The sequence below is a fragment of the Alosa sapidissima genome, chromosome 4 (assembly GCF_018492685.1).
Source record: "Alosa sapidissima isolate fAloSap1 chromosome 4, fAloSap1.pri, whole genome shotgun sequence".
NCBI lineage: Eukaryota > Metazoa > Chordata > Actinopteri > Clupeiformes > Clupeidae > Alosa > Alosa sapidissima.
In genome coordinates, this window is record NC_055960.1 from 37,125,178 (window position 1) to 37,180,177 (window position 55,000).

The window sequence follows — 55,000 nt, forward strand, 5'->3', positions numbered from 1 at the left end:
AGGCATGGAGCTCCTACCCACCGTGGCTGATACTTCTGCTGTACTGAGAATGGGTCCGACTCAATTAGAGACTCACAGAGAGAGAGACTGAGCCAGAGAAACAGGTAGACAGAGCGAGAAGAGAGAGAGAGAGAGAGAGAGAGAGAGAGAGAGAGTGATGAATATCCCATCCTCATCCGCATACAGGTGAAGAGCTGCAGCCCAACAGCTGTCATCCCACCTGTGAGCAGAGACTATTACTGACTAGAGGAGTTTACAAGGACTTCAGGGCTCATAATATCAGACTTGATGAAGAGGGCCGTGTTAACAGCAAAGAAAGAGAAAGAAAGAAAGAAAGAAAGAAAGAAAGAAAGAAAGAAAGAAAAAGGAAATAAGAAAAGGTGAGGTAATTGGATAGTTGAATAAATACCTGTTGTTGTAACCGAGTTGTTGTTCTCAGCTTGTTTTAATGGGTATGGAGGCCTCTTGCTAGTGAGTGCTCGGGACCATTAGCCCACAGAACAAAAACAACTACTGTGGCAAAAGAAGAGGTTTTTATAATGGCTAACAGTCACACTCTAATGGCAGCGTTGAGCATCTTATTATGGGACTCACCTGAATATTTCACCTTAATTGGCTGCTAAACTATCGCTAACATCCAAGTCAACACAACGAACCCAGTTCACAGACTTTTACACATCAACACAACGTTAACATGGTCAAAGTTGCACCCTCTGCCGACATGAATAAAATAGTTTCCTGGCAGCAGATATCATTTCTTGTATTAGCGACTGCTATACCGAGTCTGTCAGAGAGAGCTTTCCAGACAATAGCATGGGCTCCACAGAACCGGCACAATAGAACAGGCCATACATTATTAGTGGTGATACACGCCAGGGGCACGGGTTCGGGTCAGAGTGTTGTTTTAATTTCTGGCTATCATTGAATCAAGCAGCTGTACTCACACACAATGCACGGCAAACCCCAAGGACGCACATCTCCACTGCCAAGCTAATACCTGCCTGCTCGAAAATTTATGGAAGCGCGGCCGCGTGTAGGCTACGGCTGGGGGTAATGCGTCTCTGAGCACAGCGCGTGTCATGACCCCATCTGTTACCGCAGGGATTTGGCGGCGCTGGGGAAAAGGCACAGCGGAGAACCATTCTTAGAAGAAGAAATCTCATTAAAGCCACTGGTTGCTGACAACTCGAGCACAATGTGAAAACAAGCTAAATTTGGATAATAATATTATATCATGGCTCTTGACTCTTGCCATGAATGGCGGGGCAGAGTGTTCTGGGAGAACAATTGCAGAAGATGAGAGAGGACGGTAGTGCCCTTTTTTCTCATTTTTGAGCCTCTCATTTTACAGTTCCCTGCGTTGAACACCTCTTTCTGCCGCACCATAAACCTTCAGCATTTTCATTAAACAAAGAAACCAAATTTTATGAATAACCCACCACCACTGTCAGGGCAATGTGCAACACAATGTCCATCTCTGACCTCTGACAGTCCAAATCTAAAAAGAGATCTCCTGAATAAGAATCTAAATCAGAAAATAAAATCTAAAAGAGATCTCTGGAGTTTCTCCTAGACAACAATGAGATCACATAAACATGGGAGTTCTGCTTTCAGTAATAGCCAAATTTCAGTAATAGCCAAAACTCTTCTCAGACGTCAAAGGAGATATCTCAAAAGGGTCAAAAAATCCTACATACGTTTTTACTAAATGCTTAGACAGCTCAATACCACCTCTTTTCTCGTTCTCAAAACAGGTTTGGTGTTTGGCCCCAACTTTGGTATGGGCCACAGATTTTCACAATTACACAAAGTACATGCACAATTACACATGTAACTAACCCACAACAAGAACACTGTTAGGATTAACTACAGTAAGTTAACCTTTAACTATGGTTTGTCAGTTAAGATAGATGTTTTTTCGCAGAAGTTCCTCATCTAATTTTCTCTCACACTGTTGCTCCTTAAGACGTTGTGAAGAAATGAAGAAATGTCTGTAATTAAATGCACTAATAATGAGTCACATCTAGGGCTCCTGAGCTCCATCTTCGAATATTTCCCTCTGGGCAGTGAGATCGTGAGCAATAAGTCAAACTAAAGCAAGCCAGGGTCCGTAAGAACAGAGGGCCAAGTAGACACCAGAGAGCCGAGCCCAAGGTCAAATTAACAGTGACCGCCACTGTCAGAGGAGCACAGATCGGTACAAACTGTTTTCATCCAGCGCAGCGTTTTGGTGGAAATTGCGGGAGGTTAATGTGTGCAATCACAGCACCACTTGACAATCAATTCCTGTAATTATGCTCAGCACAATAGGTCAATGCCCCAGGGAGGCCTGGACTTTCAGCAGAAGCATCCCAGCACAGCAGAAGTCGGAGAGATGAATCTGAATCAAAAAAGTGTGAAAAGCAACGACTAAATATGGTTCACAGTCTCTTTTAAATATGTTCAATAGTAGAGCATGTATGTTTCATAGGCTCTACAGTTAGGGATTTACATTAACTTTGCCATTCCTACGAACGTTAATGCAACATACAGTGCCTATAAAAAGTCTTCAACCCCATGCTAAAGTTGACTAAAAAGAGGAATAATCATCTTTTAGAAATGGATCTTAATGCTTTAATTAAACAAATGAGGAAAAATCCAAACTTTTAGGACACCAATTTTCTTTGTGAATGAATAATGTATCGTAAATAAATAAATGCTCTTCATTAAAATACAGGGTGCATAAGTATTCATACCCCTATATGTTAAAACTATGTTGAATTCCCATAGAGGCAGGCAGGTTCTTATGTTTAAAGGCCAGTTATTTCATGGATCCAGGGTACTATACATCCTGATAAAGTTCCCTTGGCCTTTGAAATTAAAATAACCCCACATCATCACATATCCTTTACCATATCTCACGATTGGCATGGGGTACTTTCCATAAGATCATCTCTCAATGCAAATCAAACCAGCTATTAGGCTAACTGAAATAAATCCATCCCAATCTCTAGGTGTGTTGAATTTTTGGTGAACTTTAGCATGGGGCTGAAGACTTTTCATAGGCACTGTAACACTGGACATGCAGCTAGCACAAATACAACCTAGTCACCTTATGCAAATAAAATAAATAGAAACAAAATCTTGTTTTCTTCTTATGTTGCAACAGATGAATACAATGTTTACGTAAGGCCTCATGTGAGGCCAGATGTGATTAAGGGGATTACATAATCCTCCCTCCCAAACCCACTGCCCCCCTTCCAGACCCACGGAAGCGTCACAACAAAGCCCAGACACAGGGCTCGCCACTGCCCCCACAGAGGAGGGCAACTCGCCCGGAGTCACCCCATCCACCCGCTCGCTGTCCATCATCAGCAGACCCGTCCGTCATTCGTCAGTCACTCGGTCACTCAGAGTCAGTATCAGCGGCAGATACTCAGCAGCTTTGTTTTGGTCAAAGAAGTCCTTCTTGTGGAATTTAGATTCTTCGGTGTCGTCGTTTTGGGGACATCATCATGCTTCGAACAATGTTTCAGCATGCAAAGAAGCACCCTGGGGTAAGTTATCTTTGTATGATTTGTTATAAAAAACATACTTGGTTGTCATTTTTCTGAGCTTTATGACTTCCACCTAATATTTTTGCCCATATAATTCATTATGCAATCAGAGCATGACATATTTCTCAAAGGTGGAACAGAAATCATGAAAGCTGAAAAATGTATATTGCTGGACAGTTGGCAGTAGTTATCTATATGAAGAATGATTAGGAATATAGCAAGCTACTTAAATATCCAGTGTACAGAGTCTCGTGTTGGCATGTGGCTAAGTGGCATGGATGTTAATCAAATGGATTATGAGTCATCATTACTCAGATTAGAGCACAGAGGTATGAAGTGTGTTCATCTAAATCATGGCTCACAGCATGCAGAGATAGTCTGGTCATTTTGCATCCAAATTAGCATTTAGCAATGAATTAGCATTTCTATTTCATATATTTTATGTGTTCATTTTCTATTCTAAAATATATTTTTGCCTGTATTTGCTAGGTCCGAGAGTATGTACTAAATGCCAGCACGTCCTTGTGTTGTACAGAAAACAATCGGCACATTAGGCTTCAGAGAATCAATCTGCAGATGACCCAGTTTCCTGTGGCAAACTTGGCTTGGCTAGGCACCAACCACAAATCAGTGCAACAGTATTAGGCTATCAAGAACTTGAAGTGGGAGAGTTTTGCTGCCCTTGAAGCCCAGAGTTAGCTAGATGGAACTTATGAAGTCAACAGTGACCTTGTTGGCTGTTCCGACAACTAAGAACTTGTGGAACATTGATATCTGGACAGTTTCCTGGACACAGCTTAATAAACCAAATGTATTTTTCAGCGCGGGATCACTTACTTAGATATTTAATGGATATTTGATGGATGCAATACACATAGAGAACTGCAGAGCAAATATCCAGTGTGATGCATCACTGCATTTGTACAGATCATTTCCAATGTCTGTCCATCTTAAAGGGCCTTTACTGTATGTGTTGGTCATCAGAATGGCCCTGAGTCAGGTCACTGGCAAACCAAATATTTCTAGACTCAGCATTCCATAACTTTCTGTCATTAAACTGAAGTTAATAAACTCACACACAGATGTTCACAGGTGTTTGTTGATTAGGTGAAAAGCGTTCTGGGAAGATAAACTGTAGATTGCTTTCGCACATCTAAGCTCAGGTGGGAAACACTTTTTTTTTTAATATAAAAAGGAGCCCTTAATTGCCCACATAACTTTCTTTGCAGATGTGCTGTTTGCTGAGTGTAATTACCTGGTAATGCCGAACGGAACTCGTGTTTGATTTATACCTTAGTACTTTATTTATTTATTTTTAAAAAACTGAATGTGAATGGGCCTTCACAATGCCACTTATGCAACGATTGATTGCCATGTTGGATAATGTATGACGGTGGCTAAGTAAGACCTCTAAAGCTTCAGTGCAGGCTGCCGCTGGCCGGAGAGAGTGCTGCCACCCCCTGGCAGGTGCTCTGACACATGCAGTATATAGTCACCCTATAATTCACTGTTTCATTAAGGGTGTTGAAATCTCTTTTTCATGGGAGTCACACATTGCACCCTATTTGTTTAATTTTTTCCATCGAAATGAAAACTTTGTTTAATCAGATTCTGCAGATTTAACCTCTGTGATGCCAAATATATAAGATTTTAGAAACAGAACAGAGAGAGGACAGCGTTAGTGTCTATCGGTCTGCCATGTCATATCTATTCATTTCTTTCTTTTGTTACACAGCCACAAAAAAATCAGTCTGGCTTTCCTTTTTAATGTGTCTGTGTGTCTGTGTGTGTGTGTGTGTGTGTGTGTGTGTGCTTGAATCGACGCGTCACATTTTCTTTCTTAATGTGCATTTCTATTCTAATCCCTGTCATGCTTCCCTTCCACCACAACCTTCCCCGGAAGTGAGCCTCTGATCCTGTCACACAGCATGACAGGCTGGGGGTGTGAGAGGTGTGAGGGGGGGGGGCAAGGGAAAGTGTGTCTGGGCGCTGCGTGTGTGTGTGTGTGTGTGTGTGTGGTGGGATGTGGGTATATGAGGATGGCACGCACACACAGCCTGAGATCTCTCTCTTCTACGGTGTCCTTGCCCGCTCAACCCTGCCTGACAGCGAACTGCCTTACCGAGCCTGCGCCTCATACATATTAAACAGCAGCGAGAGGGGGAAGAATAACAACCTTCGTCTGTGTGTATTTGTTTATGCATATGCACAGACACACTGACAAACACATACACACACATATTAATATATATATCATATATAGCCTTTGTGCTTGCCAACCTTGGCTTAGATGTGCATCACACAGATCCCCAGCCGAATAGAAAGCTGACCACATGGATGCATGCAGGCGGCGGCTATGCATCATATCGTCCACTGACTGCACACAGACGGTTCTAATGTTCTAATGTATATGTTCCACTGACTGCACACAGACGGTTCTAATGTATATGTTGCACTGACTGCACACAGACGGTTCTAATGTATATGTTGCACTGACTGCACACAGACGGTTCTAATGTATATGTTCTACTGACTGCACACAGATGGTTCTAATGTATATGTTCTACTGACTGCACACAGATGGTTCTAATGTATATGTTCTACTGACTGCACACAGATGGTTCTAATGTATATGTTGCACTGACTGCACAAAGACTGTTCTAATGTATATGTTCTACTGACTGCACACAGACGGTTCTAATGTATATGTTCCGTCTCCAGCTCATACCCCAGTTCTGCTTCCTCATACTTGGCATGGGCGGAGCCAGCCTCTATCTCGTCCGCCTGGCCAAGGGACCGCACGTCACGTAAGCGCCACGCTAAACTGCCCCACCCCCACCCCCACCCCCACCCCAACCCCACACCACACTCATAATAAAGCATCTTAGCTAATGAATACTTGAAAATCAAATCAAGGGAATGAGGGTGAGAATTTGTTTGGCCAATGAATGACTGAGTATCATCATTTGCATGCCAAGACGTTTGGGATGAAAAACTAGGCTTGTATATGATGGTACTGTAATGTAGGTTCAAACTCCTGTGCTGGCGTGGGTTTGGAGTCATAGGAGGCCTTAGGTCGAGCCGTTGCCTGCTTGTGTTTATATTTGTGTCATGGTGCTGCATGACCTGTAGATCTCAACCCCTCCACGAGAACCCATTCCATTTCATGCATTACAGGGTGCCAACTAAAAGAAGGATTCAAGGAGTCAAAAGACTTTAATGTCATGCAGTTCCTGCAATGACATTCTTACTTTTCTGTTGCTGTTCTGATAAGTCCATTTAAGGTGAACAGTTTTAAAAAGAAGTGTCATCTGCTTCTATAACCACTCTTCTACCACCCCTCTCTCCTCTTCCTCTACCCCTCTCTCCTCTTCCTCCACCCCTCTCTCCTCTTCCTCCACCACCCCTCTCTCCTCTTCCTCCACCCCTCTCTCCTCTTCCTCCACCCCTCTCTCCTCTTCCTCTCCCTGCCTCCCCACATGCTCACGAGCAGTTGGAACAAGACGAGCAACCCAGAGCCCTGGAACAAGCTCGACCCAACCTATCAGTACAAGGTGAGCTGCGTGTCAGACCTGGGCTTACCTCTGCTCCTACCTGACTGACACTAGGCTGACAGGTCTGCAGTCTTGATTCACCCTCTCCTCACTCACATACACACACACTCACTCACGTACACACACACACACACTCACATACACTAACTCACTCACTCACGTACACACACACACACACACACACACTAAAGTGCATCTTTATTAACTCACTGAAATCAAGCTGTGTGTGTGTGTGGTCTCTCAAATTGCCTCTGTTGGTAAGTATTTCCAGGCATGTCCGTTTGACAGAATAATTCATCATTCGGCAGACGAACATTTTGTTCTGGCTGGCGGCTGTTTTCAGGGAGACGAGGGGCTCCGATGAAGAGCAACACACCTTCTGACAGCTGATGAAAATATTAACAAACGGAGACTAACGGAATAAGGAAGGAGGGAGGGAGAGAGAGAGAAAGAGAGAGGGAGAGAGAGAAGCAGAGATGATGATGAGCTGCGGTAAAGCGCCACCCTTCTCCTCACACCGCGCTGTGCCACCCGCCACTCCGTACCGCTCCGCTCCACGCCACGCCACGCCACGGGTCCATTCCGCTCACAGGGAGAGCTGGGCCGGCTGCCAGGCGGAGCTGGGCCGGGTGGCAGACGGAGGCCTGTGCCTGCGTAACAAAAGTCACGGCCGACAAAAGGTCACAACACGGCATGTTTAATTCTCAACAGCAGGCAAAGGTCACGCATCGGAATTCCACAGCAGTCTCAACAATAATAATAATGAAGATGTGGAAAGGGAGTGAGAGAGAGGGAGGTAGTGCTGCTGTGTGTGTGTGTGTGTGTGTGTGCCAAACCAATCAAGGTAGAATATGGAGGAGGAAAATAATCAGCGCAGACGGAGAGCGTGTCTTCTGTCACGGCAGGGGACGCCACTGCCGTCTGTAAACATATGCAAACACACACCGCTGATCAGCTTCAGCAGCAGACACTACTGGCCATCTCCACACGTCGCTCACAAAACTAGTGTGTGTGTGTGTGTGTGTGTGTTTGTGGCATCATGTATGCGCATGAGTGTGCGTGTGTTTGTGTGTCTGCAAGACACTGCTTTTTGGGGTAGCAAAACAGTGGGTTGTGTGTCTTTGTGTTTGCTTTCCTGGATGTGCACACACACACACACACACACACACACAGGTACGCACACATATATACACACACACACACACACAGATGAAGTTAATTTAAGCAAAGCATATTTAAATGTATTCTCTTCGCCCCCTCTCAGTTGGTGGCTGTCACCACTGACTACAAGAGTCTGAAGAAGGAAGGGCCTGACTTTTAAAGGTCCTCGCTGGGCTCCTGCGGCACGGACTCTGGCAGTGTCCCCTGTCACCATGACGACAGCCAGCAGCAGTCCTCACGCCGCTCCCTGATGATCCGGTCACCCAACGCCTTTCGGGGCCAGCGCCACCAACGGAAGAAAAAGAAAAAAAAACACGAAAAACAGAAGGAAGGAAAAAATGTAACAAAATTAAAAATAATTTAAAAATAAACTATTTATAGGCTACCATACGAATGCAAAGCCATTAAAGATCACTGCTGTAAAGCGTTTTGCCTGTGTGTGTGTGTTCATCAGAAAAGGGGTGAAAAATGCACCTTATATATGAATATGATTCAGCAACAGCGTTCTCCAAAGCAATGAAAGAGAAAAGAGGGGGGGGCAACTGGGGCACCTCCGACTCTTCATGAACACAGGAGTGTGGCGGGGGGGGCAACTGGGGCACCTCCGACTCTTCATGAACACAGGAGTGTGTGGGGGGGGGGGGGGGCAACTCCGACTCTTCATGAACACAGGAGTGTACGGGGTGCACTGCACGCTCAGAGGTGAAGTTCCAGCCAGCAATTAAAATGAGCCCTGAATGAAATGAAACCGCAATTTCTATTTGCGCATAATATAATAAGGAGTAAGGTTGAATTTCGGTGGGGGGAAAGCCAGTTTGAAAATACAGCCGTGTTAGTGTGTGTTTTAAATTAATGTGTGATTGCTTTTTCCGAGCCGAAATCAAAAACACTCCTCTGGTAAATTTTCTGTCATGGTCTGATGTTTTTGTGGTACATTATGAATGACAAGCATTGAAGACACAGCTGGCTTTGGAGTAAAGGAAGGTTCTGGAGGCCCAAGTGCAGTCTGAGAAAAAAAACTGCTTTTATCTGATAGTGTCAAATTTCTCCTGCATTATGGATAGACAATTGGAAGTGAGTGGCACTGCCGAGATAGTAATGCATGCTATCCACATGCAATCTGTACCCTCTCCTCCTAGCAGGTGTCATTTAGCTCGAAAAATGTGGGGGAAAATGGAGACAAAAAAAAACTCTCTGCCTTTAACCTGTCTCTGTCGACATCACATCACCCAAAAAGGCACAACCAACCGAGACCACTGCAGGAAACTAAACCAGCAGGGAGGTGAAGCACAAGAAAAACACACACACACACACACACACACACTCACTGATATCATAGGTCTTCACCACTGGTGCTTAGACTCCGTGCGTGTGTGTTTGTGTCACAGTGGAGCACAGGGAGCCTGTCAGGGTCCCAGTACATGCTGACAGGTAATCAGGCCGGCCGAGGCTTCTCACCAGGCATAATCACTGGCCCGCAGACACACACAGGGACAGTCATTACCCAACCGGAAGGCTTCGTGGGCCATCATGATTGCATTCCCTCCATTTGTTATTCTTTGTATTGCTATTCATCCACGGGCCCGCAGGCAATCTGCACAGCCTCGCACACCCCAGCGCTCAGGCAATTCCACAGCTCGGAGCCAGGAGAGGGGCTCCGGGAGGTGTGGGAAGAGTGTGTGCGTGTGTGTGTGTGTGTGTGTGGGCAGTGCTGGAGAGAGAGAGCGAGAGAAAGAGAGATAGAGAGAGAGAGCGCGAGCTGGCCCATGTGTTTATTCCTCATCGTTCCGGTGCTTCTCTCGGCGGCTTGTTTGCGCGGTGCCTGTCGCACAGTTCTGCACCGCCACCGTCGCCGCCACCGAGAAGAGTAGGAGGCCTGAGGATCAGTCGTCCGTCTTGCCCCCTCTCCTCCTGTTCCCCCTCTCTTGTCTCCTCTCTTCTCCTCTGACTGCCCAGCCACATACGTGTGGAAGCAGCCTGTCCAGTATGAGCCAGGGGCGCCCCGGGATGGGAGCAGGGTTCCCACTCTATGTCACATGTAAAATGTCATGACTTTTCCTTGACTTTCCCTGACAAAAAAAAAAAATAAAAAAATAATGAACACATGGTACATCAAACATATTTCACCTAGCAAATATTTCAGAGCTGTCGCATATCGTTAGAGAATCTTTTTTAGAGTGAGAAATAAATAAATTGCCACTGAAAAAACAAAATAGGGCTAGCCTCAACGATTCAAGCAAGCAGTAATAAAAAAAGCTAATAACCTGATTAACACCAATGCCTCATGGAAATATATTTGCATTAATGTATATTGGCAAATAAATTTTAAACTACCACAACAAAATTCCCTGATATTCGCTGACTTTGCCCCAAAAATTACAAAGTTCCCTTACTTTCCATGTCTGGAATAGACTTAAAAATTCCATGATATTCCAGAAATTCCATGACCCGTGGGAACCCCTTGGTAGATACTGGATGCAAATGCAAATGCCCTTCATACCTCCAAGTAATAACACAAATCTACACACTTCCAGAATGTTTTACGTGCACAGATTTGGGTGGAGGAAGGTGAGTCACCCTATTACCTCAACCTATTCTTGCACTGACAGTTTTTTTTATATTACCCTGTCTACATTATACTTTACTCTATTATTTGTCCATATTATTTATGCTGGTCTCTAGACCTTATTCTTGCACTGTTGGACTACTTTTTGCACCTTCACCATGACACTCACTCTCTTGAGCACCTTACCATGCACACAGAACTACAGGCCAGTCCCGGCCCCGTCACTGCAAGCGTCTCCTCAAGCACACTGTGGATTTTTTTATTTAATTTATATAGTATATTTAGTATTTAGTTTTTCTTATCTTCTACTGTCTCTATTGTACAGTGGAGTTCTGTTATATGTTTATACTTATATTTACCATTTCTGCTGTAAGTGCATGTTGTGTGTGATGTCTGTATGCTACTGAGACCTTTGAATTTCCCCTTGGGGATCAATAACGTATCTATCTATCTATCTATCTATCTACATCGTGCCGATGATGTGTTGTGATCTTGTAGCTGGAGCGAGGTTAGTGTGTCGTGATTCTTGAAGCATTGCACACACGCAGTTCTAACCGAAATACATGCTCGATAAGTGCCCAAAAAGCATTGCAATACGGCCGCCGAGTGCAGGGACTTGCCTAAAAGGACTTTGCCTTAACCCCGAGTTGGTCCGAGGACAATGGCCCTTGTAATACAATTGACATTAGTCGCTTTGGATAAAAGCGTTTGCTAAATAAATCAATGTAAACATAGTCAACACTCCCTCTCACCTCTAAGAGAAAATGAAGAAACTGTCTGGTCTCTGTGCAGAGGAAGTTTGTGTTTGTGTATTTTCTGCTTGCCCCCCCTCCCCTCTGTTCTCCCGCTCATTTTGCAGGATGGCGATCCAGGATGGAGGCCCTTCTGCCCAGGGGTGGATATTTTTAGATAAGGATTAATTTTAATGGGAGAGATAAGGAGAGCACGGGAGGCTGCCAGAAATACAGATAAATAAGTAAATGAGAGCGCGGCGCGGCGCGGCGCGGTGCGGTGCGGGCTCGGAGAGACGGCAACAACAGCGGTGAGGGGCGGCGGCAGCAGGCTGGTGGGTGTCGGTGCAGTGCGGAGAGGAGCGGTGCGGAGCGGTGCGGGCATACTGCTGACTGGCCCTCGGCACCACACACGCGCCAGGCGCTCAGATCCCGCAGAGATAAAGCTCACTGCTTTCATCTCCGCAGCACAATGCCCAGGCACCGCTTGCTCTGCTACTGCGCTCAACAACGCATCATCACACCACGACAGAGATGAAAAACAGGGGAGCACTCCGCAGCCCCACGGCAGGTCACTCAAAAGGCGCCTGGCGGCCCGGTTTACTTCAGACACACAGCTCTCAGTCCGAGCTAGAATGCCAAGAGGCGACTGAGATATACAATAAGCACAGAGATATGTGGAATGGTGTCCCGAGAAGCAAAGGACTTGTTTCTAACTAAGCAATGATGACAGGAACACAAATAGTAAGCCAATCGAACTGGAAATGTTGGGTACTTTTTCCAGTTATCACTAACTGCACAGTAACTGTAGGCTACTGCTCTAAGGCTGATAACTATTTACTTAAGTATAGGCTATGCTTGGATCGCTCACAGCCAGACTGTACAGAGTTTAAAAATGATCACAGAATGGGAACAAATCAATGTTTCCAAAGTGCCATGGTCACTTTTCAGTGTGTTTTATGTTGAGAGTATCATTTCCTAGATCAACATGGTCTACTCAGCAGACAACAGCGTATAGCCTACTGATGCTATACTGCTAATTCAGCGTATAGCCTACTAATGCTATACTGCTAAATCACTCAACAGCGTATACTGTAGCCTACTGATGCTATACTGCGAATTCACTCAACAGCATATAGCCTACTGATGCTATACTGCTAATTCACTCAACAGCGTATAGCCTACTGATGCTATACTGCTAATTCACTCAACAGCGTATAGCTTACTGATGCGATACTGCTAATTCAGCATATAGCCTACTGATGCTATACTGCTAATTCAGCGTATAGCCTATGATGCTATACTGCTAATTCAATCAACAGCAACAGCGTATAACCTACTGATGCTATACTGCTAATTCACTGAATTAAAGGAATCGTATGTAAGAAATGTATTTCAATTAATCATAAAATGGCTCTGATAAAATCACTAGACATTAAGAAATCATGTTCATTTCAAATACTTATATCACTGACAACAGTAGTCCGGCCAGGATATTGTCATTTAAAAAGTGAAGTTGCAGCCCTCAACTGATGTTGATGTTGTGTTTTGTCATGTCATGTTGTGTTTTGGCCTGATGTGCCACCCTCCACCTATCTAGTAATCACAAAGTCAGAAGTGTTTCGGCATCCATGTTGGCAACCTCGAGTCAGGGGGGAGGGGGAGGGGATACACCACTCTACAGTAATTTGAAAGTGATTGCAGTACCAGTTTTGGTTTCTTTAAATAAAGAAAGGAAAAGAAAACTGTCTGCCATGACGAACAACAAATAAACAGAATTACTGTGAAGTGGACACTACCGGACCTCAAAAGGAATACATACCTGGGGAACAATCCCTAGCACACTAGCAATACAGGGATGACCTTTAAGAGCTTGAGGACATGCATAGGTAAGGTAACTTGACAATAGCCAGATGAATGTCGTTCCGCTTAGCTCCGCCTAGCTTCACTCACATCCATCTGGGACCTCTTCCATTGAGAGTGATTTCTGCAACCGATTTTATGGTACAGCCAATCAGGACGCAGGGCGGGAGTTTCATAGATGTGACATAGCGTAGAAGCGACTGTGAGACTGTTATCAGCGTCACGGGTTGGCTTCGATGTGAGTGGTTGAAGTAGCACGTCAATAGATGACGGACAAGTGGCTTATTCAATCATATGCAAGCATTTTTTGATTAGGCCCAGCCTTCTGAAGCAACACTTCAATGGATCGGTTCCAGATGGATGAGTGGAGCTAGGCGGAGCGAAATTCATCTGGCTATTGTCAGGTTATAGGTAAGGTCCCACAGAGCAGGCCAACAGCAATGCGTGTTGCTCTACACAGCATCCCATTGTGCAGTGCGCCGGCAAGCGCGCACTCTCCTCTCCTCAGTGTTGGAGACGTTCTAGTGTGCCGGCAAGCGCGCACTCTCCTCTCCTCAGTGTTGGAGACGTTCTAGTGTGCCGGCAAGCGCACACTCTCCTCTCCTCAGTGTTGGAGACGTTCTAGTGTGCCGGCAAGCGCGCACTCTCCTCTCCTCAGTGTTGGAGACGTTCTTTTCTTCCTCCCCTTCAGCAGCCCCCGGTGACGCCGATGTCTTTTGAATCACGGTCTCCACTTCAGCTCCTCTTAGGCAGAGGCCTGTCAGGCTGCTAATTGATGAAGGGAACATTCCCTTTCTCTCCCGAGCGAGTGATCCATCCATCCAACGCTCGCAGCGAACAGACTGGCAGCGAGCGATATTACCCCGCGAGAGACGTTCGCACTTTATTATGAGATAATTACTGTACATTAGCGGGTGTTTGCTGTTTAAATATGACTCTGAAGTAGCACTTATGCCAACGTCGCTACCGCCCCTGTAATGCCCCATCATGTTCCGCCGAGTTCTAATTATGACGGGCGTTCAGACTACAACATGGCAGTCTTAATGAACGCAATTAATTGCAGATGCAGTCATCTATCCCTCCCCTGTTGAACATGAGAGATTTATTGTCAAATTAGCACATTGTGGTGCTGAGGCAGAATGATGGCGCTTAAGTGACTTACAGGTGCAATAATATGAGCATTAGGATCTGCAGTAAAGAAATAAAATGTGTGATTTCAAAAGTTTCAAAGATCGTAAACTGACTAAATCAATTCCGTTTCGGTACTTGACAACAACACTTTACTTATACTGCATATGATGACAATACCACCTGAATGTTCAAAGGACATTAAAGATTTATTCTATTCCAAATTTTTTGTGTATTGTTAGAATCAAGTTAAGTTAAAATCGAGCACAGCGATAACAATGTGTGTATGTAAAAACAAACAAAGAAAATGAATGGCTTCTTGACATATTTATTAGGATTATTGTTTTCTTAATAAAATTTCTTTACAAAGGAGATTTTTTATCTTAAAACTTTACAGACAAAATTGTGTTCGGTCTGGCACCACTGCTATAGGGAAGGGGCGCCGTGGGGGGCCTTCGGGTTTGAGGTGTAAAGGTCAAAGGTCAGTACTACTACATCACCAGGTTCATACACTCATGTCTCTAACATCCACACAAATGCTGATGTTGAAATGGTTGGAGATGTGTACCACTACTAAACTGTAGTGCATCTTCTAAAACATCTCTATGTCTAATGAGGGTTAAAAGTCTGAAGTTTCAGAAAAACATGCCGACAGCATGAATTCTGTCATATTCTGCTCATGAACACTACTCGGCAGAAGGTTAGAGAATTAGCAAGCGTTCTGCACTTCATATTCTTGAGAACATGAAAGTTTTTTTTTTAGATTTTTTTTTACAAAAAGGCGTAAGCAGATGATTAAAATGGAAATAAACAAAGCGTACCTGTCCAAAAGCGTACCTGTCCAAAAGCTAATATAGAAAAGGTTCACGGTGCAGGATAAACCTTCTGTAAACACACTGGCCTCCAGCACAGTGACATGATCCATTACAATGATTCAGTTCATGTTCGCTTTTATTGGTCAATTTACTCATCCAGCGGCAGTCAATAAAGCAGTTCAGCACTGGACTATCTTTATAGAGTTAATTATATATACAGCTGTATTGTTTCCATTCTCTTTTACTTTCTTGGGTCTTTTTTACAAACCCACACAGTGAAAAGACTGGATTGTAATTCTTTTCTATGCAAGGTGTCATATCACTAAAGGTTAAGTCACCATCCTTGCAGTGGGCAGCGAATGTGGCATCGCTGATGCAGAGCAAATCTCCGTGGAGATCTGCATCCAGCATGCCCTTTTGAATCTACCACTGGTTAGTCAATTCACTCACCCTCAGTTGGACCCCCTAGTGTAAGAAACAAAGTTTATCACAGAAAACGACATCACTATACATTATAAATGAGGCTGCAGTCTACGTGCTCTCTCTTGCCCTGTGCTTGAGCAAGGCTATTTAAGAAACATAAGTGTGCATCTCTCCTCTTCTCCTCCGCTGGTCTCCTAGATGCTCCCTCTCCACCTCAGCTTTAAGACTGTGTTTGTCCGGTTGGCTCCGGTCAGCTCCCCTGGCTAGTGACGGATAGCACATCACCTGAGGGCTGGCCATGGTCTTGCGGGTGTGTGTGTGTGTGTGCGTGTGCGTGTGTGTGATTATCTCGCAGATTACGTCCCGTTTTAGGCGCGGGCAGGCGGTATGACAACAGCGATTTGTGTAAACAAAAAAAGTGGAAAGAAAAAGATAAAGAAAAAAAAAAGGAGAAAAAAAAGAAAGAGAGAGAGAGAGAGAGACTCTACTGTCTATCGCCAATTCCTGAGAAGTCACAGCATGAAACATGATTTGGAAAAGAAGGACGAAGTTCTCATTGTTTGGCCCTTTTTAAAACGGACAGGTGTTTTAAAGGACAAGTGTTCTTTGTTCCTGTGTGTCCACTTTGTTCATCTCTCTCCCTCTTCTAAAATCACCCTACCTCCACCTCATCTTCCACTCTCTCTCTCCCTCTCTCATCACCCTCTCCTGCTGTGGCCCCCTAGTGGTCGTGGAAGCCAGGCATGGGGAAGGGCCGGGCGAAAGCCTCCACGCGGTGCCGCAGTTCGGCCAGGCGCGCCACCGTCTCGGGGTCCTCCAGGAGGAAGTTCTTGAACTCCTGCAGCTTGCCTGTGCCGGACAACAGAAAAGACGAGAGAGGAAGAGGAAAGACAAGGAAAGGAGGATAGAGACCAGAAGTTGAAGGGGGGGGGGTATAAACGTGAGGGAGGGGGAGTAAATGTGATGGAAAGGCAGAGAGGCAAACAGGAAACAGAATGGAGGATAAATCTATTTTAGTCTCCACAACAGATTGTGTGGTTCTGACACCAATGGCATATCTGGTGGCCACCCACCTAAGACATCAACTCTTTAGATACTGTTAGCACAAGCTTGCAAGTGCAAGGCAAAGAAAATACATGAGGGAATGATCAAATATGCAGGAAGTTGTCCTAAAGGGTTTATTAGCATGATCATTACGCAAATAATTACCCACATGGGAGTGCATTCAATCGTTTTATAGCAAACTGAATACGTCTACTTGCCAGGTGAACAAAATTACTGTGCACCTCTGAGCTAAAACAGTTTTTCCTCACATTGTGATCTTTGCATGAAACTCTACAGCAACTAGAAGTCAAACAGAGACAAATTTCTTTTGCTTATTTCCTATGCAAAGTGCTAGTTCATATCTTTTTGATTTCTTGCAGAGGTTGCTGTAGCTACCCAAGGGGCCCAAGTCTACCACATGTGTGGTGTTAAATTTATCACTTAGTGAACTGCTGTTGCCATTAGCACCCATAAGCTCAGTGTAGGGCTGCTGTGACCTTAAAGGCTCTTACAAAGCAAAGTTGAGACAACTGCATAATACGCCTGTGAATATTGCAGCATTAGACGTCACAAATAAGTGATTATGACTAAACCTGGCTATGCAAGAGTTTGTAGTTTACCTTAATACACCACAGAAAATCACAAGAGAAAGAGAATATCCAAATATTTTTCTTACATCGTGCTTACTTCAATGCAGCAACAATACACATATCATTACATTTAAATGTGAAAATTGCTGCACTTTATTGCATTCACCAAGGGGGGGTTGTTTTCCATGCAGTTTGTCTGATTGTCTGTAAGCAAGATGATGCAAAAACTACTGGCCCGTTTACATGGAACTTGCTGGAAAAAGAGTAACATGGGCCAAGGAAGATAAGAACCCATTACGTTTTGGAGCAGATCGGAATCATTGGGCTCATTCACAAGTTTTTGCTAATTGTTTGTGCGAAACTGCATGACCCATGTGGCCTTTTGGCGAAGGTCTGCGCTCTCCAAGTGCCCTCCTAGTTGTCTAAATAGGTCTGCGCTCTCCAAGTGCCCTCCTAGTTGTCTAAATAGGTCTGCTCGGAAACACAACAACTCACCCGTCTTCTTCTTCACATCCAGAGCGATTTGGAAGCCCTCATCCAGGAAATCCACCACCTGCTCAAAGTCAGCCTCCTTAAACTGCCTAGAGGTGAGGGCTGGTGCACCTGCAACAGCCAAACAAACAAACAAACAAACAATTAAAAACAAAAAATACTACATGCTACAATTTTTCCATTGACTACAAAAGGGATAGGAAGTGTTTCCCCATCCAGACAGCTGGGACAGCCTGTCTGAGATCCGAGTGGGGTTGGGTTGGGGTTGGGTTGGGTTGAGTGGGGTTGGGTTGGGTGGGGTGGGGTTGGGTTGGGTTGGGTGGTGTTGGGTGGGGTTGGGTGGGGTTGGGTTGGGTGGTGTTGGGGTTGGGTTGGGGTTGGGTTGGGTTGGGTTGGGTGGTGTTGGGTGGGGTGTGGTGGGGTTGGGTTGGGTTGGGGTTGGGTTGGGTTGGGTTGAGTGGGGTTGGGTTGGGTTGGGTTGGGTGGTGTTGGGTGGGGTGTGGTGGGGTTGGGTTGGGTTGGGTTGGGTTGGGTTGGGTGGTGTTGGGTGGGGTGTGGTGGGGTTGGGTTGGGTGGTGTTGGGTTGGGTTGGGGTTGGGTTGGGTGGGGTTGGGTGGGGTTGGGTGGGGTTGGGTTGGGTTGGGTTGGGTGGTGTTGGGTGGGGTGTGGTGGGGTTGGGTGGGGTGTGGACGGACCTAACCGCAGACCGCCGGGGGTCAGGGCACTCTTGTCTCCTGGACAGGTGTTCTTATTGGCCGTGATGGACACCAGCTCCAGCACACGCTCGGCCCGGGCCCCGTCCATGCCCTGCGGCCGCAGGTCCACCAGCACCAGGTGGTTGTCTGTGCCACCTGAGAAAGAGAAGGAGTGGAGGAGGACAGGAGGGAGGGAGAGATGGAGGGAGGGATGGAGGGGGGGAAAAGAAGAGAGATGAAGGTATGGAGGTGAGGGACTGTTAGTCAAGTCACTTTAAGTGAGCTCTCATTACCAGGGGAGCAGGTGGCTCCTTGACAAGCACATTTGTAAGATGGATCAACCAGTTCATCTGGTAATTTTTAAAAGGTCTCATAACTGTTAAATGTTCATGTTCAGTCTAAAAGTTAAGCCTTAACTACAAAGGATCCACACAGCCTAGGCCACAGATTACAGTTTGCAAACCGCCCCCCACCCCCTCTCCCAACAATATGCAAATCTGCAAAGTCTTAAAGGTGAGGTATTCAGGTGCTCTTGTGTAAAGGTGTAAAGGTACCTGAGACCAGGGTGTAGCCCTTCCTGAGCAGCGCAGCAGCCATGGACTTTGCATTGCGCATTACCTGGCCGATATACTCTTTAAACATGGGCGTGTTGGCCTGGGGGGAAGCGTTAAAGGTTGAGGTTAAAAGGTTAGGTATTACCAAATCAAATGTCAGGAGAAAAACCATCCAAGCCCTGAGCTTAGATGTCCTGTGCATCAGGTTTACACTGACAGAGCCACTGAAACATCCAGAAGCAATGGCCAAGGAAGGAGCCAAAAATATGAATAAAAATTCCCCAATAAGTAAAATATGCAATTGAAGTACATTCATCATCATGCATGTACGTGTTAATTAAATATAGAAATTCATCACAAATACTTCTGACAAAACTCTCAGGTGATACAATCTCATGACTTTCCTACTCTATGGTGCAGCCCTATGAGGCTTTCTGTAGTCATGACTTTCCTACTCTATGGTGCCGCCCTATGAGGCTTTCTGTAGTCATGACTTTCCTACTCTATGGTGCAGCCCTATGAGGCTTTCTGTAGTCATGACTTTCCTACTCTATGGTGCCACCCTATGAGGCTTTCTGTAGTCATGACTTTCCTACTCTATGGTGCCGCCCTATGAGGCTTTCTGTAGTCATGAGGGATCTTAACACAAGCCACTCTGAGGGGGAGGAGATGGAGAGGCGATGAGGAGAGGAGGAGGAGGAGGAGGAGGAGGAGGAGGAGGAGGAGGTGAGGAGATGAGGAGGTGGGGGTGAGGAGATGAAGAGGAGGTGGGGGTGAGGAGATGAAGAGGAGGTGGGGGTGAGGAGGTGGGGGTGAGGAGCAGCACTGACCTGGCGGAGGGCGACGGCCACCCCAGCGATGGCGTGGTTGTGTGGGCCGCCCTGCAGCGAGGGGAAGACGGAGAAGTTGACCTTGTCCTCCAGGTCGTACATGATCTCACGGCCCTTCTTTTCCACTGAGCGCACACCCTTGCGGTAGAAAATCATACCGGCTCTGGAGTGGAGGAGTGGGGATGGAGAGAGAGAGGGATGTGAGAAAGAGAGGGATGAGGGGAGAGAGGAATGAGATGAACATGAGCGAGAGAGGGATGAGAAAAAGATGAAACAGAGAGAGAGAGAGAGAGAGAGAGAGAGAGAGAGAGAGAGAGAGAGAGAGAGAGAGAGAGAGAGAGAGAGAGAGAGAGAGAGAGAGAGAGAGAGAGAGAGAGAGAGAATAAACATCCATATCGTTCTCACTGAGAGATGACACACTGCTACACCTTGTGCTCACAGAAGTGGACTTCCGATTTTATTCTGTTGTAATTCTGCTGTGAACAACAACAGCCCGAAAGCCATTCATCATGTCCAGAGAGAGCAGTCCATCGCTCACCGAGAGAGAAATTTAATTCAGTGAACACTTTCATCTCTCTCCCTCCCTCTCCATCTCCATCTCTCCCATTCTCTTCATTCACTCGAGATCATAGTACAAGACGTACACACACACACACACCACACATACACACTTTCCCATATCTTTCCATCTCAAACAGATAAAGCACTAACAGTTCACTTCTTCATACACACACACACACACCTGGCTCCTCTGAGGGACTTGTGTGTGGTTGTGGTGACCAGGTCAGCGTGATCAAACGGAGAGGGGACGGCTCGGGCAGCCACCAGCCCACTGATGTGAGCCATGTCAGCCAGCAGGTAGGCCTTCACTTCAGTGCACAGCTACAGAGAGAGAGAGAGACAGAGAGAGAGAGAGAGACAGAGAGACAGAGAGACAGAGAGAGAGAAAGAGATGAAGATTTTGAGAAGAAGGGAAGAGGAGAACGAGAGGAGGGTTAAAAACTCTTCTGCTCTTGATATTCCCTCAGCTGGTTCTACATCTAAATGAGTCAGCTGTGCACCTGAGAAGGTGTAAATGACACAGCTACTCGCTCCACACGTTTCCATCTTTAACCTGCACACGTCCTTATATTCCTCCTTCACACTGCGCTCATATATTCCTCCTTCACACTGCGCTCATTACACACGTCCTTATATTCCTCCTTCACACTGCGCTCATTACACACGTCCTTATATTCCTCCTTCACACTGCGCTCATTACACGTCCTTATATTCCTCCTTCACACTGCGCTCATTACACGTCCTTATATTCCTCCTTCACACTGCGCTCATTACACACGTCCTTATATTCCTCCTTCACACTGCGCTCATTACACGTCCTTATATTCCTCCTTCACACTGCGCTCATTACGCACGTCCTTATATGCCTCCTTCACACTGCGCTCATTACACGTCCTTATATGCCTCCTTCACACTGCGCTCATTTACGCATGTCCTTATATTCCTCCTTCACACTGCGCTCATTTACACACGTCCTTATATTCCTCCTTCACACTGCGCTCATTACACGTCCTTATATGCCTCCTTCACACTGCGCTCATTTACGCACGTCCTTATATTCCTCCTTCACACTGCGCTCATTTACACACGTCCTTATATTCCTCCTTCACACTGCGCTCATTACGCACGTCCTTATATTCCTCCTTCACACTGCGCTCATTACGCACGTCCTTATATTCCTCCTTCACAGTGCGCTCATATATTCCTCCTTCACACTGCGCTCATTACACACGTCCTTATATTCCTCCTTCACACTGCGCTCATTTACGCACGTCCTTATATGCCTCCTTCACACTGCGCTCATTACGCACGTCCTTATATTCCTCCTTCACAGTGCGCTCATATATTCCTCCTTCACACTGCGCTCATTACACACGTCCTTATATTCCTCCTTCACACTGCGCTCATTTACGCACGTCCTTATATTCCTCCTTCACACTGCGCTCATTACACACGTCCTTATATTCCTCCTTCACACTGCGCTCATTACACGTCCTTATATTCCTCCTTCACACTGCGCTCATTACGCACGTCCTTATATTCCTCCTTCACACTGCGCTCATTACGCACGTCCTTATATTCCTCCTTCACACTGCGCTCATTTACGCTCTCACTAGAGCAGTCCGGCTGCCACCCTGCCAGACTGCGCTCATGTGAAATCTCATCAGATACAAAGAGTGTTGACGGAGGTGACAAGCTGGAAGATGGTCAGAAGTAATGCAACTTCCTGTGACCGTAATAGTAACTTCCTGTGAAGTCTCAAAGCACACCTCCAGTTGATCCCTCAAACCAAATCTTGTCCTCCCAAACTAAGAGGGAAGCTCCTATTATGGCTTTTCATGTCTCTGTATCAGTGCTCTGCTTACGCAGAAGTGTTCAAAGACGGGATGTGTGAATGCATGTGCAGAGTGCATAGTGCATGAGGCTGTGGGGAGAGGGAATGCGTTTGGTTTGGTGTGTGTGTGTGTTAGAGTGCGGATTGGGCCGCAAATTTCTGTCCGAAAGTTGCTTCCGAACCCGACAGGCATTTTCATTTTTATGTCCGAACCAGACCCGAGCCCGACGCAGATGATGTCTCAATTATTCCCATGCTAGTGATTAAACGTTCACGTTTGTGGATAGCCTGTCTTTTTAGCCCATTACAGTTTTTTTCAATCGCTAACAAGCGCTTACCCATACTTCAGATAGTTTTTCTAAACTCTTAACACAGACTCACACCTACAAAACACAATTGGCCAAACGGATAATTTTCTTCTCAAAAACACATGTTGTTAAATATATACTAACTCTACATTTCAAAACAGAACACATCTTTCTCTGCACACACTAACTTTACCAAAACACTGGAAATATGACTCAAAATGAAATTATTCTGTCAAAGAATAACACTTGTTTTCACTTCACAAGGTACATGCAGTCAATCAAACTACACCAGGTTTCAAAATACTGACTATTGTTGACATTACAAAAACTGCATAGACTTTTATGTTTCAATTTTACAAGTATTTGCATGCAAAACATGCTATCCACCGTTTTTACACTAAATTTCTTGGTTGGGAACTGTATGGCCACATGTAATGTTCACATTCAAAAGCATTCCAGTAAATTAGCAAATCAGTTTTTTTTCCCCTTTACTGTTTACTACAGGAGGTACAGTAGAAATACTGTTTACAGTATGATAGAACAGAAAAAGTTTTACAGTATTGCTTACAGTGAACAAAATATCCATGAAACACACAAGAGCATTCTGAACAAAAAACAACAGCAAAAAGCCCAGATAAAAAGGGGGGGGGGGGGGGGCTAAAAAAAAGCTTTTTTTTTAAAAGTTGTTTTCATCAACATCGCATCTGATATTATCCAAGGCGATGCACCTGGGATAAAACCATTTGGTAGCAGAAGCAGAGCAGAAGCAGAGGTTTTTATACTGTATCTAAGGTTTGGAATATTGTGTTTGCTATTGTGGGATGTTGTGTGTTAACATTCATAAATACTACAAAAACAATCCATAGTTTTTTGGGAGGTATAGCTTGTTTGTTAAGAAAATGTAAGCATTGTGGAAATGTGTTCACTGACTGCATATTGTGTGAAAACGACATGAAATGTGTGAATGGTATGGCCACAAAAGACCGATGCTGTGCTAATTGTGTTTAGAGTTTTGAAAATGTGACAACTGGTAAGACAAACACTTGTTAGCGACTGAAAAAAAAAAAAAAAAACTGTAAACGGAACACACAACAAATTGTCTACAGAATCAGATGAGCGTGCACGCATGCAGGTCACACACAGCGCACATTGACACAAGAGGCCCAAGCAAGCATAGCCTATTGAAATAGAATTCTTGTCTTACCATTGACGAAAAGTCTTGAAATGAACTGCAACAGTCTTTGAAACTACAGTGCCTGTCACTGATCTATATGCAGCATCGACGTTAATTGGGGCAAGACCTTATAGCCTACCGGTAGTCACAGTATGCAACGCAAATAATCTTAAAATCTCCTGATAGGCTAACAACTTTTTTTAACGTCACCCAAGATTGTGCTTATGTGCATATGTGCGAAATGTGCATAACCATTTCTTTATGTAGTCGTGACAACGCGTGTGCATTTCAGGTGGCATTTCAGGCATTCAGGAACCAAACCCGACTACAATTTCTAAATATTTGTCCGAACCAGACCCGACCCGTAGCCACACTCTAGTGTGTGTGTGTGTGAGGAGCGGGAATGCGTTTGGTTTGGTGTGTGTGTGCGTGTGCGTGTGTGTGTGTGTGTGTGTGTGTGTGTGTGTGTGCGTGCGTGTGTGGAGAGGGAATGCGTTTGGTTTGGTGTGTGTGTGTGTGGGAATGCGTTTGGTTTGGGGTGTGTGTGTGTGTGTGGGGAGAGGGAATGCATTTGGTTTGGTGTGCATGGTGTACCCAGTGGGCTACGGTGCGCTACATCTGAAGAGGATTTTTACAGAGTCACGCAGGCACAGGATGCAAAAACACAGAGGGTGTGGGGGACAAAGCACACTACCTCCTTCGGGCGCCTGGGTGGGTGGTGTGAGTGTGTATGTGACCATCTCTGAGTGAGCGTGCATGCGCGCACACGTGTGTGTGTGTGTGTGTGTGTGTGTGTGTGTGTGTACGAGGGGGTTTGTTAAGGGTGTGAGAGTGAGAACGAAAGAGTGGGCTTTGCAACATTTGTGCCAAACAAACAAACAAACAAACGTGTGTGAACGAGACCAAAATAATCCCCAAGAAAGGTCACCTCTGATTCATTTACCTTCATGTCCGTCAAGGTGTGTGTGCATGTGAGTGGGGGTGGATGTGTGTGGGGGTGGATGTGTGTGTGTGTGTGTGTGTGTGTGGGGGTGGATGTGTGTGTGTGTGTGTGTGTGTGTGTGTGTGTGTGTGTGCATGTGAGTGGGGGTGGATGTGTGTGTGTGTGTGTGTGTGTGGATGTGTGTGTGTGTGTGTGTGTGTGCATGTGAGTGGGGGTGGATGTGTGTGTGTGTGTGTGTGTGTGTGAGTGGATGTGTGTGTGTGTGTGTGTGTGTGGATGTGTGTGTGTGTGTGTGTGTGTGTGTGTGTGTGTGTGTGTGTGTGTGGGGGGGGGGGGGGGGGTGGATGTGTGTGGGGGTGGATGTGTGTGTGTGTGTGGATGTGTGTGTGTGTGTGTGTGGGGGTGGATGTGTGTGTGTGTGTGTGTGGGGGTGGATGTGTGTGTGTGTGTGTGTGTGGGGGTGGATGTGTGTGGGGGTGGATGTGTGTGTGTGTGTGTGTGTGTGTGTGTGTGGGGGTGGATGTGTGTGTGTGTGTGTGTGTGTGGGGGGTGGATGTGTGTGTGTGTGTGTGTGTGTGGGTGTGGATGTGTGTGTGTGTGGTCAGGTGGACGGAGGACCGGAGGACGCACCTTCCTCATGCGGGCGTAGTCGATGAGGCGCGCGTAGGCGCTGGTGCCGGCGATGACCAGGCGAGGCCGGAAGAGACGTGCGGTCAGCTCCATCTGATCATAGTCTATGAGACCAGTCTTAGTCTGTGTGTGGGGGAGAGAGAGAGAGAGAGAGAGAGAGAGAGAGAGAGAGAGAGAGGAGGGGGTGAAAAGTACGATAAAGCCACACAAAGAATTTCAATCCCAACTTTGTAACAATAAAGCAGGCGAGCTAAAATGAGCAAAGTTCATCACATTTAATACTGTGAACACACATCACACACCTTCTGGCTCCCTCTCTCATACACACACACACACACATACTGTATGTCTCTCCATTTGTCGGAAGCATACAGTCTTGTCCGGTTCACTCTCTGCTCCTCACACATCCTCTTCCGCCATGTCTCGCTCTTTCTCTGACACGTTCACTCTGCTTTGCATCAGCCCTCTCCTGCCTTCAATCATCTCACCTGCTCTTCCCTCTCTCCTCTTTTCCTCTCCTGCTCTTCCCTCTCACCTGCTCTTCCCTCTCTCCTGCTCTTCCCTCTCTCCTGCTCTTCCCTCTCACCTCTTTTCCTCTCACCTGCTCTTCCCTCTCACCTGCTCTTCCCTCTCACCTGCTCTTCCTCTCTCCCGCTCTTCCCTCTCTCCTGCTCTTCCCTCTCTCCTGTCCTTCGTCCCTCCCTCTCTCCCGCTCTTCCCTCTCTCCTGCTCTTCCCTCTCTCCTGTCCTTCGTCCCTCCCTCTCTCCCTCCCTCCCTCTCGTCCCTCCCACCCCCCGTTGAGTGGCGGTGTCACCTGTGTGAGGAAAGCTTTATTTAGACAAGCGGATTAGCCTTCATCTCCAGGGCACGCCTTCGTTCTCCCCCCACTCATTCCATCAACCACACCACAACCCACCCCCACACACACACCCCCACCTGCGTTCATCGCGAGGACAGAGTGGACCCCGCTGGCCTGTCGATTTCCTATTATCTCTCCCCGCAGTGGGGGTCTGGCCCCTCATCCATCACGACACCAGCGCCATCCCCCCGATCCCCAGCCACGGCCCCCTCCTACCTCCACACCACCCCCACCCCCCCGACACATAGATCACCTCACGAGCAAGGACCAAATTGATCACCGCAGGCAACACAAAGAGGCCACAGTCGAGACAGAGAAGAGATGAGCGAGAAAGACAGTGACGAGAGAGAGAGAGAGAGAGAGAGAGAGAAAGAAAGAAAGAAAGAAAGAAAGAAAGAAAGAAAGAAAGGGAAAGAAAGGGGGAAAGAAAAGGGAAAAAGAAAGAGAGAGCGAGAGCGAGGAGCGAGAGGGGGGTAAAGACAATGTGTGACAGAGCAGGTGAGAGAAAAAGAGATTTAATGAAGTGAGTGTGTGAGCGAGTGAGTGAAGGAACATGAGAGGATAGCCATCACTGATACACTCATGAACAAATAGCTCCAGATCACTATACAAAAGCAGCACGCCTCGGGGGAACGGTCCAGTTTAGGATCAGAGATGGCCAAACCAAGATGGCCAAACGCTAGGACAGCAGGCTCAACCACACTGCAAACTGGGAGAGGGAAAGAAACCAGTCCACACAGCCTGACCAATAACTAAGTGCATGTTGTGTGTGATGTCTGTATGCTACTGAGACCTTGAATTTCCCCTCGGAGATCAATAAAGTATCTATCTATCTATCTATCTATCTATCTATCTATCTATCTATCTGACCAATACATTAAGCAGCATCATCGTTAAGGCCAATGATCAAATAAAGAGTGCTATGAGCTTGCGATACACCTTTAGCAAACACAACTGTCTGTAAACTGTAGAAATAGTTTTCATAGAAAGTGCTCAGTAGTGCGGGCTGGCCGCGTTACCCAGCAGCCACCAGTGCAAGTGAGCGCTACTGTAACTCGAGCAAATGCATGAATGAGCTGAAGGAACTCTGAGGAATGGGGTGGGGTTCAAGAACGCACGGCATCTCGACGTGACTCCATCACTGACACCAACTCAAATGACTTCTGCTTACAGTCTGGCGAACGCTAAGTCTGGCCTGTGGACGCGCGGGCAGCACCAGCGTAAACTAGAAACAGAAGGGAAGTCTCGCCACGGCTCCTTTCCTTACGACCAGCGAGCACAGGCAGGCGGAGATGACCCCTCTGCTTACGTTCAGCTTGTAGGGCATGGACTCGAAGTAGATGGATGTGGCCGAGATGCGCTTCACGTCAGACATGTAGCCGTGGGTCAAGCTATGGGGGAGAGGGAATAGAAAATAAGATGTGATGACCTAAAGTTTAGAGACAAATTATGATACATCAATATACATGTATAGGCTTGGTTGCTGATTGGTTGCTGTGTGAAACCCCCTAACTATAGCACTAGGAATTTAACACCTCTCCTGTGTATATTTGAAATCAGAGATGCATCATTGCAGAACCATTTCAGAATGAAAATGTTTTTTTTTTTTTATTGATATGTTGACAAGGAATTTGGTTCTGGTTGCGTCTAGCAGTACAGACACATATAATATACAATGCAATATAGACAGTGCAAAATATACAGACATGTACATTTACAGACAGGACTGACTACACTGAGAAGCTGAGCTACCATATCAGACATGAAGTCACAGATGGAACTATACCCATGCGCTTGGATCCAATAAGGGCAGTAAAGAGAAGTTTGGATTTCATGGTTCTGGAAAGTTCCTTCTAAAAGCTGGCAGAGTGGGTCCTACTTACTGTCCTCCGTCAGGCAGGTCCAGACCCATGATGCGGTCGTGGGGCTTGAGCACAGCGGTGTAGGCGGCGAAGTTGGCCGGGGAGCCGGAGTAGGGCTGCACGTTGACCCCCCACTTGGCAGGGTCCAGGTCGAAGGCCTCCAGAGCCCGCTTCTGGCACAGCAGCTCGATTTGGTCCACCATCTCAGCGCCACCGTAGTACCTGAGGGAACAGACACACACACAGACGTGCACACACACACACACGCGCACACACAGGCAGACACACACACACGCGCACACACACAGCACAGAAAATTGACCTGTGAGACTGAGACCTTGTGAGTATACCATTTTGGTTCAAACCACTCACATCTAGAATAAAGTTCATCCCTTAAGATGAGGTCCCATTCAGGAGACCTGCTCCAAACCACTCACATCTAGAATAAAGTTCATCCCTTAAGATGAGGTCCCATTCAGGAGACCTGCTCCAAACCCCACCTACTTTGTAGAAACCCTGCCAGGCTTTGGGTCTGCGGGCCTATTCCATCATTGATTAATGTCGTCTCACAGTCCTTCCCTTTATACCCGAGAATAAAGTACGGACAACAACTACAAGTGTGAATACAGTAAATATCCAAAATGTCCTTGATTTCTAAAAGCTAAAAGCTCAAAACAGAATGACAACATATCTTCTGGGGGGAAAAAACCCAGAAGCATCAGTATTGAGGTCGTTGCTTGACCTAGACAGTCCCTACCTTCACACAATCTTCAGAAGGCAAGATAACAAGTTTGAAAATCTTAAAGAGCCAACCAAGAAAGCGAACGACACTGGAGCGGCTTTGGGCCGGATCTGGCGCAGCTCAGCCACATGTGGCCCACGTTCGGCCCAGACGCAGCCCAGATGAAGAGGCACTGCCTCTGCTCTAATCCAGTTATCATCAATCTCCAAAGAGAGAGCAAGAGGAAGCCTCAAAGCAAGTGTGTGTGAGAGAGACACACGACTTCAGTGGTGTTGTTTTTTTACTACATAAACAAACTCATCAAGATGGTGGGGGTGGGTGGGGGGTGCAACATCACAGTTTTCAAGGAATCAGTTTTACTAGAACTGACAACTCAAAACACTGAATCATACATGCAAGAATTCACACACACACACACACAGGTATGTGGGACTACACACACACACACGCAGGCACTCACCTCTTGCCAGGGTAGCCCTCTGAGTACTTGTTGTTGAGGCAGGAGCCCTGGGGCCTCCAGTGCTGCGCGGCTGCAGAAGTTCTGGTCAGAGGAGAAGAAAAAAAGAAGAGAAAAAAAGCCGATCAATGCAGAGGACAGATGGACACGAGGGGAGAGTTAAGCACGGTTAAGCCATTAAGGCAGAACGGGCCTCCAGTCAGCGGTGATCATTACTGTATCGAGCTCCAGCCTTTATAGACTTCCACTTGGCTCACTTCAAGTGGAGTTAAGAGACAGGAGGAGAGACACCTCCACAAGTGGGTGAGCATGGGGAGTGTGTGTGTGTGTGTGTGTGTGTGTGTGTGTGGGGGGGGGGGGGGGGGGGGGGACCATGGGGAGTGGGCTGAGCATAAACTTATTTTGTTTATGCTCACCTCTACAGGGTGAGAGAGGGAGAAGGTAATAGAGTAATCAGGATTAATGTGTGTGATAGAGAGAGAGAGAGAGAGAGAGAGAGAGGGAGAAAGAAAGAAAGAGAGAGAAAGAGAGAGAAAGAGAAAGAAAGAGAGAGAGAGAAGCAGAAAAAGAAAGAAACACAAAGAGTGAATGAGTAGGAAGGACGGGAATAGAAGATGAGAGAGAAAGCAAGACACAGAGAGGTTGAGTGAGAGATTGGTTAGACACATGGCATCTTGACACCCCCGCCCCCCTTTTGGAGTATCACAGCAGCCCGACCTCCCAGGTTCTCAGTGACACGTCTGGCAGGCAGCTTTCACACACACACACACACAGTGTTGATCCCCACGGGGGCTATGCTAATACACAGTCTCAGATCAGGGGCGATAAAGGCTCAGGTAACTGCTTTCTAGTGCAGCACTCCGTCATGCTGAGATCCTCGCAGCATTAGAATTGGAAATGCAATCGCCGCATTTCTTGCGCTTTTTACCCAAACCCCATGCCACAGCCCCCCCCCCCCCCCCTCCCAACCACACACACACACACACACACACACACACCTATCCATATCCCCCCCACACCTTAAAACAAAAGCCTCACAACAGCCACTTCAAGTGATGCCCTGCTGTTGGCCACAGTGCTGAGCCTGGGGGGTGAGAAGGAGAAGAAAAGAGAGAGACACAGAGAGACGGAGAGGAGGAGGAGAAAGAGAGGGAGGAGAGAGGGAGGGGTAGCAGGGTGGGTATATGAAGATATCAGCTTTATCTCACACTAGAGTGGCCAGACTTAGTGCTGCAAGCTGCCTGATATACCTCACTGAGCAGCAGGAGAGGGAGGAGAGGAGAGCAAGAGGAGAGGAGAGATGGAGAGGTAGAGGGATGCTAGGTGGAGAGAGAACAGGAGAAGAGAGGGAGGGAGGGAGGGAGGAAGGGAGGAAGAAGAGGAGGGGGGGCAGAGAAAGGCTAAAACAGCAGTGGATACGGGGAGCTGCCTCTGAATATTAAAGGCAAAACACAACAGCAGCAGCAGCAGCAGCAGCAGTGTTTGCTGCCTCCTCAAGGCCCTCAGCAGCAGCAGCACTGTTTGCTGCCTCCTCAAGGCCCTCAGCAGCAGCAGCACTGTTTGCTGCCTCCTCAAGGCCCTCGGTGGCGGAGGCTGCTCTGGCTGGGGTGGAACGGCATCACGCACTGGCCAGCTCATCCACCACTCAGGCCCGCGCTACACCGGGGCAGCAACTGAAGCGAGCGTATGCGCCGCCATCTCGTCTGGCGCAGCCAGCTCCATTAATTATAGTGGAGGCTAACTGTAGCAGCAGACGCTGCGTGAGCGGAGCGCTTGAGCCAAAGGTGCTTGATTGCTCCTCCACTTCAAACCCTCTCTGCTTCAGTTACGTGCCACGTCCCCCCTCCCCGTCAGCCATCGCTGCTGAAGCACATGGCAGTGAATTCAATAACTACTCCATCCCATACGCCCTTGTGATCACACAGACACGTTCACCCAGGCTGTGGCTGAACTTTGGTCCTGATGGGTGTTCATTAGAGCCCATTTTATATGATTGGAGTGAGTTCAAGAATGAAGTGGGATGAAATCCAGTTTGGTCACACATATAAGAAATGTGATCGTCTCTTCTGTGGTGCTTAAATAAAAGGAGCCGAACTCTGAAGTGAGCAAACTGTCTGAGACAAGTGCTATACAGCTCCAATGGGCATGCACAAATACATAGTATTTATATTGTGTGTGTGTGTGTGTGTGTGTGCGTTCAAGTTGTTTATTTGTTTGTCTGTTTTTTCGGTGTCCCATACCTCGGAGGCGATGAGCTCCAGGCCGCGGCACTGCCGGTCCTTCTCCTTGGTCAGCAGGTCCCACATCTCGGGGTCGTCCTGTGCCAGGCTGTCCTGGCCAGTCCACGGCCGCTCGTACTGCTCGAAGCTGCGCGCTGCCGTCTGTGAGTGCTGCCCCCTCCATGCCACCCCCACTGCCGCTGGACACCGCTGGCACACCGGCTGTCATGGGAGAGAGAAGACAAAGTTGAAATGGACGACTCCAAACTCCTGACAACTCTGGAAAATGTGGGTTTTCCGTGGCAACCGTGGCAATTCCTGCCCTTTTGAATCTCTTGATCATAAGTGAATTAACTAGTTTTATTAATTAGAAGCCGTAACGCCAACAGTATCGCAGACATACACACCACATATGAGAAGTGCAATTAACAGCTTGCTGGAGGAGAGCCTGCAAACGGAATGGCATGCATATCATCTCTTCACTCGTGGATTCTTGATCAAAAAAAGTTTGCTCTGTTACTGTAAAACCCAGTCAATTATTAACTAAAAAAGTTTGTCCCTTCCAGTGTTTCCCATACATTGACTCATTTGTGGAGGCCCACCACAATATCAACATTGACCACCACACAATGATTTTCCATGTTGTACTATTTAAATTGGATATGTGCACCTTTGCAGTCTCTCCTTGTCTCTCAACGGACCTAATGTACATGCACGTTTAGCACATTAACAATCCTGCAAGGCATAGAAGATGACTGGCTAAATTGTGCTTAAATATGGTTAGAGTCATAACCCCGCTGCACTAATTTGTTAAAAAGTTAATTCTGCAAACCTTCCACCACAAAAAGAATTCAATTCTGTGGGAAACACTGCCTTCTATAGATAGCCAATAGGCCAAAGGACACATGGAAGTCCTATGTTAGTGATTAATATCATCTAGGTAGGGATTAAGGTCACCATCCACCCACCCCTCCAAATTGCTAGGAAATAGCTTTCTTAAAATTAGAATAACTACTGGAAGTGTGTGTGTGTGTGTGTGTGTGTGTTAGGTGGATGGAGTAGATAACAAAAAAAAAAAAATCCAAAACCAAAGAAAACCAACCAGGAAAAAATATCACTGAAGCAAAGTGGTTTAAAGACACTACACTAATTTGTGTAATATGTCTGTTTCATTAGGAGAGGCAGGCTTGAGGCTGGGGAGAGAGAGAAAGCAAAGAGCACCTGGTCAGAAAACAAACAAAACCAAATGCCGTGTGCCGACCGACGTGGCTGGCCGGGAGAAACTCTTCGATTTATCATGCGCACAGCGGAAGCTAATTAGCTCAATTCAAACTATGAAACATTATTAATGATGACCCTATCAGGGACGGGGCCTTGGAGAGGTGCAAGATAACAATGCCGCCATGCTACCACACCTGCTTTGGCAGAGAGAAACACCACTGGAGCACGCGTGTTAGCCAAGCCCCACAGAGTTTCAGGACTAAAGCAGACAGCAGTGCAGTATATTCTAGAGGCTGAACCTGTGACACTGATTTCACTACAGTCTAAAAACCGTCCAGAGGAATGCTCAGCTTGTTAAGATAGGAATGCACACTAAACACGCTTTACTGTGGGTTTAAGAGGAAGAGATCTATTTGAAAACAGACAACCTATACTGTTGACACCACAGAGATCTAAATGTGCCTCTATGCAGAGGGTTCAAAGGGCAAGCTTTAGGCAAACTGCCACATTAAGAAAAAAACAGGAGACCAGGAACCACTACAAGAACATGTATCTGATATATATGTGTGTATGTATGATTTGGGAAAGTTTTAATTATCATGGTTTCACCAGAGATCTTTTTCTTGGCATACAGCAGCAAACAGTTCAAAGTCATTAAAACTGGCAATGGCTGCCATTGACTTTAGCACAGTAACTGTAAAAAAAAAAAAACCTCAATCGCAGAGGGCCCTTGCTATGAGACAGGACTTCCACCAATGTATCCTCCGTGGCACGTGACCAGCTTAATCTCGCTGTTGGCAAAAATGAGGTGACCCCAATTTTTCACTGAGGTCAGGTTTCAGCACAACATGGAAAGATGCTTTCACAAGGTGGTCAACATTGCTGCAGCGGTTTTGTTAACTGCAGTGGACAGCGATTTCAGCTGCTTAAATGACACTAGACTTATATTTGCCTTGGCAAGGTTACACAAAAGATGAAATCAATTAATACATCACTGCATTTACTTACACAGCATGCAGGCTAATGCCTCAATCCATGCATCTGTATGTGTCTAAATATTAAATGTATCATACAACACAGATACAAATACATTTCCGCGACTCCCACGCAGATCCTGGCTGGAGCGTCTCGTGGAGCAGTTTCCAGCGCCTCTTCCCCACTCTCTAGCATGTAATATAATTAGCGGCAGCTGCGTGTTTGCGTGATATCAATAATCAGCGTGCTTGTTCAATTATGCCTCTATCAGCAGTTCTGTGGGGAGCTTTCTCGGCTGCGCTGCGCCAACACAGAGCCCCTATTCAGCACTTGCTCTTATCTAATCTCTTGCCTTCCTCTCCGCACAGAACTGCTCGCTCCCTCTCCCTCTCTCCCCCCCGACTCCCTCGCTCATTGCTCTGGCTGTTTGGGGGTGTGGGAAGGAGAGGAGGAGGGCAGAGGAGAGGGGCGGAGGGGTTGGAGGGCAGAGCGTACTCTGGCACCTCTCCTACACTCCATTTCCATTTCCGGTCCTCGTCTTCACATCTTTGTTCAGTTGCCTTTGCTTTGCCCGTACAGACAAAGCCTTTATTCGGTTTGGTTTCTCACGGTGGCCTCTGCTCCCTCCTGGCTGTGGCGCGCACGGAAAAAGCAGAAACTTCAGAGAGAGCCTTTGAAAGGACTGTTTCCCGTGACATCACACCTGTCCAAAAGGTGCCTTCTTAGTCTGCCACATCTGGCCGACACCGAAAAAGGCCCTACCGTCGGTGCCCATGGCGACCAAACACCATCAGTCACCTCTGGGCGCCAGGCGTCCGCCCTCACAGCTCGGCGGGTGTGCATGAACGTGGCGCCGCCATGCTTCATTCTAATGGCGTTATTAAAATCCAATTAGGCCAATGATGGGGAACAATTAAAGCTTCTGTGAACAGGAGCCTGCGCCCCCCTCCCGAGCACGAGAGAGACACGCCCTGGCCTCGCTCACTCCATCACATGGAAAAAAACGAGGGCCTCTTAAGTGGAGGGGTGGGGGGCCGCTAACTACATAATGTGCAAATATTAATAAGGAAATCATATAAGTAAATAATACAGATGAGCGTGTTAGGGTTTGAATTATTCATGAACGCATTAGTGTAATTTTCCAAAATAAACAGATACCGAGATACTGAGCACTTCTGTCTGTGACTAAAGAGGAATAATGTCACAGAATCACACACACAAACTAAACACTTGAACAACTCTGTACATTACAATGCCCTCTGCAGCCAGCAGGGCCAAAATCTTATGACAATTCTTTAAAGAAAACATTCTGTGACTCCTTTGCCACTTCTTCACAGAAGACAAGATGAGCTAAGCTAACAAAAAGCATGTGACCTGGCCCCATTTATGCGACCGCGGCAGGAAACTGTGGGGTCTCAATTAAAAGCCTGATACAAGCTTTTATGCAAAAAATAAATAAGGATTAAAGGCAGCAGCTGTGCTTCTTTAAATCCCTCTTCTTCCTGTTCTCCAGTGAAAGTGCAAGAGAGGAGTGCAGTGGGGGTGGGGGGGGGGGGGGGGGGGGTAAGGGGGGTCAGAGAGGAGGCACCGGGGGGGACACAAGCTGGCACATTAATGGGCACAAGTGTGGCACCAGCGTGGCCCCGGTCCCTTGGCCTCCTGTCAGTCTCGGGGCCCAGGGCCGTTTGCCTGTTGAGATGGCTGCTCAGAGCCTCGCGGGAGATGCGTCCGCAGCGGCGAAAAAAAATAAATAAATCACACGGGTCACCGCGCGCTGACGGGACCCGTCCTTCGCTGTCGCTGCTTCCTGCCGGGGACGCCAGCAGCCTGGTCACGCAGAGCCGCTGCCGACAGCTCGGGCTGGTGTGTGACACTCTCTTCTCTGAGCGTGTGTGTGTGTGTGTGTGTGTGTGTGTGAGTGAGTGTACTGAAGACACCTCTCGGAGTCATGGCGAGCGCTCGGCTGGAACCATCACGGCAGCGTGTGGCGGTGGGGACGTGTTTAGCACAGCTCAGTCAAGCTGTCCGCTGACAGGAGACAGACGGCTAATCCTGGACCCAGAAGAGAGGCGGCTGGACCTCCCAGGCAAACGGCGGCCCAGCTCAGCTCAGCACAGCAGCACAACACAAGAAACAGCCGTGAGAATGATGATCAGTGGAGAGATAAAGGAGTGGCCAAACTCGTCACAGATCTATTCCCGAAGCGCAGGACAGCACTGATGAGAAAACCTGGTTTACACCTGACGAAGACCTGAGTGGTCGAAAATGTTGTGCATCACCCACCATTAAACTGGGAGCTTTAGAAAAAGTGTGCGGATATCTTTTCTTTTGTTTTACTCAGTATTTCTAGTATCCAGCACCTGTAGAATCGTTATAGATGTGCGTACACCTCTACACTTTAGTTCTAATGAGAAAACCTCCCATGAGGTGAATCTGCATAGAAAAACTATCAAACTTTTGCATGATTTGGTGGTTTGAGTGGATAGGCTAGCAACTCGGACGACAGTTGACCAACAGATGCTGATGTATATGGGGCTGCCATTGTTCTGGTGGGGAGGCTTTTGTGCACCGCAGCTTGACTCGTGGAGTGGGGGAGAGGATGCAGGAGAAAGAGAGAAAAAAAATCATTTCATTTTACTCCTTGTTATTTCTGCCATCTCCTCATGCTTCTGAGGAAAGAGTCAATTTTACAGATGACTGCTGTCCATCAGCCCGTGCACAAGACAACAATCATCCTTGTAACAACAGGTGACGGAGGACCGGGGGGTGGGGGGTGGGGGAGAGTGGCGAGGAGACAGAGAGCGCACAAGTGGAGAAAGTGTCAACAGGCCAGAAATATCACTCAGCCTGACAGCCCGCTCCATCCAGCTCAGTCCTCACTAATAGGAGGGCTGCCGTTACAAATTGCCTTCTGATGCAGGAGGCCGAGTCACAGCCAACCAGACTGGTGGTGTCGGGGCAGCTGGAGGGTGGAGGTGACGGGGTGAAGCATGACCCTGGCCTCAGCCTCCCCAAGACTTGAGTCCATTAAGGCCCAGGAAGAGGGAGTCATGGAACAATCAAACGGGGTGGGAAAGGCAATTTCGTGAGAGAAACGGACAGACATTATAACAGAAATGTCTTTGACTGGCTCGGCCACTGAGGAGGAACACGTTGACGGCAAAATGTCCCTGGTCACCCTGTATTTACTGGACAAACGAGCGGAAAAATGTCATGCACGGGAAGGTGTTCTTGGGAAGACTTCCTAAAGCGTGAAAGGGGTTAAGTGCTCCACTGCAGGACCACAGGATGCAGTGGACGGCATCTGTTATGCAGAGCTAAATTGATGAAAAATCATAAACAGCTTTTATGGGGCTGAAAGTTGAATGAGACTTAAAGCATCACAGGGAAAAAATTAATATGGATCTAGATTATGCTTGCATATTTAAACAGCTGCAGAAATCAATTTATTTGGCAAGTCCTTTTGACAGTCTGCATGCCCATGTGATCTAATGCACCCACCCCCTTCCCCCCATCTATTTTCAAAATCGGGACACCAAGCCCCAGAATAGAAATGATTCCAGTATAAATATATCATCTGATCAATTATTAAATATTTTGTTTAATTCAAATTGAGCTCTGAAAACGCCATTGAATGCTTGATTGACGCTTTGATTTAAACACTCGCTTGAACAGCTTTGAAGCCTAAAAGCAGTGCTGCTGTTGAAGCTTAGCTGCCAGGGAAGGTGGGCCCAGGGGGAACAGAAGCAGGCATACAGCATGCACTGCTCCAAAGCAACTGCGCTCAAAGGCTGTGGGGGAGGCAGTACTGCTTTAGGTTGGAGAGGAGTCACAAAACGGTGTCACTTATTTGAATTTAAGTGAAACTTGAAACTTCATATGAGGATTTTAAAAGGAATGAATATGCAAATGTCAAAATAAATAAAGTGTTTTTTTACTGTATATGAAGGAGAATGTAAAATAGAGTTAATCTTTGTCCTCTGACTAGTATAATGAATTGCTCAACACTGGTAGCACGTTCCAATTATTGATCCAGTTCTGGGAAAATGATGATGTCACACTGTTTATTTACGTTTGTTGCACATGTTGCTATCTCTATGTCTCAAAAATAAAACAAAGGACACATGAATAAAACACTATATCAAATATTTTTTAACAAAGCAAGATAAAAGACAACTGTGGACTAGACATAACAAAATACGCTGAACTATGGATTCTGTCCTTACTATCCTCGTAGATAACGAGCAGAGAGATATCCACATTGCATGCATTGATAGCATGCCACCAGATAAGTGATTGTTTCATAACTTTAAGTCTTGAAAGGACAGTTCTGTTATTGGCTTCATGAGTCCCCCTCAAGGTATTTTGGGGTATTAAGAGAGAAACCTGTAAGCCTGCTGACTCTGGCTGGACCTGCACTTGGGCTCGTAAAAACAAATACAAGGACTCAGGCGTTTGAGGTCAGACTGAAGAGAGAGACAGAGAGAGAGAGACAGAGAGAGAGACAGAGAGAGAGAGAGGAGTGGGGGTGTGAGGGGAGTGAGCCTTGCTGATTGGCTGGAGCACGTCTAGTGAGCTTTGGTACCAGAGTTACATGGTGCAAATAAAAACAGTGCCAGTCATGTCGTCATGGAAACGGCGTGATAAGGGGCAGCGAGGGAGGGACCCAGAGGCTTAGTCGGCCCTAGACCTGTCCGAACCAGCTGCGTTTTGGCAAAAATGGGGAAGTGGGCTGGGCAGCACCAACCCCTTCCAGTCAGGGTTGACAATCTTACACAGTCAGCTATTTTGTTTGCCCTCTTTCTTATGATGTACCTGATTGTGCAACTTTTTTTTTATTTTTTTAGTTCTGTCGATTTACCCAAAGTCACTATGAGAGTGCTGTTGTGCTAGCCTTCCCACCCCCAACCCCTGGACATGCACACATCAGTGAGTGAGAGTATGAAAGAGAGGCCAGGACAAAAGATGGCAGGGCCTGCCTGTGTCCCGCTTTCAAAGAACTCCACAGTATGTGATAAATCCCAAGCGAGAGAGACACATAGAGAGAAAGAGAGACACATAGAGAGGGAGAGAGAGAGAGAGAGAGAGAGAGAGAGAGAGAGAGAGAGAGAGAGAGAGAGAGAGAGAGAGAGTGAGAGAGTGTGAGAGTGAGAGAGTGAGAGAGTGAGAGAGTGAGAGAGAGAGAGAGAGAGAGAGTGTGAGAGAGAGAGAGAGAGAGAGAGAGAGAGAGAGAAAGACAAGCGAGACAGAGAGAAAGAGAGAGAGAGAGAGAGAGCAAGTAAGAGAGGAACAGAGTGAGAGAGAGCACGAGACAGAGAGAAAGAGAGGCCCACCACTAAAGTGGTTGCTATAGGGAGCACGCTGAACTGATTTCCACAATGGGGGAAGCATGCAGACATGTGAACCAGTAACAGCTTAATAAGGAACCTCAAATGATCTGTAAGGTAACCTTTTCAAGTCGAATTATTCGAGGACCAATAACCAACCAAACTTTCTCTCCAATATAATGGCTAAAAGTTTGCAGTGGGCCTTTGCAATACTACAATATTTACAAAGAAAACTGTTTAAATTACAGTTAAACGGTCTTATTGCTAATAGTACAAGACATGACAGTTCACACATAAAATGAATACAAACTTTGTTCATATTTTCATAGTGAGCACGACTGTACTGTACATACTCATTCTTATAAAAAGTAGTAGTTGGCCTATTCATGGTTCTGTGCCAGCATGCAAACATAGTGCAGTTTCTGAAGAATCTCAGCATGCAAAGATTATAAAGTTTATTCTAGTATTATTCTAGTTTTACATCTCACAAGATCACTACCATTGTATTATCATTATCCCCAGACTATTATTGGAGCCACTGTGTCCTTGAGGTTAATATTTGCTGTGCTTGCTTTTGTATTGCTTTGTACTTTGCACCACAAGCTATTTTGCATGTCTGCAGAAGTTCTAAAACTAAGTGGAAATCCAGTTAAAGTTTTTACGTTCTTACGTCTAACTTTACAACTTATAAGTGCAAACAAGTAGCCTACAAATTTACTGTAGTAGAGGTGTATGGCCATAGAAAGACCACAGAGCTATTTCAAGTTTGAGGGTTGTTCTTGATTAGAGAAACTTGCTGCACCGCTTATCAGTTTAAAGTGTCACGCTAATCATAACCACGAGAAGAAAATTGAGACCTTTACCTCTATCTTCCCTAAAAATAATACGCCTGTCCTGGAAGAACCTGATATGATGAAGCAGACTCGGAGCCGTTGCATAAGCGGGATCTCAACCCCTGCACCCTGTCCCTGAAGCGCATATTTCAAAAGCTTTTTAGACAACAGTGGACACAATAGTGCCCATGCATTAGTGGTCAAGTTGTACCGCAATTAAGTAATGACACACTGCTGACATTACCTTTAAAAAAAGTCATACCGATACCGACCATCTAACGTTAGCTATTTTAATGATACCCGTCAGAAGCACTGTTATATGTTCACCTGTTAATGTATCCTGCAAGACCAGGTTCTGAAAGTTTCCTGTCAAAGAAGGCAGAACAGCGCGTTCTGTTCAAATTTGGTCTCCTGAGAGAGACTACAATGTATCGTTTAACCACGCGACTATGTCACTACGACACTATGTCACTGTAACTTAGGATAACTTAATTGCCACGTCTGTAACAGATGCTAGCATCGCTGCTAATGTGTAGCTGTGTCCATCCTTACAGTAAACTCCTGTCGCTGGGCTACAACAATGCAATGCACTTGATACCAAATACACAATCATAATACAAAATGACATGTTGAAATGACAGGCATTGCAGTCATATTATCATATGAGGGCTACTGCACATTTGCTAAGCTATTTAGCTTCTTCAAACATTAGCTTCTGCAAACAGTTCAGATGCTATTCTACAGAAGAGTAATACACACTGTGTATTACTTGATTATTGGATACTTACTCTTGCCAGTTGTCGTATTGTGAAAGAGAGCATGATTGAAATTCTTGACAGCAAGGAGGCAGCTCACTGGTAAGGCTTTGCCACGCTTGTTCTCCTGCGTTTAAATGGGATATGTATGTAACAGTGGTGACCCTTGAATAAGGTTCACGCGCCTAGTCGCAGTGAAGTCTGGGAGGTGTAGTTCAATCTTGTAGTGATGTAACATCTACATAGATTTTCGTGTGTGTGTTGGCCAAACGGTAAGAATATTTTAGGGGTCCAAGCAGCCAAGCGAAGTCTTCCTCATCATTTTTCCGCAGCAAAATGCAGTCTGCAGCAAAAAGTGTAAAACACAGGCTACAGACACCAAATGTCATTACTCACTTCTCACTTTTCCTTTGGGAAAAGTTTCCAATTCCAAACCTATATTTAATGGACGTAGCCTAGAACCGATTAATTACTAATGTCACTTCATACTAAGAAATGAGAGGAGCCAGACTATCTATTTTCCTAACCTGACTCTCTCCAGATGAATTTCGTTCCGCCTAGCTCCACTCATCCATCTGGGACCAATCCATTGGAGTGTTGCTTCAGAAGGCTGGGCCTAATCAAAAAATGCTTGCATATGATTGAATAAGCCACTTGTCCGTCATCTATTGACGTGCTACTTCAACCACTCACATCGAAGCCAACCCGTGACGCTGATAACAGTCTCACAGTCGCTTCTACGCTATGTCACATCTATGAAACTCCCGCCCTGCGTCCTGATTGGCTGTACCATAAAATCGGTTGCAGAAATCACTCTCAATGGAAGAGGTCCCAGATGGATGTGAGTGAAGCTAGGCGGAGCTAAGCGGAACGAAATTCATCTGGCAAGAGTCAGGTTACTATTTTCCCGCCATTTTCTGAAAAACTTAAAGAGTAGTGCTGCAATAAAAGCTAGCAGCCTGGCCTTATAGCTCGATTTGTCAGCACGGTCAGCACATGTGCAGGGCTGGCTCTTGCAGTTTCAACACAAGGCAGGTTACATTGGTGCAACTGTTTGGGTACAGGACAATGTGGCAAGTTCTTTTTTTAAGTATATTTTTTGGGCTTTGTACAAAAATGTACAAAAAGAGAAAACAAGAAAGAGGCTATATTGTTCAGCATAATAAAGTCTCTGTGCTTCACTGCGCAGCCTCTCACACTGGCAAGCACTTCAGCATAGCGCCCATTCTCATGTCTCATTCAGCATCATTAGAATATCTTGCACTGCAATTCTAAAGAATGAGAACCACTGATTTACTTAACTAGTTGGCTTGCCATGTGTTAAATCTATGGGGCTGTTAATGTTCACAATAATTGTTAATAGAACATTTAATTACATTTAATGTTGTAGCACCATACCAACACTACATATAAAGTCTATGCAATCTAAATGTACAAACTGAAAATATTCCATCATCAGTTCATCTCTTATTTCATAATCAATTTATAACATTGCATTTGCAAAGCCATTGTGTTGTGTGAGGTCTGTGAAATGCACGTTCCTCACGGTCAGTGCATGAGATTTGAGAGAGCCATGTTCATGACGTTGTTGAAACTGTAAGAACAACATGCAAGATTACAAAACTGATAAAATCAGGTTTTGTTCTTTAAAGCAGTGTTTCTCAAAGTGTGGTCCGGGGACCACTGGTGGTCCACAAGCTATCCCAAGTGGTCTGCGAGCAGATGTGGTAAAATATGATATAGATGAGTTGTTTGCAATATTGAACCAACTTGTATGTAAATCCAATCAGTTCTGCAACACTATAAGATATGCCAGTTTAACACAATAAGCAAAGTGCAAAGACAATAAGCAAGGTGGTTCAATAAGCAAAGACAATAAGCAAGGTGGCCTATTGTGTAGGCTAATATACTGTTGAAGTAGGTCTAATCTTTTCTGCTAGGTGGTCCGTGCGGTTCTTTTTTATTGGTTGAGTGGTCCTTCGTCTGAAAAAGTTTGAGAAACACTGCTTTAAAGGGACTTCCAGGAATTCTTTGTCATAACTACCCTATCTTTCTCTCTCTCTCTCTCTCTCTCTCTCTCTCTCTCTCTCTCTCTCTCTCTCTCTCTCTCTCTCTCATACACACACACACACACACACACATTTACAGTTGGTCTTCGGTGTTGCCATTTGTGAAGAAATAAAAGCACAATAGCTGATTACCAAACTCCTGTGCTCTAAATGAATTCCTCTGAAGTTTAGAGACATACCAACTGGCCTATCAGTCACTGGCTCGTCATCTCTGTGATGTACATGAGTCAGTCACACTCTAGAAACTTACTGAGGAGATGACAGATGACATACAGACACAATGAAACACACCAACAAATGCATCCACACACACACACACACACACACACACACACACACACACACACACACACACACACACACACACACACAATCGTAAGGCAATAATTATCCAAGCAAAACCCAACCAATGTTAATGTTATATTATTTTAACAGTATACTGTTTCTCAGTTTCAGGCTCTAGATGTATAAAATGTACTTGTTGATCAAAGTAAAATTTGATCTCTAAAAGCAACTATTTTGACAATGACACCTTTAAAATAAAGTATCAATGTATTGTGCCCTTTCAAAGAGATAATCTGCTAAATTTACCGACTTATTGCTACAACCAATCGTGTTTTCACCTTATTTATAGGCGTACTCAAGGCCAGATGTAGACTATTTGTCACACGTTATGACACTTATGTTAACGTCATATTTATCAAACTTGCAGTTCATTGGGTAAACAGCGCCTTTCTCCGCCCCCTGCAATTTACAGTGCAAAATAGACATGCGCTTTCATGGGCAGTTTTGGTACATACAGGGGAATACCTAATTAGGCGCATTTATGCTTCTCCTCCCATCTTTTTACACGAAACTCCCACTTTTCCCTGACCCTCCTATGAATGCATATGCATGAGATGGAAAAGAGCAATTTGGCATTCTCAGCTTCCGCGGCAGGCAGTCTGCCCTTTTACCTCAGTACGGCCTGTTTGTACATACCTCGCCATTTTTTTTACGTCCAAGTTGCAAAACAAATACGCCTGAAGTGAGCGCAAAAGTGTTATACGCAAATACGTCTGAAGTGAGCGCAAAAGTGTTAGTACATCTGGCCCTCAGTGTTCATGGCATAGTCTGTTCTCACTCACAAACACTCACATACATGCTTGTATAGTCCTAGTTAGATCAAAGTCCTTTTAGGCAAGTCCCTCCACTTGGCGGCCATATTGCAACGCTTTTTGGGAACTTATTGGGCATCTATTTCGCCATAAATGCGCGTGCGCAAGGCTTCACTACACCGACCTTGCTCCAGCGGCGAGATCAAAACACATGATTGGCATGATGTCTTCACAACACACCATATGATTGGCTCAATGTATTCACATGTCGACTTTTTGCCGCAGAAGGGTGGGATATTAGACAACTGCCATATTGGCGTTACAAACTAACTCCATGCATTTCTATGGAGGATTTTTTGAGTGCTGTGTCTCCTCATTAGAAAGTCTCTGGTTATATACACCCATGCATACACACGCACACACACAGGTTCAAGTTGCCTTAAGGTGGGGGAATGTTCCAATTCCAAAGGCCCTACACAGACAGGAGGCCCACATAGATCAATAATCATTAGGTCTATTATTATTATTATTATTATTATTATTATTGTTGGGGGTCCACAACATTGTAGTCTTAGGGCCCAACATGTCCAGCAGCACCCCTGCACACACATATTACCTGACTTCAGCCATGAAGCCAAATGTGTGTAGCCCACTACCAAAGAGAAATGAGGGAGGGTGAGTTCCAGTGACCTGTTGTGAGATAGTCCTGCAGGAAACAGTTAGGGGAAATAACTGGAAAGTGTGTCTGTGGGACACCAAATACTTCAATCTGCTTTTGACAGCTATTCTAAATGTGTGTGTGTGTGATTCCTTGACCTTAATCTCATCCACCATCTACATGCTCACTGGGTGTCCAAGATGGTGGCCACAAGGATGGGTTCATGCTTACCTTGATTAACAGCTTTTTTTCACTCTGAGATCCTTGATATGAACATCAATGCAACATCAATCAGTACACTGGACCAAAATATATTAATTGAATTAGATTTATATACCGGTATATACAAATTATTGAATTTGCTGTGGGTAACAAATTGGTGCAGTCTTAAAGATGTATTACTGTTGAGGTTTGAGATATTAATTGAAAAAATAATTCAGGGTGGCTTTAAAGATTTATTTGTTGTTGAGTATTTACATAAGTAATTTTGTTTACATGTCATATCAAGCAACACCGCAGAAAATCAACTTCTGGTCCTTAAGATTTCTCAGAAGTCTCACACAGTCCATATAACCAAGCAAACCATATTTCCAGATGGTTATTTTACATATGCACTAAAAATAAATAATAAATAACAGATATTGATGTGTGTTTTAGGTAGCACTTTATATACTATAAAAATACCATTTTACAGACTGGTTTATTCTCTATGTCTGCAGCTCTAAAATAACCCGTGTAAAATAACAGGTGAATCCTGGTTTGGTGAGATTAACATTTGACAGTATAGGTTTGTTTTGGTACTCCACTAAGTGGAAAGGGTTAATAGTTTACGTCTTCACTCAATCACATTTGTGGCTCTTCACCTTCTTCTGCCAAAAGATTTGGAGCAAAGATTTGATACAGTGCAGTATTCTTTTAGGTCTACGGAATTCAAAAACATTTAAAAATGTCTTTGCCCATTATTACATGTTCACCATTTACAGCAAGTACAAATAGGATGAAACCAACAGTTATTTTAATGTGGGTTGCCATATATTTTGTGCATATTCTATCTTTAACATTTCATATACATTCTGATAAAAGTAATACTGTATATAGTCTTCTGGTCTTGGGAGCAATTGTCTTTTAATGGTGAAACTCCGCTCTGGTTTCCAAGTCTGAAAACAAGGGGTATAAATAAATGTAGAACATACAGTCAAATGCTAATAACTTGTTGACATTTTTGGTGTTAAGTCACACTGATGAAACAGTAACAAAAGTCACTCTCACTCTCATCTTTTCAATTTATTTTTACAAAATAAAACCTGACCATAAATAGACAGGAGCAAATAGAGGAGAAAAAAAATCCTTGGATCAGAGCTGAGGTTTTGAATACTGTATTTACAAAGACCGTTCAAAACAAATAAACATCAAAAATGAGTAACCTATTTGAAAACTCCTCAATATGTCCACCTTGGTGTAGACCCATTTCCTTAAAATACACATTCTTTAACACACACAAAAAAAACCCTTCCTGAATAGAAGACATAACAGACGAGCCCAATGCACACTCTTTCTCATCCAAAATAGGGATGCTCACTCTGGAAGTTGTAGTCCGGACAAACCTTCTGTACAAGCTTGTAATCATTGCTGAAGAAAGAGATGAAAATGCAAATGACCTTGAAGGGTTTGGCACACTGCCAGGAGGAGTAGAACTGGGTGTGCTCTGTGTAACAGGTCTGCGAGGGGTCATAAAGACACTGCTTGGGCTTCTTGGACCTGTCGTACCTCTCGTACTCATTTCGGCAGTTGAAGGTCTTGACCTCCTTGGGGTCAGTGGTGGACTGGTGGGGCTGGTAGACCTGGAACTCAGTGTGGAGGGGTGGCTGTTGTTGGAGTACCTCAAACTCGACCACTTTCGAGGGGGGTACGATGCTGACGGATACGTTGGCTAAGCTGGAGGAGTTGTGGCGGAAGAAGACGGTGAATGTCCCGTTGACGTGGTCAACTATCTTCCCGGTGAGCATCACGCTGAACTTCATGGTCTTAATGTTGATGTAGAAATCGCCCCATCCAAATATCTTCTTGGTTTTTAAAGATGTCTTGAGGGAGGGCTTGCGCTTGGGGCGGTACCCTGTCTGGTCCACAAGCAGGGACTGGTTCCTGGCCCATTCGTACGGGTTGTGGGGGCTGTAGATCGGGGGCTTGGGTTTTACCGGCATGTGGTCCATGGTGGAGAAGGTTCTGCCGGGGTGGTAAGGTGGTTTGACGCCCCCAGGGGGTCCAACACCTGCTCCGCCCACTCCGTACGGGAGAGTCTTCATGACAGAGCCAGCCGGTACCAGATCCAAGTAATCCAGTGATTTGGCCACTTGCTTCTCCAGTCCATGTGCCTGAGGAAACAGACACCAACAGGATCAATAAACAGCGTTTTGAATAGAAAGTAATAATCTGAAGCTTTCTTTTATCCAAAGCTTTCTTTTCATTATACAAGGAAAGGCAATTATTACTTGTTGCCATTTATGTATGAGCTTTGACAAAACCTTGAAATGGTTATCACAATTACGGTTATTGTAATGGCATTTGGCAGATGCTTTTGTCCAAAACACCTTACAGTATACGAACACTGCATGAGTAAAAAAATAATAGTCTCAAATCATTGAAAAGCCTATCAAGCATAACAGTAAATAATAGTATGAAAAATGAAATAACGCATTTCCAATAGACTGCCACTGACAAAGCACCTGATCAGCAGATTTATAATTGCGAAAGCACATGTTAAATCCTGACAACAGTGTTAACATTTAGCAGGAATCATTTACAGAGGGCAAGTAATCAACCACTCTAAAATGACACACTCCAGGCACTCCAGACTCACTAGAGTCGCTGATAATGGATGTCAGGATTATGTTTTATGTCCACAATGATCTATGTATCAGTCATCATCATGGAGTCACAAGAACGCTGACAATTAATTAAGCAAATATCAATCAGAGAGCAGTGAGCTGAGAGGACAATGTAGACGCACGCTACGGGGCGGTGGTAGTGTAGTGGTTAAGGAGCTGGGCTAGCGTGCAGTAGCCTGAAAGTTGTCAGTTCAATTCCTGGCTTCCACCGTTGTGCCCTTGAGCAAGACACTTTACTCCAAGTTGCTCTGGGGACAATGTGATCCCTTGTAATATAGCTGACATATGTAAGTCACTTTGGTCAAGAAGTGTCTGCTAAATGTAATGTAAGCTCCACATAGACAAGTCTTGTAGACGCACGCAACATGGTAGTTCCACAGAGACAAGTCTTGATTTCTGCTGAAATGGCAGCAGTCTGTTGACAATAGCGTTTCACATTCTGTATTGAGGTTGTCTGAAGGCATACACTTTGATCTCCGGCACTTTGTAACAATTCTATTTTTATAATGCGTTTAATTCAGCCGTCACTGTTGTTTTTACAGAGCAAAGTGAATTGGGATGTGAGGTAATAGATGTCTCTACACGCCACTGTGGTTTGTTCTCGTGTCATTTCTTTCCCTCGCCGACCCTTTAATCCCCAGTCTGGGTGCTTATTCACAGAGCTGACTGACTGGAAATGTTCCCTGCGTTCTTTCATCCTGCTTCACACATCAAACACACACACACACACACACACACACACACACACACACACACACACACACACACACACATTCACACACACACACACAGAAATATTGTATGCTGCTCTGTCTGTCATTCAGTCACACAGAGTAGCATGCCCCCCCCCCCCTTTCTCACACACACACACACACACACAGACACACACACACACACACACACACACACACACACACACACACACACACACACACTATTGACACTTCAGACTTCAAGCTTGTCTCTCCTGCACGACTACAATTGTGAAGCTGTCATAAAAAGGTGATGGTGCCAACTGCAGCTTTTCGTCAGGGTTGCAGAAGCCAAAAAACATTCCCTTGGGTACCGCGCAAAATCCAGGGCATTTTAAAAAATACATTTTATTTACTGAGTGAAAAACAATAGATAAAATGAATAAAACTGCTCTAGCAGCAAGTGTTTGTATTGTTATGCATGATCTGCACCTTCCTTGTCTAATTTTGAAACTTCTATGGTTGGTTGCTGACGTCTGTGTGTCTATGTGTGTGTGTGTGTGTGTGTGTGTGTGTGTGTCTGTGTGTGTGTATGTGTGTGCGTGTGTGTGTGTGTAACAGAGAGCGCTGTCTATATGTGCACCCATCAATCTCTGTAACCAATAACAAATTCATGTTGCCATTTGTAAGAACATTAATCAATGCTGGTCTTAATGTATTCAGTCATTCAATTAATTTACCTATTTCACTGGCCATTCCGTTACACGGCATGGAGGTTGATTTTAAGGTGAATTGATTGGGGTGAAATTGCTGGAAGTGCATCGATCGTTGGCTGTATGGATTACAAAACGAGCTGGTGATGAATGGCTATCGACTGGCTAACGACTTGATGAGGATTTTAAACAGCTGCACGAGCCTGACCGAGTGCTCTGCATAGTGGACTCTTGGAATTAAAAAATCAAGGACGGGGTCGTGGGGGGGTGGGGGTGGGGGGGGGGGGGTCGGGTCGGGAGAGAGACACGTCTGCTGCTGGGTCTCAAACCTGTTACTGCAGACAACGGTTGCAATTAGGAGACGCACGACGCCCACAGCCACGTTTCATCATCATCATCTCATCTGCCTTCGCCCTGATGCTCTGCCAAGTCAGCACTGCCCTGAAGCGTCTACTGATGTCACCATCTGTCATGGGCACCCAGCAAAGTTCGGATCAGCACCAGCGGGTCGCCTCACCAGTACTGCCCTCTCTGACCCGTGGTCCCTTACCCCCCATCCACACACACACACAGGGGCGGACCTGCCATTAGGCATGGTCAGGCAATTGCCTGGGGCCTCGGCCACCAGGGGGCCTCGTCATCCCCATATCGTTTTTTTTTTTTTAAATAAATGATCACCGCATCCAAACAATATATTCTAATCCATAATAAAGATTGGAAAAAATATTTTGCCTCATGATTGCTCATAAACTCATCATAAAATCAAATGACTGCAGTGCAGGTCCGCTTCCTGTCACCATAGCAGCAACTAGCTAGTCTGAACGAGGTCTCCTAAATTAACCAACTTCTTCCAGTCGAAGAATTCTTCCACAGAAGAAAGTAATTTGGACAGTGATGCAACAACATCTGCAACATCTGCTGAGCTAGGTGGTGTAGCTAATGCTAGCTGCAGTAGCTGTGGCACTGATGCACCACCACCGGCAACTTGCACTACATATTCTTCTACTGATGATGATGATGATTATGATGTTGATCTAAGTGAAACAGTCGTGAGGGACAAGATCACTGTCACTGCCGAAGTCCGCACTGGTTCTGGTGGTGCTGCTACGGACACCATTTCAGTAGCAGAAGCTTTGGGTACAACGAAACCAGTAACGTGAGTAGCCCTAACACGATACCTAGCACTACAGTGACGACCCTGCGCTATGGCAAGACACCGTAAGAGATGCAGAGCGAGTTGAAATCGTTAAAAAAGGCCCCGTGCAAATGAATAACTTTGAATTCCCCAAAAATGCAGATAAACCACCCAGAAGATTCACAGTTGAACATTATTACATGATCATGAAACATTTAGAAAAAATAAACAGAAAATGGCTAGTTGATTCGGTCAGTGCATACGCTGTTTATTGTTTTGGATGTCGGATGTGAGGTGGAAGATCAAACACCTCATTTAGTTCGCACGCACACACTCTGTAACACCTTTGTAATACTTTTGTAAAAAGGTAGTTTTACTACTGTTTCTTGATTGTCATCTATGGCAAAAAATATTTGTTGTATTTGAGTATGCCTCAGCGTCCCATTATTACAGAATAAAGTGTGTTTTAGTTTTAGGGTTGTGGTGTGTGTGTGTGTGTGTGTGGGGGGGGGGGGGGGGGGGGGGCTCGGAGGGGCCTCGAAATCCTTTGCCTTGGGCCTCAAAGTGTCCAGGTCCGCCCCTGCACACACACACACACACACACACACACACTGGCACACTCTATTATTAAGGCTTACGTACAACTCAAAGGCGCCAGCGTGTGCTTTACTGCTACGTCTTTTTTCCGAGTGCTTTTTGAAGCATGGTGCTGGAGAGGGGGCAAGGATACGCGCTGATCAATACAAAATGCCAACAAATGTTTTCGATCCATTCCTCATAGCTCAGCGGCACACACTGATTTCCTCTGCACTACAGAATTGCAATTCATAACCTCCCGAGATCACGTATGGGATTGTGAAAGACACACATTTCATTGCGCCGGGCAGACAGACTGTAAGTTGAGAGCCCCCGTGAAAGTGACGAGCATTAGAACCTTAACAATTTCATAACACTAGTGAATTCTCTGGGCGCGTGCACACAGCACAGTGTGTCACCAGTGACTCTCCGAGCCCTTCTCCTTGTGCTGATCTAGGGCACCCTCTCGAAGGTCGCGGCCACCGTAAAGAAGCAGTGCTGACCCTTTTTTTCCTCTGCTCATTACCTCCCCTGAGAAGAGCAACATTCTCATGATGGGCCCCGGCTGAAGCCCCAGCTCTTCAGATCCACTGCCTAGTCAGCACAGACGAGCCTCCCCGCACCAGATCGGACCGGCTCTGCCCGCTCACTCGCCCCTGCCCTGCCCTACACGCCATGGCAGGACAATCTGGTGCCTGACAGGCGCGGGACTTGATGTAAGGGTACCCGGTCACAGCGGGCAGATTGAGGTAAGGCCACACCTGTCGGCCTGTTTTAACGCCCGCATGTGGGAATGAGCTGAGACCTGAGGGGCTTACAGCAGGAGAGGGGGGAAAGCGCAAGCCTGGAGTAGTGTTTTTTTTTTTTTTTTTTATCAACTCTGGCCAAGCTAAGGGACATGACAGGCAAGCTTGGGAAGTACTGTAAATACTGTAGAAAATATATATGTGTGTCACATTTGCAATGGTTGATAGTACAATCAGACAATAAGGAGCATTAAACGAGAAAGATAAAGAAGTAAATTTCATATATTTTTCTAAAATCTGTGTGATGTCAGTAGAAGACTGACCCAATGCACTTGTTTATTTTTTAGTTAAACAAGTGGATTTATTATCCTCGTACTGAATGACTGGAAAATAAGAACAAGGCCCAGTGGAGCCAGCACAGCACAGCAGTCTCTGGCCCGTAGTTCACTCTATGTCTATGAGATGAGATACAGGAGGAATAATGTTTGAAATTAACCAGGCAGATTCACCTCGTTTGACACAAGCAGTATTGCTATTTTTTGGCTGAGGCTGAGGGTGTGCATTCCTGATGTGCATTTGTCAGTAATATTTCTCCTCAAAGAACAACATTTCTTTGAAATCAACCAGTGCCCTTGTGCGCTTTAGCTAATAGCCACATTAATATCAAGTTCACTTTATTTGGAGAAACATGGTTTTAATAGAGTTGGCCATTTTTTTCTTCTCTAAATAAATGTTTCAATCAACTTGAAATTCATGGGCAATTTGCTTAATTTGGTAGAGACGAGTAACCGATTGACAGTCTTCTTTCAGTCTAGTTCAGTCTAGTCTTCTGTTCCTAATATACCTCTGGCACTCTCTAACGCGTTTAATTCTAATAACTGATTTGAGACCATGGTCTTTGTGTGATGACACATTCAACACCTAAAAGGGGAACAGTGTAGCCTGACGTAGCCAGTCTCAATTCTATTCAGAATTTGAGTCTGGGGGTATCAGTCCAGTTGAATTTAATTATGGGGTGTGTTTCATCTGATACAAAGGGGGGTAATGCCTCTGCACACAACTGGACAGACCTCACCAATCAGAGCAATGAAATATGTGAACCCTGTAGGGAGATGCCTTGCTGTTTTCTATTCATTTTTAAGTTAAAAATGTTTTAAGCCTTTTCTCCACAAATGCCTTGCTGTTTTCTATTCATTTTTAAGTTAAAAATTTTAAGTGGTTGAGCTGTCAAAACAAACATGATCTGATTCATCTACAGTATAGTTTCTCTAGCGAACCTTTTTGTCATAAACAAAATGAACGGAAGCGCATTTAGGTGACGTGAATGCTCATCTGTGCATCATCATATAAAACCTGCCCAGATGATTTGATTGACTGGTACAGGCATGGAGGCTTGTCAAAGGAGTGACTCCAGACTGAATTTCCCAAACTCAAACATTATGGGTGGGGTAAATTAGGAACATTACTGAATTAGAAATAAACTGAGTTTCATCTCATGCCTGTCTATTTTTGAGGAAGATGAGTACCATGCAAAGGGACATCCTCAGCCACCACATAAGCCAAAGGTGACACATGCGCACGCGCACACATACACACACACACACACACAGACAGACAGACACACACACACACACACACTCACACACACACACACACACACACACACACACACACACACACATACAGTATGATTATGTATCTAAATCTACTGTCTTAATGTAGTTGAATGTGTTTGACATAGTACACAACAACCAATTTTACTTAAAGCAACATAATGTAGGAATAGGTATTTACACATTGGCATCAATTTTCGGTGTACTGGGTACTCTTTAGCATCAATTTGTGACGTACAAGGTTCCATGAAAGTCTATGGGGACTATCCTGCACATTACGAAGTAATGGTACAGGGCACCCGGTGCATCAAAAATAGACGAAAATTGGTGACGCCAAAGTTCCACAGTGCAACACCAGGCACTCCGGGCGAGCTGACATGACACAGACACCATTCTTCCCATTACCAGGTCAGTGTACCTTCAAAATGAGTTGAAGTCGTTATTTTATGGTAAAAACGACATAGTGTGAGAAAAAAAGAGAAAAAAATCTCTGCGACCAAGGCACTCCACTCCGTGAGATAAAATACAGTATGTCTTTACATGTAATACAAATTGGACATGTCCAAAAAGGACCTAAAAATTCCCACACGTAGCAGCTTGGCCCTTGAAGAAGAAGACCCAAGAAGAAGGCCCAAGCCGCTACACGTGGGCATTTTTAGATCCTTTTTGGACATGTCCAATTTAAAGACATTTTTTATGTCCTTGGTCGGAGGGAGAGAGATTTTTTCTCTTTTTTCTCACTTGAAACTACTAACCTTGGACCACAGAGCAGAGCACCCAACGACAAAACATACAAAAGAACAAAGAGGATTGAGCACGCCACTGACTCCAAATATAAAAAAACGACATGTGTTGTTTTAAATAAAGGTTCCACAGCAGGGTATACGTGATGGTAAAAAAACACGATATTTCATGTCCACCTCCCTGTGAAAAGGCACACGTGCTTTGTTTCGTCGAGCCCTATGTGTCATTTTTTCGATGCTGTTTGCCAACAAGCATAATTTGAGATTGTGACCCATAAATGGCTGATCAATGATGAATATTCAGATTAGCTCGTATAAAGAGCCCCACACGCACAACAAACACCACCTGTGCTAGCCACAGATCAAGGAAAATTCTCTCTCTATTGGAAAACACAGATTTACATCAGAGGATGGGAAAAATGTTTTATCATCCTGTATATAGAGACAAATAAATACACAGAACATATTCTATGTGTTTATACCAACATTTATACCAACAAAAGTGTTGTTTTATAGACAAACATGACAACAAGAGCACTGCTTTGTGTATCAGTGGCAGTGAGAGTAAAACAACATGAACCTGTTACAGCCACAGTTCCCTTAGCATTTTTATAAACTAAAGAGGGCTAATAATCTCTCCCAAACATTGTATCTTCTGACAGAATATTTGTGCAATTACTACAAGACATGAATGATTCATCATTGTTTTGTTTTTCTCTAGCATGGGGGCATTTGTACATGCACAGCATATATATGAAGCATTTTACCTATTCATTGTTTGCCGTGCAATAAGTACTTCTGTGCCATGCCCACTGAAAAACACCATTGCTAACAGCCAAGGCTGTATTATTGGTGAAAATGCAGCACAGCACAAACATGCTCTGAATAAAATATGTCTTTCTCTGGAATTCATACCACTCCAGCAATTTCCCTCCAAAGCTGTCATTTTTCTTGCTCTGTCAAGGGAGAATATTAACTGTCGGAGTTGAAACCAAAGACAGAAAGATCTTCCTGGTCAGATCATGTGTACACACTGTATGTACTTTTTCCTCTCTCTCCGAGAGTTTAATCTAAAGAATATTTGATTACAGCCTGTTGGAAATGGAGCAGCTGAGCAGAATGACATTACTGGAGGAGAGAGAGAGTGAGAGGAGAAGAACAGAGCGACAATGTCAGCGCTATGCTAAGGATGTGAAACATTAAAGGTCTTTAACACAATTTGGCTGTCTGTGAACAACGAGAAGAAAAACATCTTAAGGTGCCTCTTATGAGGGCGTGGGTGAAGCTGGAGCGAGCGCTGGGGTTTGAGTGCTCTCTGTCAGACGCTCTGGAGCTAGAGATCTGCTGTGGGGTGGAGGGCTTTGACGATCCACTATCAATCCACAGGTCA

The 55,000-nt window shown here is 45.4% G+C and overlaps 3 protein-coding genes across 3 annotated transcripts in view; 1 reads left to right on the forward strand and 2 right to left on the reverse strand.

Annotated features, from left to right (window-relative positions):
- Nucleotides 1-3,309: 3,309 nt before the first annotated feature.
- LOC121706825 (NADH dehydrogenase [ubiquinone] 1 alpha subcomplex subunit 4-like 2) lies at nt 3,310-8,548 on the forward strand. Its single transcript, XM_042088876.1, has 4 exons — nt 3,310-3,536; nt 6,258-6,343; nt 7,030-7,090; nt 8,355-8,548. Exons 1-4 carry the CDS (start codon nt 3,495-3,497, stop codon nt 8,409-8,411), a joined length of 246 nt encoding a protein of 81 aa, XP_041944810.1. The 5' UTR covers nt 3,310-3,494; the 3' UTR covers nt 8,412-8,548.
- Nucleotides 8,549-14,853: 6,305 nt separating this feature from the next.
- Nucleotides 14,854-40,839, reverse strand: shmt2 (serine hydroxymethyltransferase 2 (mitochondrial)). The gene is given in 13 exon segments (XM_042088874.1): nt 14,854-16,626; nt 17,907-18,014; nt 18,599-18,754; nt 19,153-19,252; nt 19,983-20,145; nt 20,725-20,864; nt 25,433-25,555; nt 27,602-27,683; nt 28,176-28,376; nt 29,357-29,406; nt 29,408-29,437; nt 31,594-31,794; nt 40,717-40,839. Coding segments are annotated over 13 exon segments (1,515 nt in total). The 5' UTR covers nt 40,750-40,839; the 3' UTR covers nt 14,854-16,498.
- Nucleotides 40,840-44,949: 4,110 nt separating this feature from the next.
- LOC121707226 (neurexophilin-2) overlaps nt 44,950-55,000 on the reverse strand; it is a 42,900-nt gene continuing 32,849 nt past the window's right edge. Inside the window, exon 2 of the mRNA XM_042089627.1 lies at nt 44,950-46,879. Coding sequence (XP_041945561.1) covers nt 46,064-46,879 — 816 coding nt within the window. The 3' untranslated portion in view covers nt 44,950-46,063. The remainder of the gene's footprint in view (nt 46,880-55,000) is intronic.

Bases quoted from the DNA above. Each gene is read 5' to 3' on its own strand.
- LOC121706825 (XM_042088876.1), top strand. From the start codon at position 3,495: ATGCTTCGAACAATGTTTCAGCATGCAAAGAAGCACCCTGGG. The intron at 3,537-6,257 runs GTAAGTTATCTT...TTCCGTCTCCAG, and splicing joins ATGCAAAGAAGCACCCTGGG to CTCATACCCCAGTTCTGCTT. The intron at 7,091-8,354 runs GTGAGCTGCGTG...GCCCCCTCTCAG, and splicing joins ACCCAACCTATCAGTACAAG to TTGGTGGCTGTCACCACTGA.